The sequence below is a fragment of the Dendropsophus ebraccatus genome, chromosome 1, assembly GCF_027789765.1.
Source record: "Dendropsophus ebraccatus isolate aDenEbr1 chromosome 1, aDenEbr1.pat, whole genome shotgun sequence".
Taxonomy (NCBI): Eukaryota; Metazoa; Chordata; class Amphibia; order Anura; family Hylidae; genus Dendropsophus; species Dendropsophus ebraccatus.
In genome coordinates, this window is record NC_091454.1 from 230,159,920 (window position 1) to 230,232,008 (window position 72,089).

The following is a 72,089-nucleotide window of genomic DNA, read 5'->3' on the forward strand; positions in this document are numbered from 1 at the left end:
CGTAAATATACGCCCTGTGTCGTTAAGGGTTTAACCCCTTAAGGATGGGGCAATTTAGATTTTTGCGTTTTCGTTTTTTCCTCCTTGTGTATAAAAGGCCATAGCAGTTGCATTTTTTCACCTAGAAACCCACATGAGCGCTTATTTTTTGCGCCACTAATTGTACTTTGCAATGACAGGCTGAATTTTTGCATAAAGTACACTGCAAAAGCAGGAAAAAATTCAATGTGTGGTGAAATAAAAAAACAACAACACATTTTGTGTTTTTAGTGGATGTGTGTTTTTACGCCGTTCGCCCTGGGGTAAAACTGATTTGTTATATATGTTCCACAAGTCGTTACGATTAAAACGATATATAACATGTATAACTTTTCTTGTATCTGATGGCCTGTAAAAAATTAAAACCATTGTTTACAAATATACGTTCCTTAAAATCGCTCCATTCCCAGGCTTATAGCGCTTTTATCCTTTGGTCTATGGGGCTGTGTCAGGTGTAATTTTTTGCGCCATGACATGTTCTTTCTATCGGTACCTTAATTGCGCATATACAACTTTTTGATCACTTTTTATTAACATTTTTCTGGATTTGATGCGACCAAAAATGCGCAATTTTGCACTTTGGGATTTTTTTTGCGCTTACGCAGTTTACCGTACGAGATCAGGAATGTGATTAATTTATAGTTCGGGCGATTACGTACGCGGCGATACCAAACATGTTTGTTTGTTTATTTATTTATTTACTTTTATTAATAACCTGGGAAAAGGGGGGTGATTCTGACTTTTATTAGGGGAGGGGGATTTTTATTAATAATTACACTTTTTTTTTTACTTTTACACTTATACTAGAAGCCCCCCTGGGGTTAGGGTTATTCCCCCTAGGGGACCCACTGATCTCTCATAGAGATCTCTGCAGCATAGATATGCTGCAGAGATCCATGAGATAGGCACTCGTTTACTTCCGGCTGCTGCAGCCGGAAGTAAACGAGTGCCGAGCCGGGGACGGCGCCATCTTGGAGCAATCCCCGGCCGGCTTCAGAAACGGAGATCGCTCTGTCCCGGAGGAGCGACCTCCCCACTAGACACCAGGGATGACGCTGCAAACGGTAATCGGATGCAGTTGTCAACTTTGACAGCTGCATCCGATTACTGTATTAGCGGGCACGGCGATCGGACCGTGTCCTCTAATACCTGCGGTCCCGGGCTACAAGCCGCACCCGGGACCGCCGCGGTTCAGAGCGCGGCCGCCGCGCGGCCCCGCTCTGAACGTCCTTACCGACCGCAGGGCGTAAATATACGCCCGCAGTCGTTAAGGGGTTAAAGTGCATGTGCATATTTGTAAACCTCATAGACTACTCCTTCAGCATAAATGCATATATGAAATAAAGTGCAAGTGCTATTTTCCAATGCTTCAGTACGCTGAATAGAGTGATAATATAGAGTAAATGTAAACAATATGTTACCAGTGGTATAAGGGTCCCAGTCAGCTGGCCTCCCACCTCATTTCAATGCTGTTTTGCACCGCTTCTTCAGGGAGTAATGAGGGGGAGGACCTGAGGACCTTATATACCTGCATCACTGCCAGCGATTGGATGGTAAATGTTACATACCTGTGCCTGATGAGTTTAACTTTTGTTTTGTGTGACTTTATGAAGCCAGACTTTCCCCAGGATAGGATGGTTCCTGAGTTAGCAGCTGCAGTTATTACACACACACAGCTGATGTACGTATCAGTAACATTAGTTGAGGAAGAGCCCCATTTGTGTTAACCTTTATAGACCTGATATGGGGCGGTATTACTCATGCACAGTGTATTCAAGTATTGCAAACTTAACATATGCGTCAGAGTTCCTGGAAATTATCATTGTGAGCGAGAGTTCCCATTCCTTTCCTCCTTCCAGACCATCTTTCTGTCACGCTCTGATCAACTTCTAATTCAGAGCTGTATATATAGGTGTAGTCCTACAGGTCAAGGTGTAAGCAGGTAAAATCACATCACCTAGCCTTATCAGTGCTGCATGTTACATGGCGGACTTGCTGCGCACTTCCTCACCAGCAGTAATGCGATGCGCGAGACCAGAAGTGACGTCAGGCACGTTGCACCGTTAGTAACCCCGGGTGCGCATCATTGCCACCACCACGGGGTCATGCGCAGTCAGCTGCACACTGCACAGAGTCCATCTTGAATAAGGGCAAAAGTGCTGGTAAATGGTAAGACATGCTTAAAATAAGTGCACATTGCAGTAGCCATGTTGGAAAAGGGCTAAAGTACTGGCAACATCGTTATGTATCAGAGCCACCTGAATGTATAATGTAAAATAACCAAAATGACTGAAAATACTCTTTCCTATGATATGAATAATAGTGCCAAAAAGAAAAGTTTTGAATAGTTTTGTATTTGGCACTTTTGTCTTTTCTTTTTCTTTTTGGTACTGTTCATATCATAGTCATATCATATGTCATTTTACATTATACATTCAAGTGGCTCTCATACATAACGATGCACAAATGACTATCATGTTACTTCTGTCCCAGTAATGGGGTCTCCCATCTCCCAGGTTATGATTTAATAAAGTTTTATGATTAAAGGGGTAGTGCGGCGCTCAGAAATTATTCACAGAATAACACACATTACAAAGTTATAATGTAACTTTGTAATGTATGTTATGTCTGTAAATCGCCCCGTTCCCCGTGTCCCACCACCCCCACCCGTGTACCTGGAAGTGTGGTGCATTATACATTACCTGATCCATGTCGAGGGCCGTCCGCCATCTTGTGCCAAACGTCATCTTCGGACGGACGGCCGAGTCGCTGCCGCCCGTCCCCCCTCCGCTGCGTCACAACTGTGCTCAGCCGCGATTGGCTGAGCACAGTTATGCTCAGCCAATCGCGGCTGAGCATCGGATGACGCTGCAGAGGGCGGCCGGCATTTGGGACAGTCGGAGCTGTTCGCCCTCCGCCGAAGAAGATGTCACTCGCTGAAGATCGGAGACTGGTGTCGGCACGTGACAGGTGAGTATAGCGCACAACACTTCCGGGTGGCGGTGGTGGGACACGGGGAAGGGGGCCATTCACAGATATAAAATACATTACAAAGTTGTATAACTTTGTAATGTGTGTTAGTCTGTGAATAATTCTTTACCGCCACACTACTCCTTTAAATAAAAAATTTTTAGTGATCATTATTTGGGACACATAGTGCTACATAGGTGTTGGTTACTATATACACCAGAAGGTGGCTCTCTTCTTTCCTCTTTCTAGTTTTATATGTGAGGGGTATCAGATATTACCCAGTTATACATGTGATACTATAGTGAGGTAACCCTGAAATATCTGCTCAAAAGTCGGGGGTAGTCTTATATCCCGGGTATCGTCGCCACATACGGTGGGGGAGCTCAAAAATGTCTGCATGCTGCCACGGATATTAGCGCCGATGCCTGCCCCACAACCCTCTTCTCCCTCAGGAAACAAAAAAACCATCAATCACCTGTCACCCGTTCTCGGCAACTCCTCTCTCCCAGCAGCCGTGCACCTTCCCTGTCATCTTCCCGATGCAGGCAGGTTGGTACAGAAACACAGCCTTTGCAGAAGTCCTTGCAGCCTCTGTCATTGAAGTCACCACCACCGGCTGCCATGATCTTGAGAAGGGTGGGAGTGGTTCTAAAGATGGGTCTCGGGTGGTCGGGTAGGCCAGTGGAGGCGACCCAGGCAGTTGGGTCCCGCACCAGGAAGATGAGAGGAGACGCGCGGGTGCCGGTAGAGAAGCTGTCTGGAACTGGTAACAGGTGAAGTTGATTTGTTTTTTTTCAATGCCTGCTCAGAGGGGATGCTGAATACTGCCAGCAGGAGACGGGTAGCAGTTGGCGGGGGGAGGGAGTGAGTGTGCGGGGGTCACCTTCTAATAGGGAGTTTGCACAGCAGGCTCTCCTGGACCCCAAGCATCGCCGCCTCCTGCTGGGGTTATAACCCCTGCAGGGCTCCCCAGCTGCAGCTAGTCATCCACTTATAAATTATAGTCTGTATAGATTATAATTTATTAATAGATGACTTGCTGCAGCTGGTAAGTCGTGCTGCGGTCAGGCAGGGGTTTACATTTTCCGGCATATAAGACGACTTTTGAACCCTTGAAAGTTGAGGCCCTCTTATACGTCCAGTCAGAAAATACGGTATCTCCATATTGCAATATATCGTATGTAATGGGTATCATGGGGATACATGTGATAAAATGTGGTAATGATCTCTATGTTACAATTTAATAGATACAGTATTATCCAGAAATACATGGGATATTGTAATAAGGCAGTTATCTCTGTAGTACAATATATTATATGGAGAAGTGATTAGAGTTATGAGCCACCACAATTAATAGCCATGGCAGACAATAGTCTTATATGTTTGACCTGCTTTACTCTCCTCCACATTCAGTCTCATGAGTCAGTTTGCTCTTTGTAACCGCAAGACGTGCCGGATCTACTCATCAATCTTTATTAAGGGATCAGCTCATGTTTGGTGGCGGCTATGGCTCCACTGGATTCCCTCAATTGGAAGCTAGTATTGAGAACTGCTGAAAATAAGGAAAGAGATGAGAAAAACAACACACCCACGCAGACACTTTGAGCCAGTGTGCATTCACATTAGACTGGGCTGTTGACCAGATAAGATCACATGCCATGGCCCGTCCACAGGATTACAGTCTCTGCCCCAGTCTCCAGGCAGGAAAGCGCTGGATGTGACAATGGGAAGCTGCCGGGCACGGGACGGCGTCATCAGGCTTCAGGATCTTCATTGGAGACTGCAGATATTTAGCTGAGTAACCAGTCCGTCTATCCCTTTATAGCTTACGTAAACAGGATTATTGTTATTATTGGGAATGTCTCTGAGATCAGATTTTGTCTCCTTAATGAAACGGCGGCTCCCTGTTTACAGACCCCTGATTAAAGCCCATCGAGCAGCCAGGAAGGAGTGAAGGGAAAACCATGAAGACCATGAGATAAGGACGATTCATAATAATCCAGCTAAGAAAAAAATAGTACAACTGCTTTATCCAGGCTGCGCAACCAACCCGGGGTATATAGATGTAACAGGAGCGTCCTCTATGCTGGTCCAACTCCCAGTAACCCCACTGATCTTGATGAATGAATGGACAAAGTAGTTTTTTTCCTGACGCCAATTGACAAGATAAAAATATTTACATAAAAACATAAACAAGTTGCACAAAAAAGTTGAAAAATAACATGAAAGCAGCATGGCTGGACATACAGTGGTTTGCAATAAATTAGAATATCAACAATTTTTTTTTCAGTAATTCAATTTAAAAGTGACCTCATTACAAATAAAGTGAACTTTTTCTAGCGTTTATTTCTGTTAAAGTTGATGATTATTGATTACAGCCAAGAAAAACCGAAAAGTCAGTATTGCAGAATATTAGAATAATTAACCCAAAACACCTGCAGTGGCTTTCTAAGTGTTATAAAAGGTCCCTTAGTCTGGATCAATATGTAACACAATCATGGGGAAGACTGCTGACAGATGTCCAGAAGGCCGTCATTCACACACTCCACTAGGAGGGTAAGCCACAAGTCTGTATCAAAGCATATTAATGGAAAGTTAAATGGAAGGAAAAAGTGTGGTAGAAAAAGGTGCACAATCAACCGGGAGAACCGCAGTCTTAACAGGATTGTAACGAAAATGCCATTTAAAAATTTGGGAGAGATTCACAAAGAGTGGCCTGCTGCTGGAGTCAGTGCTTCAAAAGCCACAAGCACAACAGACATCTGCAGGACATGGGCTACAAGTGTTACATCCCATGTGTCACTCCTGACCAATAAACAATGCCAGAAGCCTCTTATCTGGGCCAAGGAGAAGAAGATCTGGACTGCTGATCAGTGGTCCAAGGGGCTGATTTCAGATGAAAGTAAATTTTGCATTTAATTTGGAAATCTGGGTCCCAGAGTCTGAAGGAAGAGTGGAGAGGCCCAAACCAAGCTGCTGGAGGAAGAGTGGAGAGGCCCAATCCAAGCTGCTGGAGGAAGAGTGGAGAGGCCCGAACCAAGCTGCTGGAGGAAGAGTGGAGAGGCCCAATCCAAGCTGCTGGAGGAAGAGTGGAGAGGCCCAATCCAAGCTGCTGGAGGAAGAGTGGAGAGGCCCAATCCAAGCTGCTGGAGGAAGAGTGGAGAGGCCCAATCCAAGCTGCTGGAGGAAGAGTGGAGAGGCCCAATCCAAGCTGCTGGAGGAAGAGTGGAGAGGCCCAATCCAAGCTGCTGGAGGAAGAGTGGAGAAATACAATCCAAGCTGCTTGAGGTCTAGTGTGAAGTTTCCACAATCAGTGATGGTTTGGGGAGCCATGTCATCTGCTGGTGTAGGTTCACTGGTTTTTCATCAACACCAAAGTCACTGCTGCCGTCTACCAGGACATCTTAGAGCCCTTTATGCTTCCCTGTGCTGAAAAGATTTTTTGAGATGGAATTTTCATCTTACAGCAGGATTTGGCACCTGTCCACACTGCCAAAAGTACCAATCCCTGGTTTACTAACCACAGCATCACTGGGCTTGATTGGCCAACAAACTCACCAGACCTTAAAGGGGTAGTGCGGAGCTAAAAATTTATTCACAAAATAACAAACATTACAAAGTTATACAACTTTGTAATGTGTGTTATGTATGTGAATGGCCCCCTTCCCCGTGTCCCCCCCCCCCCCCTCTACCCACGCTAGACCCGGAAGTGTGGTGCATTATACTTACCGCATTCGTGTTGACCCCTGTCTGCCATCTCGTGACAATGATCTTCAGGAGGCCGGCCGGACCGCTCCAGCTATCCCTCATGCCGGCCCCCCTCTGCCGCGTCATCAGCTACTCAGCCGTGATTGGCTGGACACAGTTATGCTCAGACAATTGCGGGCTGAGCAGCTGATGACGCGCCAGAGGGGGGCCGGCATGAGTAATGGCCATGAGCAATGGAGCGGCCAGCAAGGTGCCCCGACCAAGTATTGGGGGCATTTACTGTAGAGACTTTTCATTTGGTCGACATTCCTGTGTTAAAAACATTTTTTTCATTCGGTCTTATATAATATTCTAGTTTTCTGAAATACTGACCTTTTGGGTTTTACTAGGCTGTAATCCATAACTTTAACAGAAATAAACGTTTGAAAAAGTTCACTCTGTATTTAATGACTCTATAGAATGTATGAGGTCAGTTTTTGAATTGAATTACTAAAAAAAAAATGTTTTTGTTGATACTCTAATTTATTGCAAACCACTGTATCTTGAAAAAGCGTGTCCAGTCATTTGAGTGCAGCTGATAGAGGGACAAACTATTGGGGATGAGACTCCATAAGGGGATTGTCTGGAGGGGAGAAGACAGGTGAAACTCTGGGTCTGGCGCATGTAGAAAACAGCTACCTCTCCTTAAAGGGGTATTCCCCCCAAGAGCTAAAAAAAAATTGAAATGCTCCCAAACCTAGCTGGCCTTACTCACCATGTCCCCCTGAGTATTTTGAGACGTCTCCCATCTTTCTAGCTGCTGCCGTTCCTAAGTTACAAGTTTTTCTAAAAGCCGATCTACACTCACCGGCCACTTTATTAGGTACACCATGCTAGTAACGGGTTGGACCCCCTTTTGCCTTCAGAACTGCCTTAATTCTTCGTGGCATAGATTCAACAAGGTGCTGGAAGCTTCCTCAGAGATTTTGGTCCATATTGACATGATGGTATCACACAGTTGCCGCAGATTTGTCGGCTGCACATCCATGATGCGAATCTCCTGTTCCACCACATCCCAAAGATGCTCTATTGGATTGAGATCTGGTGACTGTGGAGGCCATTGGAGTACAGTGACCTCATTGTCATGTTCAAGAAACCAGTCTGAGATGATTCTAGCTTTATGACATGGCGCATTATCCTGCTGAAAGTAGCCATCAGATGTTGGGTCCATTGTGGTCATAAAGGGATGGACATGGTCAGCAACAATACTCAGGTAGGCTGCGGCGTTGCAACAATGCTCAATTGGTACCAAGGGGCCCAAAGAGTGCCAAGAAAATATTCCCCACACCATGACACCACCACCACCAGCCTGAACCGTTGATACAAGGCAGGATGGATCCATGCTTTCCATGTTGTTAATGCCAAATTCTGACTCTACCATCCGAATGTCGCAGCAGAAATCGAGACTCATTAGACCAGGCAACGTTTTTCCAATCTTCTACTGTCCAATTTCGATGAGCTTGTGCAAATTGTAGCCTCAGTTTCCTGTTCTTAGCTGAAAGGAGTGGCACCCGGTGTGGTCTTCTGCTGCTGTAGCCCATCTGCCTCAAAGTTGGACGTACTGTGCGTTCAGAGATGCTCTTCTGCCTACCTTGGTTGTAACGGTTGGCTATTTGAGTCACTGTTGCCTTTCTATCAGCTCGAACCAGTCTGCCCATTCTCCTCTGACCTCTGGCATCAGCAAGGCATTTCCGCCCACAGATCTGCCGCTCACTGCATGTTTTTTCTTTTTCGGACCATTCTCTGTAAACCCTAGAGATGGTTGTGCGTGAAAATCCCAGTAGATCAGCAGTTTTTGAAATACTCAGACCAGCCCTTCTGGCACCAACAACCATGCCACGTTCAAAGGCACTCAAATCACCTTTCTTCCCCATACTGATGCTCGGTTTGAACTGCAGGAGATTGTCTTGACCATGTCTACATGCCTAAATGCACTGAGTTGCCGCCATGTGATTGGCTGATTAGAAATTAAGTGGTAACGTGCAGTTGGACAGGTGTACCTAATAAAGTGGCCGGTGAGTGTATATCCAAGATAGGAAACTACATTTCCCATCATGCAATGCTTCTGCCTGATGATGGTGAAGTAGCAGAGCTGAGACAATGAAGGAGATGATGACAGTGTAGCAGAGCTGAGATGGCGGTGTCGGTGTAGCAAAGCTGAGTTGGAAGTGACGTTGTAGCAGAGCTGAGTTGGGGATGACGGTGTAGCAGAGCTGCGGTGACGGTGTAGCAGAACTGAGTTGGCGGTGACGGTGTTGGCGGTGACGGTGTAGCAGAGCAGAGTTGGCGGTGACTGTGTAGCAGAGCTGAGTTGGCGGTGATGCGGCGATTGCGAGGGGCGGAGCTTGTTGTGAGCAATTTCGGGGCGGAGCTTGCCGCGGGCGATTGCGGGGCGGAGGTTGCCGCGGGCGAATGCGGGGGGGGGGGCGGAGGTTGAAGCGGGTGATTGCGGGGGGCGGAGCTTGCCACGGGTGAGTGCGGAGGCTATGCTGCGGGTGAGTGAGGGATGCCACGGGTGATGGGGGGGCGGTTGGTTGTGGGGCGGGGGGCTGTGTGCTGCGGGTGAGTGCTGGATGGTGCCGTGAGGCTCTGGGCTGGGGGTGACCGGGTGGCTGCTGTTAGAGAGGGATGCAGTCACAGCTGCGCTGATCATTGTCTCCCTCTGTAACAGTAGCCACCCCATCAGTGTTCTCAGTCACTTCACTGTGCTTGGACTGAGGACACGTGATGCTGACACGGAGGGTGGGGGCCAGGAGCAGGGAGCGTGTCGGGTTGGACTGAGGTCTGATGATTCTCTGCAATCCGTGGGGGTGAATGCAGCTGGATAACGGCAAAACTGTGCAGAATCCGTAATAACTTTATATTGGAAAGATGAAAAGCTACGGGTGGGCAGCGTATTAATGCAAAAATAATTTTGGGGGGAATACCCCTTTAACTACCACAGAAGTTAACGGAGATTCATTCTCTATCTGGATGCTTCTCACATTACACATGGGTGCAAGTCTCAAAGGAGCTGCCCACAAATATCAGATGTTTTTGCCCAATCCTGTCATTTGCCAGTGTAATAATGAGTATATCTCTGGAGTATAATACAGGATGTAACTCGGGATCAGTGCAGGATAAGTAATGTAATTGTATGTACACAGTGACCCCACCAACAGAATAGTGAGTGCTGCTCTGGTGTATAATACAGGATGTAACTCAGGATCAGTACAGGATAAGTAATGTAATTGTATGTACACAGTGACCCCACCAGCAGAATAGTAAGTTCAGCTCTGGGATAATACAGGATCCATACAAGATCAGTAATGTAATATATGTACACAGTGGCTCATGTTAAAATGGTATTACCATCTCATCTAACCTTATAGGTGTAGGATTCATCAAGGTAAATATTTTTACATAAACATTTATTTATCAAACTTCTCCTGATATGGTTCTCTTTTCCTTCCATTGTTGACAGCTCATTGTCAAGGTTAAAGACAACTACTCTGCTCTCAAAATAGTGGTCTGGCCCAGTTTTTATATACATAACAGATGACGGGGCAAGTTTGCTAAATTAATGTTTATGCAAAAATATTTAACTTGACAATCCCTAAGGGGGACATGTATCAAGTGGCGTACATATGTTTTTCGGCGTAAAGAGCCGATTTTCAAATATTTTATTCGCAAAATGGCCTCTTCTCGCGAATAAAATATTCGCAAACCGGCTCTTTACGCTGGGGGGCCGGGAGGGGGTGTGGTTGGGGCGGAACGGGGAGTGCGGACTCGCAGTCCGCGCAATTCACTATTTTTTTTCTCTAAAAGATACGTCGAAAACCTACTCGAGTCCTTAGCTGGCGTAGGTTTTCGGCCGTGCGCAGTGAAGCGCACGGGATTTATGTAGAGGCAGTCCGCCTCTACATAAATCTCCGTAGCGCCGGAGATGCGGGGACATTTTTAAGTTCGGCGTAAAAAACCTCGGACTTAATAAATGTCCCTCTTAAGTGTATAACTATGTTAGTTGAAATAAGACTACCCCTTTAAATCTATGGAAAAAAAAAATAAAAATCATTGCTGGTTTCTCCATACAGTCAACAGGCAGAGATTAGGATTAGAGCTGTAGATTATATAAGGACATGGAGGCCTTTGATTCAACTTTCAGAGTTCTCAGGAAGTTTTGAATTTTGGATTCCCGATCATTCACCAGAATATGCTATGTGTCCTAATAATGTGAAGATATCTCAGGATCCCCAGAACTTCTGGAAAACTTGTGTGTGTTGTTCCCTGTTAGTAGCAGTTGATTAGTCTACGTAGTAATGTAATTTAGGGCCCTGCCTATTACACAGTTACTATACGTTCACAGAGAATTATTACACCAGTGATAAAAGTGGGCCTACTACTGATCATCATGACCGCAGGAAGGATCTGTCTCAAAGGGAAGTGGCTTGGTAAAGAGCGGTGTCATCTATGGAGCCAGACAATGGCTGGGAATTCTCTACCGAGACGATCTACTGTATTGTCTGTTTCTCAGTTTCCTGGTTTTTTCGCTTTAAACTACCACTGCTGTAAACAAGATGAATAACAAAGCCCAAAGTGAACATATCCTGCGGACACCTCTAGTGTCCAGATAGACTCCGACATCGGACCACAATAAAATATATTTATTTAAGCCAAAGATAAATATATATAAGACTATTTACAATTTAACTTAATATCAAATATAAACGATCTTCATACCTTTTGACCTTATTTCCCCTTTTCGGATAAACAAACGTTACAAACACTTAACAGTCGTCCATAAAAACTCGCATCCAATAGCAGTCCCTGGTTTGTGGAGTGGAGGTGACCTCTGCCCAGTTCACGCATCATCTGTGTCGAAGGCTTTTGCATAGAGATATTATAAGAGTTTTATATTTTCCTACTAAAAAGTTTTTGTAAACAGTATAGAATTGTTGTAAAGTGGATACAGCAAGCGTCCGTACTTCATGCTCCGAAATGTGTGTTTCACTCTAGATGGAAACAGGGACGAAAGAGAAAATTTTTAGTGGAGATGATACGCACAGGTGAAGCTGAAATTAGGCCCTAGAGACAGTGTTTAGTCTATATTTCAAGTTGCTCATTGTACTGTACTATGTGTGAGTTCAGATTAGTTTTCATCATCTGCCTACTAATATATGCTAATTATAATTCTGGTAGGGTCTATTACACGAGGCGATTAGCTGAGCTGATCCTTGTCTTTCAGCTAGTTTAAAAATCATTGGCCACTGTGTAATAGGAGGTGCGCGGTTGGCGGCTAATAAGTGTTTATAAAATATTGTTATTACTAATTTGCCCACGCTCCCTGGTGCCCTCTTGGCTTTTCCCTACACACTACAGCAATCATACATTTAAAGGTAACCTTTCAGCCTTATTCTTCCTCATGCTGAGGGCAGCATCATATAGTGACACACATGCTATGTAAATGAGCAATGAAAAATTACAGATCAAAGTCATCAGTGTCATCCCCACGCTTCCAGAGACTTGTCCAGCAAGTGCCCCTTCACCCGCCCATCCAGATGAATAATTGGTTTTCCCTCTCATTGTGTATAGATAGAATTCTAGAAATCATCAGTGGGTGGTGGAGCTGCACCTATTGAATATGCTAGACGCTCTCGCAGCACTATAAAATAAATTATTAAGATAAATGATCTCCATAAGGGCCCTATTACACCAACAGATTATCTGACAGATTATTTTTAAACCAAAGCCAGGAATGGACTATAAACAGATAAGGATGGGCCAAACTGAGTTCGGTTCGGGTTCGTACGAACCCGAACTCTCGGTAATGATTCCCGCTATCTGCCCGCTCCGTGCAGTGGGAGGACCGCCTGGAAAACTGGGATACAGCCATAGCCATAGGCTGTATCCCAGTTTTCCAGGCGGTCCTCCCGCTGTATCCACCCGCTCCACTGGGCGGGCAGACAGCGGGAATCTGATGCCGAGCGTTCAGGTTCATACGAACCCGAACCTTGGAGGGTTCGGACCATCCCTATAAACAGAGAAGAGGTAATAAAGGAAAGACTGAGATTTCTTCTCTTTTAAAATCTATTCCTGGCTCTGGTTTAAAATCTGTCAGATAATCTGTTGGTGTAATAAGGCCCTCAGAATACCCAGCGTTTCCAGATGCTTCCATTTTTCATTAATACCCCTCACGGCTGACGGAAAATCTAGGAGTGGAGAAATCTTTTATGCTAACACCAAAATCACCATTAATTATTCGCTACAATTCCACATTCACTCGCTGTAATTCCGCATTCTTTCACTAATCGTTCAGTGTAATTGCACTTTTTTTGGGATCAGATGGAGTAAACGATTATAGTAACGATCATAACTAACGACTATCGCTCTGTGGTGAACAATTTCAGGTTAACGACAAAGTATCTAGTTTGCAATCGTTAATCGTTAAAAATCGCTTTGTGTTATAGAACCCTAAAAAATTACCAAGCAAGAAACCCCCGACATGGTAAGAGACCTGTCTACAAAATCTGTGCAGCGTCCTTGGGAGCTAAATCAGTACAAATGTGCTGATCGGTTCCCTTTAACCTCTTAAGGACATAGGACGTACCGGTACGTCCTATGTCCTCATTAGCACTTCAAAGCGGGGCCGCGCGGCGGCCCCGCTTTGAAGTGCCGCGATCCCGGGTGCCGCGTGTAGCCCGGGACCGCCGCTATTAGCGGGCACGGTCCGATCGCCGTGCCCGCTAATTAGCTAATCGGAGGCAGCTGTCAAAGTTGACAGCTGCCTCCGATTACCGGAGGCAACGTTTCCCTGGTGTCTAGTGGGGGAGATCGCTCCTCCGGGACCTTGTCCCGGAGGAGCGATCTCCGTTACTGATGCCGGCCGGGGACGCGTCCAAGATGGCGCCGTCCTCGGCTCGGCACTCGTTTGTTTCCGGCTGCAGCAGCCGAAAGCAAACGAGTGCCGATCTCATGGATCTCTGCAGCATATCTATGCTGCAGAGATCTCTATGAGAGATCAAAGTGTATATACTAGAAGTCCCCCAGGGGGGCTTCTAGTATATGTGTAAAAAAAAAAAAAAAACGTGTTGTTAATAGTAAAAATCCCCCTCCCCTAATAAAAGTCTGAATCACCCCCCTTTTCCCAGGTTTTAAATAAAAGTAAACAAATAAATAAATAAATAAACATGTTTGGTATCGCCGCGTGCGTAATCGCCCGAACTATTAATTAATCACATTCCTGATCTCGTACGGTAAACGGCGTCAGCGCAAAAAAATCCCAAAGTGCAAAATTGCGCATTTTTGGTCGCATCAAATCCAGAAAAAATGTAATAAAAAGCGATCAAAAAGACGTATATGGGCAATCAAGGTACCGATAGAATGATCACATCATGGCGCAAAAAATGACACCTCGCACAGCCCCATAGACCAAAGGATAAAAGCGCTATAAGCCTGGGAATGGAGCGATTTTAAGGAATGTATATTGGTTAACAACGGTTTGAATTTTTTACAGGCCATCCGATACAATATAAGTTATACATGTTATATATCGTTTTAATCGTAACGACTTGAGGAACATGCATAACAAGTCAGTTTTACCCCAGGGCGAATGGCGTAAAAACACATTTCCCCCAAATAAAAGAAATGCGTTTTTTTTTTCAATTTCACCACACTTTGAATTTTTTTCTGGTTTCGCAGTGTACTTTATGCAAAAATTCAGCCGTCATTGCAAAGTACAATTAGTGACGCAAAAAATAAGGAGTCATGTGGGTTTCTAGGTGGAAAAATGCAAGTGCTATGACCTTTTAAACACAAGGAGGAAAAACCGAAAACGTAAAAACGAAAATGGGCCATGTCCTTAAAGGGTTAAACAAAATAAATTGCCAGTAATCCTGCCATACTTCTAATGTGTTTTGCTGAAACCTATTTCATTTTTTTTTAAGTTTTTTATTTTGTTTAACTATCCTTTTGTTGTGACAAAAATGTCAACAAAAGAAATATAATTGACAGCCTAACGATTGTTCAGGCGAGATTTTGAAATGTAGTGGGCTAGATTAGCCAGGCATCAGCCGCTCTGATGAGCAGGGAGCACCTGGTAAAATACTCAAGTCTCAAATTGATTTCAATGGGGCTCATTGCGCGAGTTGAGCACTTGAGACTTGAAAAATACTTGACTCCAGCACACAAGAATTTTACTACTTGCTCAACTCTATTCTTTAGCCATTGACCTACTTCTATGTCTGTATATGTTTTTACATATTGCGGCTGACATACCAGTCAGGGTTTGGTGAAGTGAGCCCTATAAATATGTTTAATGTCTATACAGGGAGCTTGTCCCTGTGCATATGCCAAACCCAGGGTTCAAATACTGAGCATAATGTTATTTGGTATTATACGGTTGGCTCACCTGCTGGTTGACTTTTTGTAGGATGTTGGTCAGTGTCCGTACGTTGCTTGAGAACTTCTGTAGCGACACTTCTAACTTGCATTGTGAGATAAACGTTGTTACTTTCGGAACAGAATCAAGAAGTAGTGTAAATCCACGTTGAATGTCGGCTTCCTGCTGAGACGTCTGTAAGGAAACAATGGCGTCTTTGTAATTTCATTGCTTGGAAGATTCTCTACGTAATGGGACTAGCGCTGATATTGTCATTGTTGCTTTGCTAGTTAAAGCCAATTTACATCAGGAATTCGAAGAAGGAGATTCAGAGATAAATGCAATGGGATGTGTTGTTTTGCCTTATAGGAGTCAATTGTGTGCTGATGGAGACGTCGCTACAGACGGGCACCTGTACTGTTATGTAACAAAGCATTTTCCTGGTTGGCTATTTTGTGACGCACTGTTTGTGCCAGTTGTGACTTCAATGGTAACGTCAAAGCCCTTCCTGTCACTGTGTCACTGTCATCAGAGGAAGCGACTCCATTCTGGTAATTAACCCCTGCCATGCTTACTATTGTTTGCTTTCAGGGTAGTTGCTCTTTTTTATGTCATTTTGGGCATCTTGGTTTGTTGGCTACTAGTGTTAAATATTCACCATTATACAGATTAGTAGTTGAGCTCCATTCCTTTTATTATCATATAACACAAGGCATTTTTTGCGTCTTTCCTATTTAGACATCATGGTTTTGGATATATTTATGTCTGATGGGCAATGAATAAGCATTATGCTTTCAGGATTCTGCACAGGGTTCCAGATAAAATAAAGCTGCCCTCACCTAGTGCCCGAAGGAGCAACTCATCGTGGCACTGGTACGTGGCAGTGCAGAACATGTAGTATGACACTGTACTGTAGAGAGCAGATATCAGACACACACAGCAGTACAGGACATGTAGTATGACACTGTACTGTAGAGAGGAGATACTAGACACACACAGCAGTACAGGACATATAGTATCACCATATACTGTAGGGAGAAGATACCAGACACACAGCAGTACAGGACATGTAGTCTCACACTATACTGTAGAAGAGATACTAGACACATACAGCAGTACAGGACATGTAGTATCACACTATACTGTAGAGGAGATACCAGACACACACAGCAGTACAGAACATGTAGTATCACACTATGCTGTAGAAGAGATACTAGACACACACAGCAGTACAGGACATGTAGTTTCACACTATACTGTAGAAAGGAGATACTAGACACACAGCAGTACAGGACATGTAGTATAACACTATACTGTAGAAAGGAGATACTAGACACATAGCAGTACAGGACATGTAGTATCACACTATACTGTATAGGAGATACTAGACACACAGCAGTGCAGGACATATAGTATCACACTATACTGTAGAGAGGAGATACTAGACACACACAGCAGTACAGGACATGTAGTATCACACTATACTGTAGAGAGGAGATACCAGACACACACAACAGTACAGGACATATAGTATCACCATATACTGTAGGGAGGAGATACCAGACACACACAGAAGTACAGGACATGTAGTATCACACTATACTGTAGAGAGGAGATACTAGACACGCAGCAGTACAGGACATGTAGTATCGCACTATACTGTAGAGGAGATACCAGACACACACAACAGTACAGGACATATAGTATCACCATATACTGTAGGGAGGAGATACCAGACACACACAACAGTACAGGACATATAGTATCACCATACACTGTAGGGAGGAGATACCAGACACACACAGCAGCACAGGACATGAAGTATCACACTATACTGTAGAGAGGAGATACTAGACAGCCAGTGCATGCACATCAGTAATACTGGGGTTTTATCATAAAAATGGCCTTTTTTATTGGTCGATTATCTGATCCTGACTGTAGCATTCCATGTTGAGTCTGGTCACAACAGTAAGGGTACTATTACACGGAACGATAATCGGCCCGATTCGGCCGATTATCGCTCCGTGTACTAAAGACAACGATCAGCCGATGATCGTTGTCATCGGCTGTTTGTTGATATAAGTTCAGACCTATAATCGTCGGGCGCCGACCATGCAAAGAAGAATACATTACCTAATCCATGGTCCAGGGTTCCTCTTCCTCAGAGCTTCTTACCGGGTCCCGTGCGCTCCGGCTTCTCAGCGGCCTGTGTCAGCTGACAGGCCCCTCGGCCAATCACAGGCCGGAACCGCCGCAGCCAGTGATTGGCCGAGCGGCCTGTCAGCAGAGACAAGCCGCTGTGAAGCTAAAGTGCGCAGACCCGGGGAGAAGTTAAGAAGAAGAGGAACCCTGGACCATGGATTAGGTATGTATATAGTTTAAACAAAGGCTGCAAGGACATCGGTAACGATGTCCCTGCAGCCCTTGTTTAACGATTATCGGGCCGTGTAATAGGCCAAGTAAACGAGCAACGATCTAGCAGATCGCTGCTCGTTTACAGGTATTATTGGGCACCCATCAGCCCGTGTAGTACCACCCTTACAATGGTCTAAAAAAGAACATGGTATGTTGAAATATTGTACCAAGGAGGTCACTGTATAAAGTATTTAGTTGGTTCCAGCACCCAATAGCTAACTACTGTACCTGTACATTTCATGGAAAAATGTACAATTTAATCAATACAGTACAGGTGTATGGTGTCAGCAGAAAAAGCCAGCCGGTACAGAGAATACAGTAGCCGGGAGGACTGGAGGAGAAGGCTCAAGAAGGTGGCAAACAACAGGGAACATTAGGCAGCACAGCCACACAGTGATGCCAACAGGACCTTCACTGCATCAGTGCCTCCTTGTGCGATCTGGGGATTTGCAGAGTGGTTTTTCACAAAACTTCCAAGACTGGGTGCCAAAAAAGTATTTGAAAACCAAGAAAGTGTTTCCTTGAAAATGATGATTGAGAATCGAATTATTTGACTTCAGAGCACTTTGAGAGCCAAGGTACCACTGTACTGCTTTGAAATCTGTACAATGGTGAATGAAGCTCTGTAATGGATGTACACACTGACCCCACCAGCAAAATAGTGAGTGCAGCTCTGGAGTGGTGATTGCAGCTCCAATTAGTTTTGGGTGTGGTCCTGCTCTGTGAGGCTGTGCGAGTCTGCTGCTCCTGAGCTCCAAGCAAGCAAGATCTGCTCCTGGGCCTGCTCTCTCCTCCCCAGGGAGGGAGTGGGTTTCCAGGCATGAGCGAGGGAGGCGAGGTCCAGGCTGCTGTTTTCCGTGTTAGGCCGCTGCGGAGCAGGAGAAGCCAGCAAGTGGCCTGTACATCTGATTATTCGGTGATTAGTCGTTCCACCATGAGTCGCAGTAATTCCATTCTTACTCTCTCCACTGAGGCATTGAAATACCGAAGAAGCCGAAAGGTTTCCAAAAAGGAGGAATCCACCTCAGGAAAGCAGAGTGCCGCCAGCAGAAAGCCAGGTACTTTTGAAAGGAAGCTGAGTGCTCACGGGGGTGAAGCCGACCTCGTAAGGAAGGCTGGGAAGTGCAGAGGGCCCGGGAGTCTCTCTCCACCTATGGCTCCCGGGTCATGAGCCACCTCCGTGAGTATGATGAAGAAGCCAGCAAGTCTCTGAGGAAGCTCCGGGAGGAACTGCGCTACGCCTGTCCCAAGGCTAACCAGGCTACAAAAAGAAAGAAGTCTGAGATCAAGGTGGAAGTAAAGAGACTTAAAATGGAAATAGTAGATTTGGAGGAGAGGAAGGCGGAAATACGGGAGATAAGCGGTGGATTTAAAGAGAAACTGTTAAATGATTACCGTTTGCAGGAGATGGCTGATAACAGAGAAAGAAAGTTGATGGGGCTGCAACCTGAAAGCCAGGTGGATGATGGTGGTGGTGATGATGACACTGCCGATGAGATGAATGAAGACCAACAGCCAGACCTACCTGGCAGCCTGCAGCAACACCAGCAGGCTCTGTACAGTGGGCCCCCTGCACAGCAGCCAATGGTGACACCTGCCGACTTAGGGAAGGACAGTGACAGCAGCGGCCAGAGAGGGGCGCTGATGGCCCAGAGGTGGTTGAGCTACTGCTGAAGATGAGCTTTAAGGCAACTGACATCTATGCTTTGATACATCCCTATGGTACACCCGAGTTCGATGTCAGTTTTGTTCGGCCGGAGGGGCTTGAGCTTTTCTGGTCGAACTATGAATTGATAAAGAATGAGCCCGGCTGGCGGGACTTTGCCTCGCCAAAATGAAGTCAAGAGAGTGACCATCTTGACCCGTAATGAGTCACTCTCTTGTGTGGATATTATAACATGGTTATGGCGGTACAGTGAGGTCATTGGTATTCCGCAAAAAATTAGGGATGAGTTTGGCATCTGGTCAGGGGCCTAGACGTTTGTGGTAAAACTTACACGTTCAGGAAATACAGTTACCCATATTCCATCTTCTGCCTTCCTCGGAAGAGATTGTATCCAGATCTTCTACCAGGGTCAGAAGAAGCTCTGTCACAGGTGTGGCGATCCCACACACTTCAGTGCCAACTGTACAGTACAGAAATGTGCCTTGTGTGGGGGTTTGGGCCATCGTGCTGCATCTTGTGCAGAGATTAGGTGTCACCTGTGTGGTGACTTAGGTCACCCTTTCAGTCGTCCTCGTTCCTTTGCCAATGCAGTATTGGGCCCCGGTGGGTAAAGGCCGGAAGCTGGAATCTGCTGGGGAGGGGACTAGCAGAGGTGGAGGGGTCAGTGAGGAATAGCAAGAAGACAACGCCAGCCAGACTGAGGCGTCTTGATAAGCGCCAAAAGGAGAGGGCCATGGGGGAATCCTGGGTTACTGGGAGAACCTCTGGTCCTGCTGCTGAGGCCTTAGGGATGATGAACTGAATAAGGAGGTCAGGAGGTTGCGTAGAGAGGGAGGTGCTGTCACCCCTTAGTCGTCCCATTGTGAGAGCGCGGATGAGGATGACAGGCAGGGATGGCAGGAGAAGAAAAGTAAGCGGGGTATAAGTAGAAAAAAGGGAGATCTGAGATCTTCTCCTGCCCTGGTTTAGGTGCCAAAGAAAGGTTAGACTTACTCGCCTCTGATCAGTCTTTCCAATCAGTTCCAAGCCCTCGATGACATCTCTTCCTCTCCAGAGGAGGAAGCTGAGGGTGAGGATCTGAAGGTGATGACAAAACCTACGGGGGGGCAGAGTCTTTTTCTCCTGGGGAAGTTATGTCCCCAGGGGAGGGGACTGGCCCTGAGTCTGGGGACGAGGACGGTAATATTGATAGGCCTGGTGATATGGGCACATCAGTATCACTAAAAAGGGTTAAGAGTTCTTCTGACAAGGAGGGTAAGAAAGGGGGTGGGAAGAATTAAAGCCATCGAACTCAATCACCCATGATGGCGGCACCCTCTCCGTTGACGCTGGCTTCTATTAATGTAGCCAGCATTAAGTCAGATACGGCTAGATTTGCGGCCTATGATTATTTTGCCCATGTTATTGCTGACATTTTCTTTTTGCAGGAGACCAGGGAAACAGACATGTCATCCATTTTTAAAGCCAGAAGAGAGTGGAGGAATGGGCCCTCCTACTGGTCTCTAGCGGCTGAGCCGTATAGCGGGGTGGCGGTCCTTTTTACCGCAGCGGTAGAATGCCGATAGGTTATTGAGTTAGAAATGGGGAGGTGCCTGATTCTAGATGTCCTCATGAAGGGACAAGAACTTCGCCTTATTAACATCTATGGTCCACAGTCAAAGTGGCATCAGAAGTGTCTCTTAATGCGGATCAAGCAGGTGGTCTTTGGAAGGGACTTCAATGCTGTCACGAGGCCTCAGGATAGGGGAGGTTCCAGAGACGAGCTGACTTATGATAGCGTCGCCCTGAATAGCATAGCTAGTGAGGCTCGCCTGGTGGATGTCCACATTCGGCATACGCCAGGCTACGCGGGATTCACCTATCATAAAGGTAGTTGTAGGTCCAGGATATACAGGTTTTATTTAAGGGAGTAAGCTGTCTCTTCAGCAGTTTCCCTTATTGAGGTGGAGTTCTCCGAGCACTGTTTAATTTTGTTTTCTCTGAATGTTACCCCCCGGATGGGTAGAGGCTACTGGAAGCTCAATTCGTCTCTTGGAAGAAGCGGAAATAAGATAGTCCCTTGAGGATTTTCTTCAGAGCCAGGTACCGTTGCTGGGCCTTTGTAGCAGATTGGTGGGAGATGTTAAAAAATAAAAAAAACAGAAACTGCAAGGTGTCGGGAAATAGAAAAATCGTCTCAGCACTGATTGATAGTACAGGATCCCTGAAAAGGTCCAGATCAGGGAACCTAGAGGTCGTCAGATCCTTTTACTCGCACCTCTTGGGAAGGAAGGATCTAGATCAAGATAGGGTCTCAGCTTTCTTGACTGAAACCGTCCCTGAATCAGGGGTAGACCCCTCTCTTGATGTTTTGACAGAGATGATTCAAGAAGAGGAAGTCAGTTTGGCTATTGATGGTCTTGCCCTTAAGAAGTCACCCAGTCCAGATGGCTTAACATATTTCCATAAGACCTTTAAGGACACTTTTGTACCCCTCTTGACTGAGGTATTTAATAAGTGTCTCTCCTTGGGCACTCTGCCGAGGTCAATGAGGCAGTCAGCCTTGATCATTTTGTCAAAGGGTAAAGACCTGTCCCGCATTGAGAACTGACGTCCCATAGCGCTTCTCAATGCGGACAGAAAGATTCTGGCAAAAGTGCTGTTTAATCGTCTGGTGAAGTTTGAACCCCCAGCTCCTTTCAGGGGCCCAGCAGGCCGCAGTACCTTTAGTGCTGTGCTCGGTGTCCGGGAGGCCGTGGAGCAGGGTAGGGCAGGTCACTGGAAGGGGTACCTGCTGTCTCTGGATCAGGCAAAAGCGTTTGATCGGGTTAACCATGAGTACCTCTGGTCTGTTCTTCTGAGATATGGCCTGCCGGGGGGGTTTGTTGATTGGCTTAAGACCTTGTATGCTGGGGCAGAGAGTTTACCACTGGTGAACGGTTGGATTGGCCGCTCTTTTGAGGTTGGGTCTGGTGTCCGTCAGGGTTGCCCTTTCGAGCCCACTGTTGTACGTGTTTGCAGTTGATCCATTCCTTAGGAGGATTGATTGTGGACAGTTAGCAGGGGTGATAATGGACCCTGCGGTGCCGGATTCCACTCTGAGGGTGGTAGGGTACGCCGATGATGTCACAATGTTTGTCTCCTCGCAAGAGGAAGTGCAATGTGTGATGTCAGAGGTGGAGCACTACTCTGAGTCATCTGGGTCCAAGATTAACCAGGATAAGTGTGAGAGTCTATGGCTGGGAGGTGGAGATCCTGGATTTGATCTCCTGGACACCCTTCCAGAGCCCCAGGAATCTGCAAGTCCTTGTCATTGAATTTGGCCAAGGGGATTACCCCAAACAAAACTGGGACAGCAGGCTTAAGATCGCCGCTCAGAAGGTGGATCAGTGGAAGGGTTGGTCTTTGACCCCCAGGGAACCTGATCAAAACATTCATGCTCCCTTTGCTGATATATCTGGGCAGTGTTTGCATTTTGCCTGAACCGCTCTGGACTTGGGTCTACAGTGTGTTCTTCCAGCTGTTATGGGGGAATAGACTGACACTAGTCAAGAGTTATGCTACCCTGGTTCTGAAGGTCATTCGTCGGTGGGGTTTGGGGATGTGGGAGATTAGGACTCTGTCGAGGAAATTCCTTGACAATAGGGTCCTATCATCCCATTTCCACAAACCGCTGGCGCTCAAGGCTGGGAGGGGGAGATTCCAGGTCCCCAAGACTCGGCAAAAATCCTAGGCATTACATTCGGCCAGGGTGATTACCCCACTAAAAACTGGGATGGTAGGCTCCAGAATGCCGCTCAGAAGGTGGACCAGTGGAAAGGTTGGTCTTTAACCTTAAGGGAAAGGGTACACCTGATCAAATCGTACCTGCTCCCTTTGTTCATCTACCTGGGCAGTGTATGTATCTTACCAGAGGCTTCCTATACTAGGATCTACAGCCTGTTCTTCCAGCTGTTATGGGGGAATAGGCTGAACCTGGTCAAGAGAGAGACTACGTACCACACAAGAAGACTTGGGGGTTTGTCTATGGTGAACCCTGTGGTGTTCTTAGTGAACAGCTTCTTGAAAGTGAACATCGCAAACTTCTGGAAAGAGAGGGCTCCTCTGTGGGTACTCTCCTACAGGGAATGGTTTCAGCCTTTCTTCCAGGAATGGGAGACAGGAGGGCGAGTGATGGACCTTCGTACACCCCATGGATATCTTCTGGCTTACGCTACCCCGACTCTGAAGTTGATACGTCGGTGGGGTCTGGGAATGTGGGAGATCAGGACTCAGTCAAGGAAATTCTTTGACCAAAGTGCTCTGTTGACCCATTTCCAGAAGCCCCTGGCGCTCAGGGGTTGCCCAGGTGGGCATCTGAGAGTTGGGTTAAGTCTTTTGAACTCCCCCAGAAGTTCTGGTACTTGGCCTGGCGCTGCTTCCAGGGGAAGCTATATGTGAGGGACAATTTGAAGTGCAGGAGCTCCGATGATCGGGGGTGTCCCTGAGAGGAGTGTGGGAATACACTAGAGAGCATGGATCATTTCCTGCTTCATTGTCCCTTCAATATAGGGGTTTACACCAGGGTGGGCGCCTCCATAGGTTGGAGTCAGTCAGCTTCACCTAGTGGGCTTATAGAGTATTCAGGAACCTGGGTGGCCGAGATCGTTGCACGTTATTTCTTCGCTATTTCAGCTTAGTGGTTAGGTACCACACGTGGAATGCACAGTGTCTAGTATCTACACAGCGTAGAGTCTTCTCCGAGGTGGAGGTTGGAACATCACTGGTGACCTTGGTAAAGATCAGGTCTTTGGAGTATGGCAGGCTGGGTACCAGTAGGGCTTCTCTCATGTGAAGAGGTTTTTCCTTTGCTGTGCCCTAGGTACTGAGCCTACTGGGTTAGGGACAGAGGTAGGGGGAGTGTGAGGGTTAGATTAATATTTAGGGATAGTAGTAGGGAGAGGGTAGGGTGAATAGTCAGGGATAGGTTATAAATTATTATGGTACCCGGTCTGCCATCCTCCGATCCCGGTGGGGGGCTGTGAATGACATGTTAGCTTTTTGTTTTTTATGGAGTAATAAACAGTAAAGGGTTACAGGCTACCGAACTTGAGCCTTGCTGTTATGTCATAATGTGTTGGTGTTATGAGATATCATGGTGTATACTTTATTTTTAGGTACTTTGGTAAGTTGAGGGCTGGATAAGCCTTATTGTATAAGTTCTAGGGTATAAGATAGGTTGGGTGGGGTGATGGGGGGGCAGGGGGGGTGTTCCCTGGATTTCTGGCATGGGTCACTGAGGGACAACAACTGAGCTCATGGACCCAGACTCATGTCCAGATTTGGGGTGTGGGAAATGGGGCTTATAGTTAGTGTAGTAGATAGGTTTATGTGTGATATGGTTGCTGTAATTTTATGATTATTATTATTATTATTATTATTATTTACATGATTATTATTGTTATTATGATTTACATGATGATTATTATTATTATTATTTGCATTATTATTATTATTATTATGATTTGCATTATTATTATAAGAATTGCGTTATCAGTATTTGTGTCTTATAAGGCAGCCGGACCTCGTATTCTTGGGATACTTTCATAATTGTTAAAGTTGTATAGTGTATGTGTGTGTGTGTGTGTTGTTGGATGGGCGTTCTGTATCTGGAAGTGGGGGGCTTGGTGGGTGACTTATGCTGGTATGTGTGTGTGGGGGGGGGGGGGCTTTGTGTGTTGGGTTTGCAGGGTAAGGTGTGTGTGTGTGTGTGTGCGCATTATTTAAAAAAAAAAAAAAAAGTCCAGACTGGGACTGTGTTAAGTTAGAGCCAAGAATGGCTCAGAGCATGTTATAGATTCTTGATTTTGGTCTAGACAGAGTGTCTTTACTATAATATTTCTGTGTGCTGTGGGGTGTGAGTGTGGGGTAGGTAGTAGCGGTGGTGGGGGTAGTAATAGTAGTAGTAAGGGTAAGTTGGGGGGGGGGGGCAGTGTTTTTATAATGAAGCTGGACTGGCCGGGTGAGGCAGGTGTGAGGGATGATTTCCTTATAGAAAATATGATTATTATTTCAGAATTTATTGATTAGTTGTTTTTGTTATAAGCAGAAAGCTTTGTATTTGCTTTTGTTCTGGCTGATGGAGCCGCATTTATGTTTATGTATTTATACTTGTTAAGTTTTATATTTTTCTAATAAAAAGAATTACAGGATCAGTAATGTCATCTATGTACACCAAGTTATCTATTTCTGCTGATTACAATAAAACTCATTGTACTTGAGCGTACACATGCATAATCTGTTGTGTTGTGTGTTAGCATCCATTTTGGTTAATATAGTTTACACAGTTACATATGAAAACGCTGTTATATCTGATGTAAATATCTCCTACCTGGAGCCTCCGCCATTCCGCATTCAGGTTTGGTTGTGGTAGGGTGACGTTCTCTGAGAACTGACATGGAACATTCTATATAGAAGAACAAGGATGAGCCTATAACAGTGAATTTAAATATATATTTAAATAGAGTCACGATAAAGTAGGAACCTGGAGCTGAACTCAGCATTCTGCAATATTTACTGTAATCTCATCCCACAGACAATTTCTAATCTGAGACCTCCCCCCCCGTAACATGCAATAAGAACATATTACGAGTTCAGCGCCCCTTTAGTACTGGAAGCCATAGTATTGAAATATAGGTTCATTTTATGAACAATTAGCATCAATTTTTGCTGTAAGTTTCTACTCATATCCACCAAGAAAGTAATGGCTGCCAGGGGGCATAAAGTACCTTTAAGGGGAATTAATAATGGTGCTGAAGATATTACAGAGTGTTACAGCCAATGGTGCACACATCCAAGGCTGCTGCTTTCACCTCTCCGCCCAAAATTGAGAGTATTGGTGTTGAAGTCCATATTCTGGTATGGTAACAACTGGCTAGCTAGTACTAGATACCTCCCCAGTTCTGTAGCTTTTTATGAACATTCAGCTCACCATTGCCTTTTCTTGATCAATGATGGATCTGATGTAGGTATCGAGAATTGATTTGTCGCAGGGAAGTGGCAGGGAAGTAGCAAGCCTCACATTAATAAGTAACATCTGTAGCAGGATAAGTAAACCTAGAAAACAGTAGAGAGGAGACACAAGTTATTTCTGAGGTCTGCTGACGGTGGTGGATAGCACACGTATAATAAGGCAGCACCTCAGGAGGTGGTTAGTCTACCCAAAGTCACACGTGCCTAGAGTGTAATGTTATGTATGGGTTCTCAGGCGGCTCATGACTGACGTCACCCTTATGAAGACCCCACGAGCGAGCAGCTTCCTTCTGGTCATTAGTGACATTTTTAGCTTTCACCAGAGGGTCACTTTACTGCTATTTTTTCCCCAGGTCAATTGGTTTCATAAAGTTATACAGATGAGTAATTTACTTCTGTTTAAAAATCTCCAGTCTTCCAGTACTTATCAGCTGCTGTATGTCCTATAGGAAGTGATGTATTCTCTCCAGTCTGACACAGTGCTCTTTGCTGCCACCTCTGTCCATGTCAGGAACTGTCCAGAGCAGCAGCAAATCCCCATAGAAAACCTCTCCTGCTCTGGACAGTTCCTGACACGGACAGAGGTGGCAGCAGAGAGCACTGTGTCAGACTGTAAAGAAAACACCACTTCCTGCAGGACATACAGCAGCTGATAAGTACTGGAAAACTGGATCTTTAAATAGAAGTGTATTACAAATTTATATAATTTTCCGCAACCAGTTGATTTGAAAGAATTTTTTTTTAGGCGGAGTACCTCTTTATTGAAGGAATCCAGACTGACCATGAGTCATTCCCAGCACACCAGAATTACACGTCAAAATCTTTAATTTGCATATGAAAACTTAAATGTAAAGTGTATATATCCAGAGCTGAGGTTTCTGTGCTGTTGCATGATCTGAGTCCTCCATTCAGGTTACATATCACAGCTTCATTTTTTTTTCTTCTTGCTTCTAATCATTCTGCCTTTGCTGTTTTGGAAACCTGCTACAGTATAGATAAGCAGAGCTGCAGTGTAAAGTACCTGTGCTCTACATCCAGAGAGGATGAGCAAGCCAGTGTGTGGCCTTAGGGTCCTGTTCACACTGAGCAAATGTGGCGGAATCCCACCTGCCTCAATGTCAAACAGTATGTCTATGAGAAGGCTTGCGCGCCTCCACTCTCCACAGCTTTTTGCTGTCAATTATTTGAGCAGAGAAAGTGGAGGCGTCCGAGCTTTCCCATAGATACACTGTTTGACATTCCACCGCATTTGCTCAGTGTGAACAGGCCCTAATAGTCAACAGAACATGTTGTTTTGGGTGTGCCGTTATGTGCACTGTGCCAGGTGAGATCAGATTATACTATAGTCACTTTTACAATTAACAATGGTCTGGACCATTTAAAGGAACCTATCAAGCTGATAATGCTGTCTGATCTACAGGGAGCATCCTAAAAAGAAGAATTTACTGAGCAGATTGTGTATGAAAGACAAACGACCAGGATAGCAGATATCTGCTGCCGTCGCTCCGAGGAACAAGAGCGGCGGCAGCAGACTGCTGCTAACCTCTATGGGCTGCCCGGACAATCTAGGGATCACCTGGGCAGCCTGCACCTCCCTGCCCCCGATTCTCATCCAATCGCTGCCGACGCGTCTAATAGTGGCGGCAGGTTTTTTTGCCAGCTCTGTATCTCTTGGTGTTCTCTTGCTGTTCCAACAATACACATCATACTACATTCCCCAGTAGTCTTTGCGATACACCCTCAGAACTTCCTGCTTCTACCAACCTGTAAGCCTGCCCAATCTCGCCTATGTCCTGCACCTTTCCTTCCTGGCCTCCTGTCAGTGCCCCACCCACTTTTCACCCTCCCCCCCCCCCCCCCCCAGTCCCGTTTGCATCCTCAATCTGTGCTCAGGAAACAAAATGGTCACATGGTCTTTGTCTCCTGCGGTAGAGGGAACAGGAGACAGAATGGATTGCAGGGAGGCCAGTTTTCTTCACTTCCTGGATACAAGTGGGGCAGAACTGTGCAGAAATAGTAATACATTATATATAGCGACATTTATGTAACGTTCAATGTATTTTTTAATATAAAATTTCCCTATCCTGATATCTCATTTATGAACCAGTCAATAGTTCTGACACAGTTTTATTCCATATTTTTCTTAGTTTTTCTTTTTCTACATATTAGTTTTACTGTGAAGACATGAAAACCGTAAAGGACACATAATAAGTTAAGCAGTAAACAAAAGCATATTAAACCACAATCCATTTTTTTTATTGTTTTATCCTGTTGTTTTAATGAGGGCTTTGCACACTCCTGGCATTCTCAAGGTCATCAGCCGGAATGGTCATGTAGGAGTTTCCAGATGTTCTGAGCACTTGGCTGCTTTTCCTTTGACTCTGCAGTCTAACTCTCAAGATATCTCAAAGTAAGGTTCATTCAGGCGTTTTTTAGGATAATATTTAAAATTTAATATTAGGAGTCTAATTCATATGCTAATTGGTGGGACTACCACCCCCAGTGCACCAAAACGACTTATTAGCATATAAATAATCTTATATTACAGAAACTGCACCGAGGATGAAGGTAAAAAACTTACCTTCATCCTCAGCCCCCCTGTGTTATAAAGAGGTATCCGCAGGCTAGATATTTAGATGTTTCCCTTTAAACACTTTTTTACTTCTTAACCCCATATGTATCATTCATGGTCTTCACTATAAGGCTATGTTCCCACACAGTATTTTTGGTCAGCATTTTGTAACTAAAGCCAGGAGTGGATTGAAAACACCAGGGCTGTGGAGTCTAAGTCGTGGAGTCTGAGTTGGAGATAGTTTTGGCTGGAGTGGGAGTCGGAGCTAGCTTTCGCTGGAGTTGGAAAAAAAATGTACCGACTTCGACTCCAGCTTTAAAGAATCTTTAAAAAATTTAGAATTGAATTTTAATATGAACTTTACAAGTTTTGCTCATGAATATATATTATGAGCAACATTCTAATAGGACACTGGCCCTATTACATAAGGGTGGTCAGGGAATATATCAGTAATAGGACACTGGCCCTATTACATAAGGGTGGTCGGGGGATATATCAGTAATAGGACACTGGCCCTATTACATAAGGGTGGTCGGGGGATATATCAGTAATAGGACACTGACCCTATTACATAAGGGTGGTCGGGGAATATATCAGTAATAGGACACTGGCCCTATTACATAAGGGTGGTCGGGGAATATATCAGTAATAGGACACTGGCCCTATTACATAAGGGTGGTCGGGGGATATATCAGTAATAGGACACTGGCCCTATTACATAAGGGTGGTCGGGGAATATATCAGTAATAGGACACTGGCCCTATTACATAAGGTGGGGGTCATAGAAAAGTTGTCTGTCACTATTTGGCAGTTTGTTTCTGAACTGGAAGAGTCCGCTGTGTGGGGGGAGATCTGTGCTGGTCTCTTCCTGTATGCTGGATGACTGTATATGAGCAGCAGTGTAATATGGAGATATCCTGTGTAATATAGAGGAGGAGAACACATAAGTAGTGTAGCTGTAACCTCTGTCCTCAGTGTGGTGTTTTCTCTCTGGGAGAAGATTGTGTGTTTTTCTTCCATGTTCAATGGCTGCAGCTGTGTGTGTGTGTGTGTGCGCTATGGCTGCAGTAGGCTGTGTGTGTGCTATGACTACCGCAGGCTGTGTGTGTGTGCTATGGCTGCAGCAAGCTGTGTGTGTGTGCACACTATGGCTGCACAGGCTGTGTGCTATGGCCGCAGCAGGCTGTGTGTGTGGTGTGCGCTATGGCTGCGGCAAGCTGTGTGTGTGCTATGGCCGCAGCAGGCTGTGTGTGTGTGTGTGTGTGTGTGCGCGCTATGGCTGCAGCAGGCTGTGTGTGTGTGTGCTATGGCTGCAGCAGGCTGTGTGGGTGTGTATGCTATGGCTGCAGCAGGCTGTGTGTGTGTGTGTGAGTGTGTGTGTGTGCGTGCTATTGTGTGCCCCCACAGTGACCTTCTATATCACTGTGTGACCCCTCTCTATATCACTATGTGTGACCCCTCTCTATATCACTGTGTGACCCCTCTCTATATCACTGTGTGACCCCTCTCTATATCACTATGTGTGACCCCTCTATATATCACTATGTGTGACCCCTCTATATCACTATGTGTGGCCCCTCTATATCACTATGTGTGACCCCTCTCTATATCACTATGTGTGACCCCTCTCTATATCACTATGTGTGACCCCTCTCTATATCACTATGTGTGACCCCTCTCTATATCACTATGTGTGACCCCTCTCTATATCACTATGTGTGACCTCTCTATATCACTATGTGTGACCCCTCTCTATATCACTATGTGTGACCCCTCTCTATATCACTATGTGTGACCCCTCTCTATATCACTATGTGTGACCCCTCTCTATATCACTATGTGTGACCCCTCTCTATATCACTATGTGTGACCCCTCTCTATATCACTATGTGTGACCCCTCTCTATATCACTATGTGTGACCTCTCTATATCACTATGTGTGACCTCTCTCTATATCACTGTGTGACCCCTCTATATATCACTGTGTGACCCCTCTCTATATCACTATGTGTGACCCCTCTCTATATCACTGTGTGACCCCTCTCTATATCACTGTGTGACCCCTCTCTATATCACTGTGTGACCCCTCTCTATATCACTGTGTGACCCCTCTCTATATCACTGTGTGACCCCTCTCTATATCACTGTGTGACCCCTCTCTATATCACTGTGTGACCCCTCTCTATATCACTGTGTGACCCCTCTCTATATCACTGTGTGACACCTCTCTATATCACTATGTGTGACCCCTCTATATATCACTGTGTGACCTCTCTATATCACTATGTGTGACCTCTCTATATCACTGTGTGTGACCCCTCTATATCACTGTGTGACCCCTCTCTATATCACTGTGTGACACCTCTCTATATCACTATGTGTGACCCCTCTATATATCACTGTGTGACCTCTCTATATCACTGTGTGTGACCCCTCTATATCACTGTGTGACCCCTCTCTATATCACTATGTGTGACCTCTCTCTATATCACTATGTGTGACCCCCCTCTATATCACTGTGTGTGACCCCTCTATATCACTGTGTGACCCCTCTCTATATCACTATGTGTGACCTCTCTCTATATCAGTGTGTGACCCCTCTATATATCACTATGTGTGACCCCTCTATATCACTATGTGTGACCCCTCTCTATATCACTGTGTGTGACCCCTCTCTATATCACTATGTGTGACCCCTCTCTCTATATCACTATGTGTGACCCCTCTCTCTATATCACTATGTGTGACCCCTCTCTCTATATCGCTATGTGTGACCCCCTCTCTATATCACTATGTGTGACCTCTCTATATCACTGTGTGTGACCCCTCTATATCACTGTGTGTGACCCCTCTATATCACTGTGTGACCCCTCTCTATATCACTGTGTGACCCCTCTCTATATCACTATGTGTGACCTCTCTCTATATCAGTGTGTGACCCCTCTATATATCACTGTGTGACCCCTCTATATCACTATGTGTGACCCCTCTCTCTATATCACTGTGTGACCCCTCTCTCTATATCGCTATGTGTGACCCCTCTCTCTATATCGCTATGTGTGACCCCTCTCTCTATATCGCTATGTGTGACCCCTCTCTATATCACTATGTGTGACCTCTCTATATCACTATGTGTGACCCCTCTCTATATCACTATGTGTGACCCCCTCTCTATATCGCTATGTGTGACCCCTCTCTATATCACTGTGTGACCCCCTGTATATCACTATGGCTGACCTCTATATTACAGGTATCTGGCAGTGTTACCAGTGTTTCTGTGTGAATGGTGAATATTTAGTTAGAAACATAGAAGACTGTCAGCAGGAAAAGACCACCTGCTCCATCTAGTCTAGTTGTGAGTAGTTCAGGACATGGAGGCTGGAGACTGGCTGCATCCACTGCACACACAGGAGAAGCTGCTGTATATACAGTATATATTCCCTCAGAAGTCGCCCCAGGATCATGTAGGACATTAGGGAGAAGCTGCTGAACCAGTGTGATAAGTAACTCCCCTGGTATATGACCGGCCATTTATCAAGGAGCAGGAGTCAGAGTCGGGAGTTGGAGTCGGTCCTGATAAAATTCAGGAGTCGGAGTTGGAGTCGAGCTGCGGCTTACCGACTCCACAGCCCTGAAAAACACAGAGAGGCTATGTTTACTCACTGTTGAAATTTAGTGGCTGGCCGTCATAACGTCCATTGTTTTAAAATAACGGTAATTATTTGACATTAAATGTGTGGCCATCCACTAAAGTGTGTGAACGTAGTCTTTCTGTGTTTTCAATCCACTCCTGGTTTTTGTTGCAAAATACTGAACAAAAATCCTGTGTGAGAACATAGCCTAAAACTACAGTGTAAAACAAAACAAACATGGCATGAGAAGGTGTGTACAAACTTTACTGGTGCTGATGGGGGCATTGATGTGGATGGTGATTTGTATCTACACAAAGTCTCTGTGACCACACCGTACTACATGATGGAAGAAAAGAGCGACTGTGTTATAAACTGCACACACACATAATAAACTCACAAGTAATATGAATCTTTATTTATTACAGTATCCAAAACAAGTTAAAAACATTTAAAATGCGACCATGTATTGGTCTCAGCAAATCCAAATGCACCCCTACAATATTTGGGGTAACACCAGGAGGAGCTAACATGCAAGTGCTAGATGCTATACAAAGATCTATGCACAAACAAGAGGGACAACAAACAATATACCTAAAAGTACTAAGTTTAACCCTTTAAGGACATGGCCCATTTTCGTTTTTACGTTTTCGGTTTTTCCTCCTTGTGTTTAAAAGGTCATAGCACTTGCATTTTTCCACCTAGAAACCCACATGACCCCTTATTTTTTGCGTCACTAATTGTACTTTGCAATTACATGCTGAATTTTTGCATAAAGTACACTGCGAAACCAGAAAAAAATTCGAAGTGTGGTGAAATTGAAAAAAAAAAACGCATTTCTTTTATTTGGGGGAAATGTGTTTTTACGCCATTCACCCTGGGGTAAAACTGACTTGTTATGCATGTTCCTCAAGTCGTTACGATTAAAACGATATATAACATGTATAACTTATATTGTATCTGATGGCCTGTAAAAAATTCAAACCGTTGTTAACCAATATACGTTCCTTAAAATCGCTCCATTCCCAGGCTTATAGCGCTTTTATCCTTTGGTCTATGCGGCTGTGTCAGGTGTCATTTTTTGCGCCATGATGTGATCTTTCTATCGGTACCTTGATTGCCCATATACGTCTTTTTGATCGCTTTTTATTACATTTTTTCTGGATTTGATGCGACCAAAAATGCGCAATTTTGCACTTTGGGATTTTTTTGCGCTGACGCCGTTTACCGTACGAGATCAGGAATGTGATTAATTAATAGTTCGGGCGATTACGCACGCGGCGATACCAAACATGTTTATTTATTTATTTATTTGTTTACTTTTATTTAAAACCTGGGAAAAGGGGGGTGATTCAGACTTTTATTAGGGGAGGGGGCTTTTTACTATTAACAACACTTTTTTTTTTTTTTTTACACATATACTAGAAGCCCCCCTGGGGTTAGGGTTATTCCCCCTGGGGGACTTCTAGTATATACACTTGGATCTCTCATTGAGATCTCTGCAGCATAGATATGCTGCAGAGATCCATGAGATCGGCACTCGTTTGCTTTCGGCTGCTGCAGCCGGAAGTAAACGAGTGCCGAGCCGAGGACGGCGCCATCTTGGACGCGTCCCCGGCCGGCATCAGTAACGGAGATCGCTCCTCCGGGACAAGGTCCCGGAGGAGCGATCTCCCCCACTAGACACCAGGGAAACGTTGCCTCCGGTAATCGGAGGCAGCTGTCAACTTTGACAGCTGCCTCCGATTAGCTAATTAGCGGGCACGGCGATCAGACCGTGCCCGCTAATAGCGGCGGTCCCGGGCTACACGCGGCACCCGGGATCGCGGCACTTCAAAGCGGGGCCGCCGCGCGGCCCCGCTTTGAAGTGCAAGTGAGGACATAGGACGTACCGGTACGTCCTATGTCCTTAAGAGGTTAAAGTGTCACTGTCGTTAAAATTTTCATTGCAGAAATCAATAGTACAGGCAATTTTAAAGAAACTTTGTAATTGGTTTTATTAGCCGAAAAATGTATTTTTATCATGAAAAAGCAGTTTGAAGCTCTCCCCCCTGTCTTCATGGTTTTCCTATGGAGAGAGAAAGTAAAGGCAGCAAAACAGGACAACAAAGAGTTAATTTAAATTCACATCATGGGCTCTCTCCTCTGACAGTCACCACTGACCTCTCTGGCCTCTAAATAGCACTCTGAATAGTTCCCCCGCTGTGTTATCCTTTGTTCTCAGCTCTCAGCTAATCTCGCTCCTTCCTCCTCCCCCCTCCCCTCTTCATAGCACAGACAGATCCAACTGATAAAAAACAGTTGAGATTTTCTGGTTCTGAGCAGTGGATGACAGAAAGGAGGGGGGGGTGACCTGGGAAAAGGCTTTTTACATGCAGATAATGGCATATTTGTCTAATAAACCCAATTACAAAGTTTTTTTTAAATTGCCTGGACTATTGATTTATGCAAAAAAAAATTTACGACAGTGACTCTTTAAGAGTATTTTATCACTTGGAATTATCTGCAGACGATACAGAAGAACATGATGTAAGGAAAATGAGAAACACGACCTTTAGGTGAATGAAGCAGCAGTGACGTATCAGTGGGCCCAATCCACACATCAATGTCATCCCCCAAATATCTTTGAGTCAGCATTATATTGAGCTATGACTGTGCTCCTGCCATTTGTCACCCTGCCTTCAGTCTATTTGTCATACATGGCTGAAGAACTTTCCAAGCGAGAAGTCAAATTGGAGAGGTTTGGTGTGTGTCTGTGTGCATGTTGCGTGTGTGTGGGGCGGAATTGCCCTGTTCAGGACCAGAGTGCTACAGAGATTGTCTCAAGCTCTGGACTGAGCAGGTTCGGGTATTATATAGATCACCTACTGAATGCAAAGAGAGTATTATAATGCTCCTTTTCACTTTGGGGGCACTCTAGGTTAATTGAACACTTCCAGGTCCTCTCACTTATTCTAAAAAGGATTGTCCAAAGCAAACAACACCTTTAACACTTCATTTAAAGAATGTCCTCTCTTTCTCAGGTATTATAATTTTTGGACTGTGATGCCTAAGGGCCATATAATACCTTCATCAATATGGATTTGTTTCTGTTATCACTGCCATACAGTACTCCTATAATACCATCACTATTAAACATCAGTTTCTGTTATTACTGTCATACCGTGCTTCTATAATATTATAGTAACCTAGTTAATAAGAATTAAAGAAAGAGTCCATCATGTTCAACCTACAGAAACTCTACTGTGTTTATTCAGAGGAAGGCAAAGACCCCAATGAGGCAGATGCCATCTGCCCCATCACAGGGAGGAAATTCCTTCCTGACTCCAGTTGGTTTCTGTTATTACTGCCATACCGTGCTCATATAATACCATCATCATTATGCTTATTTTTATTATTACTGCCAGATAGTGCTCTTATAATACCACTGTTCTTTACATCCCTTTCTTTTTTCCCCCTTATACATCTCTCATCTAATTAGCCTTTCCCTGGTTAATGCTGCCGGCTGTTCAGTTTTAGGCCATGTTCACACAACGTAAGTTCAGTACCAATCACGGCCGTTGTTTTGTACGGAACTTACGTTGTGCTGCAGGCCGAGGGAATCACGGACAGTGTATACACATGGTATACACTCCGGTCAGGATCCCTAGCAGCGCCGTAGAAAACTGACATGTCAGCTTTCTGCAGCCGCTATTTGGTGAATAGCGGCCAAAGAAAACCCTGTCAGTGCACACTCTGGAGCGTGTGGTTCCAGCCGCACGCTCCATAGTGTGCAGTGGGGAGTTCTGATGCAGGCGTGCACTGATGCGCCCGCATCAGAACTCAGTGACACAAAAGATCATCCGGATGATCTTTTCTGAGACCGGCCATTCTGTGACCCGGCCGGGTCATGGAACGGCCAGTCTCATACCAAATGTGAACATAGCCTTATAGTATAGTTCATTTTATAGTATACTCTGATAACAACAAACTGTGTGCCTTCTGTAAGCTAGAGAAATCTTGGCTTTTTAGTGGCTAGAGTACTATTGCTAAGTAATGTGTAAATACACACTATATACACACCGTTTGTTACTTAATTTGGTTAATGAAAAATAAATAAAAATAGATACAAATTGGTTGATAGATCTTGTAACTGTTTAAAGTTTAAGAGGGGACATTTATTAAGTCCGGCATTTTTTGCGCCAGGCTTAAAAATGTCCCCGCGGCGCAGAAGCTCTGAGGATTTATATAGAGTAACAATGCTTCTACATAAATCCTGTGCGCACCAGAGCCTCTATGTTTTCACACATTGAAACCTATGCCAGCTCAGAGCTGGCATAGGTTTCACTGATATTATTCTGCCAGGTGGGTCATGCTCGCCTTCCGCCCCTCCCCGTCCCTCTGGCACAAGCGGTTTAAAGGGGCCCGGTGCAAATGAAATAATCGCAAAACAGGCGTTTGTGCATAAATTTGTGCGCATTGGTCCACAAAATGGTGTCTGTACGGCAGGTAATACATGTCTCCCTATGAGTTTAGAAACAAAAGTTTAAATATAGCTTTGCATATTGTAGTTACTTATGAAGATTACGCTTGAAGTTCAGTTTGTTTTCAGTGTCAAGAGCGTCATCCAATGTTGTAAACCACAAGTACAATATGTCAGATGAAAGCCTTGAGAACAAATGAAGTAACTACATTGTCCAGCCAGACAGGATCCCCAGTCAGGTCATGGTATGGAGCATCAACAGCATATTCAGGTAGGCTCTACATTGTTCAGAGTAAAATAAGGCAACAGATAAACTAATCCATAGTAGAGCAACGTCTGTTCCCTTGTTATTGGGCACAGAAGTATCCGTGATATATCCGCAATAATGAGTGTATACAAGGGATCTCTATGTGGGATTCCCATCACAAAGTAGCTGCATACTCAGATGATCTGTTCTTTTTTCATGTCCTACCAAGGGATCTCTTTCTCCAATCATCTAATGGCACTTAAAGAGTCACTGTCGTATTTTTTTTTTTTTTTTGCAGAAATCAATAGTCCAGGCGATTTTAAGAAACTTTGTAATTGGGTTTATTAGCCAAATCTGCCATTATCTGCATGTAAAAAGCCTTTTCCCAGGTCCCCCCCCCCCCCTCCTTCCTCTTTTTCATCCACTCTGAAAAATCTGAAAATTGTGACTTGTTGCAGGAGACGTCCCCTGTCTGCTCTATGGAGAGGGGAGGGGGGAGGAGGAAGGAGGGAGTTAGCCGGCAGCAGAAAGCAGATAACAGAGGATTACAGGCACAGAGCTGGGTGACAGCTGTAATCTGAGCTCAGACAGGTCACTGGTGATGTCACAGGAGATATCCCGTGAGGGATTTGTAGATTAACTCTTTGTTGTCCTGTTTTGGTCTTTTCTTTAGCTCTCTCCATAGGAGAACAATGAAGACAGGGGGGAGAGCTTCAAATTGCTTTTTCATGATAAAAATGCATTTTTCGGATAATAAACCCAATTACAAAGTTTCTTAAAATCGCCTGGACTATTGATTTCTGCAAAAAAAAAATTCACGACAGTGACACTTTAAGATTTATGGCAAACTTTCTCATTTTACCAACTAGCAGAAATCAGAGGCCTTCAACATCTCCTTTCCCTTGTCCTTGGTCTCAGACCCCCAACACATCTGACCCCCTTGCTCTCCCACCTTGTGAAACCAATTTTGGACCTCTTCTTCAGTGGATCAAACAGGATCTAGAAATATTGTCAAAGAGTCTGTTCACTTAGTTTGTATGAATAGATGAACATCTTGCCCAGAATCTTGTACCTCTTTCAAGCTCCACCAGTCCACATACCACATGCTTTTCTGAAATCGCTGACCTCTCTACTGGATAAATTCATTTATACAAATAAGCCATCCCACATAGCCCGCAATGTCCTCTTCTGGAAGAAATCTGATTGTGGTATTGGTCTCCCTGATACCACTGCCTACCATCAAGCTACCTATCTGGTAAGGGTTGTGGACTGGTGTTGCCATGGGGAGAACAAGCAATGGGTTCCCATACAACAGGCCCTTCTCCATGCTCCCCTACAATAGTTACTGTAGCTAGAATCTCAAACCCCAATAGACGCATGCCTACATCGTACTATTGGACCCACTTAGAAAATGGTGTCCTCCTCCTTCCCTAAAGAAGATATCTGCCTACCCTCCAGGTCTAGAGAGAGGCGCCTTTCGTAACTGTACCCTGGCCCAAAGGAGCCAAGCTTACCATTTTCTATCAAGGGACTCGTCTTCGGCACAAACTCTCCTGACTGTCAGGAGATGCCAGCTTTTCTTCTGAGAGGTACAACAACTATGTCACTTTTTGGCCTGAACTCACTCAGAAACCCAATTTGAGTACATTTGTGACTTCGAGGGAAGCTGTTTTTATGCCTTATGAAACACATACCATTTACTGATTGCCTCATCCAACCTATGGTCCACTCCATTATCTGGTTGACTGGGAGGCAGACGTTAATATATCTTTTTCGGGAGAGCAGAAGGACAAGATTTTCACTCTAACCCATGGGGCGTCAATTTCAAGCCAGATCCAGGAGGCAGGCTTTAAGCCCTCTCACTATGGTACAGATTCCCCTCTGCTACACTCTCTATTCCTTCCAGTTCCGCCACTCTGTTCGCGGTTCAGAGACAGGGGCGCTGCTACATATCTTCTGGGACTGTACCATCTTAACAGACTTTTGGACAAAGGTATGGCGTCGGACCTACAAATTTACAGATGACCCTATCACCAGATCCCCCTCCTTGTTCCTGCTGCATCTCTGCAAGATCCCTCTCTCATCCTACCAAAAGTCAGAGGTGAGACAACTCATTTGTGCAGCTGGGGCCTGTATGTCCTGCAGGAAGTTGTGTATTCTCTCTAGTCAGACACAGCGCTCTCTGCTGACACCTCTGTCCATGTCAGGAACTGTCTAGAGCAATAGCAAACCTTATAGAATATCTATCCTGCTCTCCAGACTTGAAAAAAATACCACTTTCTGCACAACATTCAGCAGCTGATAAGTACTGGAAGACTTGATATTTTTTAATAGTCGTAAATTACAAATCTTTCTGGCACCAGTTGAGTTGAAGTTTGTTTGTGTGTGACTTACCTCTTTAAAAATGCAGCGTGCTCCATCTGCTGAAAAGAATCGAGGCCTATACCCCAACATGTTAAAAGACAAGGATCATCGGCTGATCATTGCTATTTAACACTAGCTATTAAACCAAGCGATTATCGGCCATAACGCCCAATAATATGACAAATACGGACGATAATCGCATAATAGGGCCTTAACAATTGTACACACCAAGTGCCCCCTTCATGGCTGCTGGACCCCCAATGGCAGTGGCCTTCTTTCAGTAGGATGTTTCTCTGGCCACATGCAGACATTGTTCAGGAATAATGGACATAGCAAAGAGAAATTGGTCACTCTGACATCTGGTGCAGATACTACAGTAATCTTGAATGTGTTGCAATGATTCTGTGAAATTCTGGCCTTTTCCTGCCTTACTGGTGAGATGAAAGGTATTCCCCCTAGCTGTCAGGCTTTTACCCATTAATATTAGTAACCCATTGCTGTCTCCTCTGTATTTCCAAGAATGCTGTGTGCATATTTTTCCTGAAGGGCGATAAGAGGCAAAGCTCCATCAGTGTCTGTGAACCGAGGTGATGAAACCTACGCGGGAGGATCAAGGCCGCTCTGTAGATACCGATATCATTACTCTGCATATCATGCAAGATTGTTCTTATTAATACAGTTAAATTTCACAGAGCCAAGGACTCTTTGTCGTAAATAGCACGGGAGTGCCCCTGGCAGTTGCACACAGTTTATTAGTGTGCCAATAGGGTGGATCGGGCTCCTATTCTACATTGCTGAAAAAAATAAAGGGAATGCTTAACAAAATAGTAAATCAAACTTCTGTGAAATCAAACTGGCAAAAGCAGCATTAATTGACAATGAGTTTCACATGTTGCTGTTTAAATGAAATAGACAAGAGGTGAAAATTGTTAGCAATTAGCAAGACACGCTCAATAACGGAGGGTTCTGCAGGTGGGGACCACTGACCAATTTTCAGTACCTAGGCTTTCTGGCTGATGTTTTAGTCACTTTTGAATGTTGGTGTAGCTTTCATACTCGTGACAGACTCTACAACAACAGACTTGAGACAGACTCTACAACACACTCAAGTGGCTCAGGTAGTGCAGCTCATCCAGGATGGCACATCAATGTGAGCTGTTGTCAGTGTAGTGTCCAGAGGCTGGGGACACTACCACTATCGACACTATCAGAAGCATGCCCGGGCCTTGTAGGGAGGTCATACAGACACCTCATCAGGAGCATGCCCGGGCCTTGTAGGGAGGTCATACACCTCATCAGGAGCATGCCCGGGCCTTGTAGGGAGGTCATACACCTCATCAGGAGCATGCCCGGGCCTTGTAGGGAGGTCATACAGACACCTCATCAGGAGCATGCCCGGGCCTTGTAGGGAGGTCATACAGCCACCTAATCAGGAGCATGCCCGGGCCTTGTAGGGAGGTCATACAGACACCTCATCAGGAGCATGCCCGGGCCTTGTAGGGAGGTCCTACACCTCATCAGGAGCATGTCCGGGCCTTGTAGGGAGGTCATACAGACATCTCATCAGAAGCATGCCTGGGCCTTGTAGGGAGGATATACAGCCACCTCATCAGAAGCATGCCCAGGCCTTGTAGGGAGGTCATACAACCTCCTCATCAGGAGCATGCCCGGGCCTTGTAGGGAGGTCATACAGACACCTCATCAGGAGCATGCCTGGGCCTTGTAGGGAGGTTATACAGACACCTCTTCAGGAGCATGCCCGGGCCTTGTAGTGAGGTCATACAGCCACCTCATCAGGAGCATGACCGGGCCTTGTAGGGAGGTCATACAGCCGCCTCATCAGGAGCATGCCCGGGCCTTGTAGGGAGGTCATACACCTCATCAGGAGCATGCCCGGGCCTTGTAGGGAGGTCATACAGCCGCCTCATCAGGAGCATGCCCGGGCCTTGTAGGGAGGTCATACAGACACCTCATCAGGAGCATGCCTGGGCCTTGTAGGGAGGTTATACAGACACCTCTTCAGGAGCATGCCCGGGCCTTGTAGGGAGGTATCACTGAGAGGATTTCATTCATTCGGATCTAGGAGGTGTTATCTGAGGGTTTCCTTTATTTTTTTGAGCAGTGTATATATTATTCAGTTGTGATTGTTCAGCCAACAACTATTTGAGATGTATGGCCAGCTGAAGACCAAAACCAACTTTGTTGTGATTGTGCTGAGAAGGATGACATGTAATGTTGGTAATCATCAGTGTAATACATACCCAATAGGTGAGAATCCACCTTTGAGATCTTCACTTTTCGGGAGATCAGTGATGCACTGATTCGTTTGCTTATTCTGCTAAAGTCTCCATATAGTTCATTGTAGAAGTGGGACCTGCTCCTAATGAGGTGTTTCTTCTTAATAGAACACAAATGCTTAAGGGGGAAGACACCTGTAAGGATAGGCAGTGGATTTTGCCAGGATTTTCTATAAATGGGTGGCCGTAGCCTCAGGCTTAAGGTCCCTATTACACGGAACGATAATAGTCCCTGTCCGGCTGATTATTGTTCCGTGTAATAATCCCAACGATCAGCCTATGACAACGATCATCAGCTGATCGTTGATATAGACTTGGACCTATAATTGTCGGGCACTGACCGCGCATCACTTCGGTGCATCAATATCGGTGCGCAGCCTGCGGCTGACAATTTGCAAAGTGCATACATTACCTATCCATGGTCCAGGGCTGCTCCTGCACTCTGCTTTTTCCCAGGTCCCGCGCGCTGCAGCTTCAGAGCCGGGACAGCCGCGGCCAATGATTGGCTGAGCGGCCTGTCAGCTAAGACAGGCCGCTCAAAAGCTGAAGCGCGCAGGACCTGGAGAGAAGCGGTACGCAAGAGGAGCCATGCAGCATGGATAGGTAATGTATAGAGTTTAAGCAAAGGCTGCAAGGACATCGGTAACGATGTCCCTGCAGCCCTTGGTAAACGATTATCGGGCCGTGTAATAGGCCCAGTAAACAAGTGCAGATCTAGCAGATCGGCGCTCCTTTACAGTTATTATCGGGCCCCCATCAGCCCGTGTAATAGGACCCTTAGTTTGCAGAGAGATAACCAAGACATTCTCACATATGGATGGGAGATTATTAACAGGCATTTTATCGTTCACCATTGGTCACTTTGCTTATTTACCCTGGGGTATTGTTGTTGTATTTGCTTATGTGCTTTTAATCTTAATAAGAATTATTTTTTTTTAAATGACATAGGGCTGGGGTTGCTTGTCGTAGACAAATTCAAACAGCAAAGTTGTCTATAGGGCTTTGTGTGGCATGTGATGGATGTAAAAGCTGGCAAATAAAGCTGCTCTGGTGTTTTTAGAGGTCAATGTGCAATGTTTTCGGTGAACTTTCCCATGTAAATATACTGTAAATAGTTAATGAGTCTAGATGGCGTCTAGAAACCAGATTACCTGGAGGAACCTCTGCGCTGCCCCATACACATATTTAGCACTACAGGTCCACAAAAAAAGTGCAAAACCTCAATAAAACTCTAGTGATTGTATATCATAACAGAGAATGCATGTAATACTATTATATATAATAATAATGCTAAATCTCAGCATCTTCATACATTTATGTATAAAACTGTTGTACTTTCTTTTAATGTATAATGTGATTTATATTATTTTGTATTGTCACACATTGGCCTGGTGCCAGATGGCTTCCACCCAAGGTAATAAGCACAGTTCATAAATAGTCTGCTATTTCTGATCTCCTAGCACTTTACATCCTCTGGCACCGTGCCTCAGCACCGCTCTGATGAAAACACAATCTAGTACATTTGGCATTGAAACAGGGAAGACGCTTTGAGAGATCACTAAATGCATTTGTTGCTTTTATTAAATTTACTTGAAAATCAGCAGAATCTCTTCTTTAGTTAAACTGTATGGGGCATTTTACTAATGTGTTTCTGTCAGAAATTTGTCGGTTTTGTGTGCAGTGACAATTTCCTGGCCTAAAGGCGCCACATGCTAAAAATCAGCCACTTGTAGTGTGGCGTTATGGTCCAGTTTTAGTTTTGTCACGTCAAAAACCTTCCAGATTTACAAAGAGCAATAGGAGGCATTAATGAATCTTTGGTGTGGGAGGAAACTGGAGTACCCGGAGGAAACCCCCACAAGCACGGAGAGAACATGCAAACTCTTTGTAGGAATCTGCATTCCCAACATATTGTGTAAACATGGCAATACTTTAAATATAAAGCTACTTTGCTCACTGCAGTGCTCACTTACCCACTGAGCTGATCCTGAGGTTCATCCATTATTAGGCTATGTTCATGGAACGGCCGGTCTCTAAAAAGATCATCCCAGCTGGTACTGCAGTATCGGCCAGATGATCTTTGGAGCCGCAGAGTTCTGATGCGGGCGCATCCGTGCACCCCCGCATCTGAACTCCCCACTGCACTGGAGCCGCTCACTCCATAGTGTGCACTGACAGGGTTTTCCCCGGCCGCTATTCACTAAATAGTGGCCGCAGAAAACTGGAATGTCATGACTGGTATTATACTCCAGAGCTGCACTCACTATTCTGCTGGTGAGGTCACTGTGTACATACATTACTGATCCTGAGTTCCATCCTGTATTATATTCCAGAGCTGCACTCAGTATTCTGCTGGTGGGGGTCACCGTGTACATACATTACATTACTGACCTTGAGTTACATCCTGTATTATACCCAGAGCTGCACTCAGTATTCTGCTGGTGGGGTCACTGTGTACATACATTACATTACTGACCTTGAGTTACATCCTGTATTATACCCAGAGCTGCACTCAGTATTCTGCTGGTGAGGTCACTGTGTACATACATTACTGATCCTGAGTTCCATCCTGTATTATACCCTAGAGCTGCACTCACTATTCTGCTGGTGGGGTCACTGTAGTTAGATCCTGTTTTATACTGCAGAGCTGTACTCACTATTCTGCAGATGGAGTCACTGTGTATCTATTACATTATTTTCATTTCCCAGATTATTGTTATCTGTTTGGATTAATATGCAGATACTCAGAGACCACAGGAAATTATGTGAACTAGGTCATGTGGTTTTGCGCTCGTGTAATCAGCTTATTATAAACCTTAAGTGCGGAACTTGTACATGGCTGTAAAAGTCCTGGAAACGTGTCTTTCATAAGGCACACATCAGCTGCTATCTGGGACAGGGTGAAAGGGTCAGAAAGAGGAAGTGAAATGAACACGTTCTGAAACAATTACTCAGCAATAAGGAAAGATCCACACGCGTCTTCCTAGGATGTGTAATATCACTGCATTCTCTACGGAACTGGGGACTGCCATCTGGAAATGTATTCAACAAGCTGCAAGGGCAGAGGCACAGGACAAGACTCATGTAGGACGACACCTACTTAGACAACGTGTCTACAAAGGTATGCCAGTGAAGTCCCACCCCAACATTTATGGCATATCTATAGGGTAGATGAACCCTATTATAAAAAATAAAGTACTGTAGATGCAAGCCCTTTCACAGGGTTAAACCGCACTCATCATTTATAAAATATACGAATATCTGTGGTGGGGAAAAACCGTCATTGCGATGGCTTGGTCATCTGCCAGAGGTCAGTACAGCTGACCTTACTGTTATGGAAAAAGCATTTAGAGAAGTCACCCATTACAAGGCATCGCTGAACAGTTTTGAGAGTCATCAGCATGAATCAGCACCCTAAGAAAGTCCTGTGCGCACATGCTGCAAGATACCCAATTTAAAGAAGGTTTTTTTATGAATTCAACATTTACCTGTCTACTCACAACTTATAAATGAACGTTCCTAAGAATATTAGATATTCTCCCCTATGTAAAAGGCAAACAATTAATACAAAATAAAAAGCTAGTACATTGACGTTCTAGAAGATATAGTGAAGTTATAGAAGATCGGTAGGTTATGCCACTACTTTATGATTCGAGGGAGTCAAACCTTTGTGAACTGCATCAATCCCGAGGATGAAGATGGAGGTAACACTTCACTAGAGAGGAGCTAAGAGGGCTTTGTTAGAGTTTGTATGAAGCTGAACAGTCGGCTTTTGAATTCTGCTGTCTGCTTGCTCCGTGGGAAAGGTGGATACAGGCCGGAGAGCACCTGCAAACAGGAATACAGCCATACACCATAGACTGTATCCTTGTTTTCCAGATGGTGCCTCAGCTGTGTCCACCTTCTCCACAGAGCGGGATTCAAAAGTTGATCATTCGCTTTGTACAATCCCTAACAAAGCCCACTTCACTCATCTCTAAATTTCATTCCTGATTCTACATGAAGGCAACAGTTTATAGTAGGAATTGTTGGACCTCTATCAGGATATATATCAGGCATTTCTGTATGTAAAAAGCATTTCAGACCAGGGCATGCAGCGACCATTAGAAAGAAGAACTGGTCCACAATCACAGTGGGCGTATGTCGATATGTCCAATAGCTGCTTGATGGTACCAATGTTTACGTGGCATCGGGCAGATACTGGGCATGACAGCGAACAATGCTCACAATATGCACTTGTCCCTCTCTCGTCTCACCTTGAGAAGTATACTTCAAAGATGGCTAAAGGGAAGAAGTGGAGTGTTGGTGGGCAAAGCAGGTAAGACCTTTTCTGTTCCCTAGACAAGCCCTTAAAACACCAAGATTAGACTGGTTCAAGCCATGGTGTTCCCAATGGCCAAATGTGGTGTGAAGAAACAGGAAACATTAAAGCGATTAAACCAAAGATGTCCCTTTGGCCCCAAACCATTAAACATATCCTCCGAGAAACATCTTGCTGGAAAAGACAAATGAAAATGACAAGGAAGGCCAAGCTGCCATGATTCATTCATTTAGTCTCAGACAGACTTGACCACAACAACAGACAACTTAAGTGTCGAAAGTGCCACATTGCTGTACATTTCTTTTATAGACTCCCCCAAAAACATTCACCATGTCAGGCATGATATGTACCTACAGTACCATGATAAAACCACCAAGTCCTATGTTAATAATCCTGTCATACAGTGCCTAACACTGCCGGCACTCCATTGACCTACTGTCACACCTGAATTACTCTGCTATATAGAATCAAATGCCACTGTGCCAGAATAATGAATGATGGTAGCATAGCGCTCATAAATAATACCACCATACTATCCATGGATACTTTTGCACTCTGTAGCCGTAACATCTATCGTATTCATTGTGTTACATGATATCTGTATACTGTCCAAACAATATTGCTGAACAGAAAGGTTCCTTGTTCTTTAGTAAATCATTAGTCTTTGTCGCTGCTTGTGTAGAACTAGAGCAGTGTATTTGGCATTGTTGATGGTGATGGGGGGAGACGTGTGTAATTCTCTTAGACATCAGAATAAGGAAGCTGTGGGCATCCGGGACTCTCGCTAGACATACTGATGCCGACCTAAGAGTAAAATCTGACTAAGCAAGAAGGACTTAGACTTCCTCCTGATCCCTGTCCATGCTTGCTGTGCCTTCAGGCTATGGTTACACTTGTGTTATATTAGGGAATGTGGTTTTACAACTGGTGGACTACATGTTTACATTAACCTCCCATTTATGACATATTAGTTGGGCTTTGTTTGCTGTTTCCTCCACCAGTCTCGGGAATAAGAAGCCGGCATGTGTCATAAACTCCTACCACTCTAATCCAATCCAAAGTTTGGCCAGGATAATGTATTATGGCCCAACTTTGTGTCCTGAGGTGATACTGATGGGGCACTTCACTCTAAGGCTATGTTCCCACAATGTTAAAATAACATAGGTTATTAATGAACTTGAATACTAATAATGGCTGTTGTTTTGCAACATTGGCCGTTACCTGCACTTATTTTTACATTGTGTGAACATAACTTAAGGCTGTGTTCCCACTTTGTTAATATAGCGGAGGGAATACGGCTGACGGCTGCGATAAAGTTTATACATATCTGACCAGGCTCCCCGGTGCTACTGCCCGCTCCCCGGCAATTTCATGTCTGTTGCTTACTGCCTGAAGCCGCCAGTGGAACTGCAGAGCCGGCCTCTGAGGTAACAGGCTGCTTAGCCAATCACTGGCTGCCTTCAGTCGCCTGTCCCTTTAGAGGGTGGCTCTGCAGTACACACAGCGGCTGTGGGACCAGGCAGAAGCCAGGAACGGGCAGAAGCATCAGGGAGTGTAGTGAGGTTTGTATGAACTTTATTTTACACTAGGCAAGGGCTGCACAGACATCACTGCCCTTGTTGCACGATAATCGAGACGTGTAGATCAGCAGATTGGTGCTCGCTTACATTATTGATCGGATCGTGTAATACAGCCCTTAGAAAAGGAATATTTATGCATTAAATCTAATATATCAGTAGTACATGGCTTTTTTTCTTGTTTTTTACATGAATAGACCGGCATGGGCATGTCTGTGCCGCTGCCGGCATAAAGCACTGGAGACAGTCCAGCTGGCCTCCAGTGTGACAATCTCCCCTCTGTGACGCGGCTCCCTTGATTCTAATGAATAAACGATGTACTAGTGGTACATTTACTTTAAGTTCTATAGTTTTCAATAAATGTAGTTGCGGTTGAGGTTTATAATTTTCACATGCTGTTGAATAATACAGAAATACACCAATAACAATCACATGACTATATAACAATACTGATGTACACTGATAATGATCACATGACTATATAACAATACTGATAATTATCCCATAACTATATAATACTGATATATAATGATAATGATCACACCACTGTATAATAATACTGATACCCACTGATAATGATCACATGACTATATAATAATACTGATATACAATAATAATGATCACATAACTATATAATAATACTGATATATAATAATGATCACATAACTATATAATACTGATATATAATGATAATGATCACACCACTGTATAATAATACTGATACCCACTGATAATGATCACATGACTATATAATAATACTAATATACAATAATAATGATCACATAACTATATAATAATACTGATATATAATAATAATGATCACATAACTATATAATAATACTGATATATAATAATAATGATCACATAACTATATAATACTGATACGTTCACACAGCGTATATCTTCGTAAAATCACGGCTGATGTACAAGAGAATTTGCGTTGCATTGCTGTTCATAGGATCCCGGCCAGAGCACATAGTATACGCTCCGGGCAGGATCCCTAGCGGCGCCACAAACAACTGACATGTTAGTTTTCTGCTGCTGCTGCTATTCAGTGAATAGCCGCCGTAGAAAACCATGTCAGTACACACTATGGACTGAGCGGCTCCAACCGCACGCTCCATAGTGTGCTGTGGGGAGCTCTGATGCAGGCGCGCACGAATGCGCCCGCATCAGAACTCTGCGGCCATAAAGATTTTTTTAGAGACCAGCCATTAGGTGACCCAGACGGTCTCTTACGACGTGTGAACATAGCCATACACTGATAATGATCACATAACTGTATGATACTGATTTATTCTGATAATTATCCTATAACTATATAATACTGATATACACTGATAATGATCACATGACTAATATAATACTGATGTACACTGATAATGATCACACCACTCTATAATAATACTGATATACACTGATATTCATCACATAACTATATATTAATACTGATAAACACTAATAATGATCATATGACTATATAATACTGATAATTATTACATGACTATAATAACTATAGTAACACTCATATATACTGATAATTATCACATTATAGAATAATACTGATATACACCGATAATGATCACGACTATGTAATAATTCATTATGTACTATGATAATGATCACATAACTATATAATAACACTGATAATTACATGACTATATAATAATATTGATGTACCCTAATAATGATTACATGACTATTTAATAACACTGATATACACTGATAATTATTACATGACTATAAAATATGTTATATACACTGATAATGATCACATAACTATATAATAATACTGATAGTGATCACATAACTATTTAATAATACTGATAGTGATCACATAACTATATAATAATACTGATATTGATCACATAACTATATAATAACACTGATAGTGATCACATAACTATGTAATAATACTGCTATTGATCACATAACTATATAATAACACTGATTGTCACAAGTATATAAAACTGATATTGATCACATAACTATATAATAATACTGATAGTGATCACATAACTATGTAATAATACTGCTATTGATCACATAACTATATAATAACACTGATTGTCACAAGTATAAAATACTGATATTGATCACATAACTATGTAATAATACTGCTATTGATCACATAACTATATAATAATACTGATAGTGATCATATAACTATGTAATAATACTGCTATTGATCACATAACTATATAATAATACTGATAGTGATCATATAACTATGTAATAATACTGATAGTGATCACATAACTATGTAATAATACTGATATTGATCACATAACTATATAATAATACTGATATTGATCACATAACTATATAATAACACTGATTGTCACAAGTATGTAATAATACCGATAATGAAAACATGCCTCATATATAAAATCTCTAACATATACAGTGAGGAGGTCACTGCTGGAGGACCCTGATACTCTTCTCACTACTCACATCTGTGTTTCTCACCATTCACATTTGCCTCTCATTGCCTGCAGCACTGGGCAGGTAGGAGTGGGTACATCATGTAGATGAAGCCTGCGCCACCTGTCAGTCATGTCCGCCCGTGTTGGGGTCATAAATGCAGACGTTTTATATACCCGTCCCATGCCAAAGCTTTGCACAATCATACTGTAATAATTACCTACCAGTCACACCCATATCCAAATCTTCACATGTAGGGGGCCCGCATCTTCCATCTCAATAGATGGGTATTAACTTTCAAACAAAAAGAAGCCAAGATGATATCCTTAGGATGTAAATCCACAGAGGGCAAGTGTCCCCCGAGACAAGCCAAATCCTGGGGTGCAGATTTTATAATTCCACTAAATGGGTTATGATATTGCTTAAGAGGTTCTTGTGAAGGTGCACGTTCCTGGCTTCCAAAGGGGACTGCAGCGTGCAGGACAGACAGCCGCGGTTAATATTTCACCAGCAGTTGGAACTGGGAGAAAGGTGCAGAGGGGATGTGATTTAGAATCCTTTTCCAATTCATATATGTGTCTGTAAGGGAGGATTTCCTGAACGTAGAAAAAACTGAGTATCCAGTAGGAAGTAGGCAATGCAGAAGTCATCACGTCAGCTCCCTGGGGGCACTTATTGGTCTATATATACACACACATATGCAGGCATTATATCATTATACGCTGAAGTATCAGAAAGAGTATCACAGAAAGCAGAGTTATAGTGAGAGAGGCGACAAAACCTTTAGAAATTTATAAAGAAATGCAAAGCGTGTTAGAAAAGTCTATACACTTGTGCTTAGTACCACAGAAATAAGGGGGCAACTTTCTACAAGTCCATCCAGACCAATGCCAAAATCTTTTCATCCAGATATCTCTTTAACGGTAATGATTAAAAATAATTCCCCCTCCACCCAAATAAACCACAGCCAAATATGTCAGCCTCTGTGCCATTGGTGTAATACATATAAGTAATACTACACACTGAATAAAGAGATCGAAAGAGACACATGCCAAAAAGAGGCAAAATGTATAGGACGTAGTGAAGAGTGGGTTATTGTTGTAAGCTTGTCAGAGGAGGTGAGCTGGCCATGCGCATGGTGTATGCTGGACCCTTAACTCCCCTGATGGCAGATGATGGTAGAGAAGGGTCACACATGAATGGTTGGAGAGATGTGAGGAGCAGACAAGCAGAGAGGAGAGGTAAGGTCTGGTGAGGAGCAGTAATTATTTGCCGGGAGGTTTCATGAGATGACAGGTTGTGAAGTTCTCTGTATGTCATTATGAGAATTACAAAAGTGTCTCCGCAGAGGGAACCAGTAATGCGGGCTGAAGAAGAACAAGAGAGCTGTGTTATAGGAAAGCAGAGTTGAGGATAGATTGGAGGAGTATGATGGATTGGAGGCCACTGAGGAAGTTTTTAGAGCAAAATCAAGTTGGTAGAGACAGGAGGTTGTGAGAGTCTGGATGAATAATGTTATTCCAAAAAGTAGTACTGGAGTTAGTTTTGAAAGGCTTTTTAATGGTTTGGATATCAGCCTACTCCAATCTTTGGCTCTCAAGAGACTGCTGTATTCTTCCTAGACCTAAGTTAAATCATTTACTGTGATTGTTAGTTAAGAAAACCAAAAAGTAAGCGCAACAAAATTTCTATAAGTTATTGCACGTCACAAAAGAAAGAAATTCCAGAAGAAGGAAGGAGGAAATTTGTTTGTCCATGGTTATAAAGTCAAAACTCCGAAGAATCTTAGAAAGTTATCCAAAGGATCCAATGGCAACTCCTTCTGGATGAACCTTTAGATATGTACCAGAATGATTCAAATACAAAAGTTCCTTCCTTACATGTTCCATCGAATGATGAGGGTGGAGGGATCTGAAATTCTTGATGTAAAATATAACCGTGGACTCGATTAGATCACTGAAGGTGTCATTCCGTAGCTGGCATCAAGAGGTTTGCAGCAGCAGATCTTTTGGGTCATGGGTATTCCATGGATTAAAAGCACATGACTGTGTTTTGGGGGCCCTTGACCATGTTGCCAGTTCACCAGTTGTCTTTCCTTGTACACTTTTGGTAGGTACTTGCCACAGCATATCAGGGACAACCCAGAGGACCTGCCCTTTGTAGAAGGATAACCCAGTTGTTTAGCCATCAGTTTGCCCTTTGTCAAGGTTGCTTAGCTGACAACTTCAAGAACTGACTGTTCACTCGGAGTCTAATGTATTCCAACCATTGACAGATGCCATTGTCACGAGATAGTCCAAGGTATTCCCTTTAACAGTCAGTGATTTTGACACTTTGGCCTACTAACACACATTTGGGCAGGATTTTGCGTAAGAAGACTATTTCTGATGGCTATCTCTGCAGAACCTGTGATGCTTGCATGCTGACAGATTATCTATGGTTACGGATAGCATTGCCAGAGGGATGTTATAGATTGCAGCTGTGTGAATGCTGCTATGTCTTTAGTTGGAACTGTGTAGTCTACGTGACATCTATCCTCCAAGGATACAAAAGAGTTTTTGTGAGACACAGCTGTTGATGTCAGAACAGTCAATCATAGTAAGTGGAGTCAAAGATAGCACAGCTAAAGGTTGCTGTCCTATAAATTACAGATCACACAAGTAGGACAATGTATAGGAATGCATGAAGCACACAAACTGGATGTTGTTAGCTTTCTATCAGATAATACATTGGTCCCATAGTCTAGTTGTACAGTCAGATTTTTCTTTTGTTTGATGGATCTTAGTAGTGAGACAATGTTCTATACAAAACTAAAGAGTCTCCTGGTAACCACAATATGTACCGACATCTACAAAAGTGTTGCATAGTAACCAATAAGTAAAAGCTATAAATCTATCGCCTTAACACCCACATAAGGAAGGTTGAGGGTGCACATCAGAGTTCAAACTCATAAAAGGTGGAAGATTTTCGATTTATGGCATAATAGTTTTCAGTAAGATGGTGCCTATTGCTTACCTCAGACTCGACTTTTGTGACACTTCCATTACTATTGCAGCTGTTATGGCCATACATTCAGGATCCATATATGTAGCATAATATGTAACAGACAAAAGTCTATAGTAGCACTGGGATGTGCTTTACGTCTCCTTTGCTATTTGGTATACGACTTTTATAGTGTCTGATATTCAATAATGCAGTGTCCATGGCTCTGTCACCAAGTAAAGGAAGTAATGGGCACCATGCACAAAAATTGAATACATTATGAAGAAATTCAAGGATTCCGAGGCAGTGAGATAGTAGCATAGCTCCCAGTCCACCTGCTTCAATGAGGCCTGGAGCTGATTAAGCTCATTGTGGAACTACCAATATTGCTTTGTGTAATAAAGACAATTATCACCCAAAGAGCCAAAGATTGGCTTATTGTCTTTTGGCAAGTTAAAAAATCATTGGCTGCTGACAATGCACTGCTACATGTAACAGGTAGCGTTGTTGATGGCTGATGATAGTGTATATAGAATAGTAAAGCTGTGACTTACCTGTTCTGGCTCCTATGGTGTCCTGCGTTGTTTCTGTGACTCTCCACTCACTGCAGGCACCTTGGGGACTTCCAAACATATCTCTGAAGTGACAGGTCCCTCAACCCATCAGTGGTTGTAGTGCTTTCCTGTCTTGGCCAGTGATTGGCTGAGGGGCCTGTCACTTCAGAGACTGGACCACACATGTGCTGCAGCTGCGGTGGCTGGGCAAAGCCATAGACAACACGGGACCGACACCAGTGAAACGTGGGCAGGTAGGTATATTTCATTTTACAACAAAATAAGGTCTGCACGGACATCGCTAACAATGACCTGCAGCCCTTGCTGCATGCTGATCGAGCCATGTGATAGGCTGTCTAAGCGAGCGCCGATCTAGCATATTGGTCCTCGCATACCTACAACATCAGGCCATGTAATATGGCCCTTCAAGGGTTACTCCGGCCCGGCCGTATTTTTCAGATATGGCTGGGGATGGGGTAGTTATGGATGCTGGAGGTCACTTACCTTCCCGGTTTTAGCGCCGGGTCCCGGATTGCCGCGCCCCCTACCCCCGTCCCGCGGCTGCTTCCTGGTCTGAGCTGCCGCATGAGACGTGACGTCTTCAGGCAGCTCAGCCATTCAGCAGCCAAGGCGGGACTCTGCTACGGCCGCCGAATGGCTGAGCTGCCTGGAGACGTCTTGTCTCGTGCGGCAGCTCAGACCAGGAGGCGGTACTGGGCGCCACGTTCCGGAACCTGGCGCTGGAACCAGGGAGGTAAGTGACCTCCGGCATCCATAACCACCCCCTCTCCGGCCATATCTGAAAAATACAGCCGGGCCAGAGTACCCCTTTAATTTGCTCTCTGGGCTTTGCCATGTTATCAGCAAGCTTTATTGCAGGTGTTTTTTCTTGTCATAATCTTATTAAGTCTAGTAATGCTGAGTACGTTCAAAAGCCCAGGCAGTCAATGTAGACAAAATGCAGAGCCCACATAATAGGCTCCAAGTATGTAATAAACTAAACAACACTGGGACTGTGCATTCACAGGTCCGTATGTTTGGCGGACCTACAAATGGTGAATAGCTGTCCTGGATTGTTATGTCGGCAGCGGGGAAACAGTTTGTATTTCTGCGGCACTGAAATGACAGAGCTGCGCAGCAGGCGATGGCTCCCAGGACGAGAGAACAGAGTGCCAAGTACAGTGCCAAGCCTGCGGGAACCAGGAGGTATTCCAATTCCTAGTGAGATTCCGTGACGTGGTAATGAGCCCTAGACTTAGGGCCTTTTTACATAGGCCAATATGTGGACAAGTATGACACTCACTTGCATTGCCTTAACAAGGAATGACTAATCGAGCAGCCAGGCTGAATGAACGATATTCAGAAGTGCGGACATTTGCTCTCTTGTGCAGCCAATAAAATGCATTGTTATTGGCCTCCTGTTAACACAGAGAAATTGCAGTCAATATAATTTTTCCTTTTTCTGGAAGATATAAACTTAAAACCAAATAACGTACATGCAAGAGATCGTAATGCATGTGACCCCCCCCCCCCACATTGGATTAGTTGGAGACCCAAATTCACCAGAACTGGGGAATGCATCACCCAACTAGACTTTGGGTTTTCTTCACAAACGACTCGTGGTTTGGTAGACTAGCAAATATTTGTCAGTATGTTAATGAGATTGGAAATGGTTGGATTTAGGGCCCTATTCCACCGGACGATTATCGTTCAGATTATCGTTAAAACGTTTGAATCTAAACGATAATCGTTCATTTGAATAGCAGTTAACGACTGAACGAGAAATCGTTGATCGTTTAATAAGACCTGGACCTATTTCTATCGTTGCTGGTTCGCAAATCGTTTGCATTGAATAAGAAGTAGTTCGGTCGTTCGCAGTAGTGACTAACGCAATAGCGACGACAAGACGACCGCAAGAACGATCATAAGTAATGATTATCTTTCCATGTAAATGGGCGAACGATTTCAGGTCTTTCATAATAGCGGTCGTTTGGATCGTTTAGCGTTAACGATTATGCAAACGATAATCGTCCGGTGGAATAGGGCCCTTAGTGTGGCTGTGGAGTCGTTAACACAGACTTTTAACTGATTCTGGCTATTTTTCCACACCTGAAATGCCATGACCCCAATGGTGCATTTACAAAGATTGACCTGTTCTCTGTTTTTGGTGTTGGCTTATAAGATCTGTCAGATAAATCTGTCTGTGTGAACGCACCCTAATTCCAACTCTTCTTTCCTTGGATTTAGGAGATACATAGTCAAATAAAAACCATGTATGTGCATTCAAGTGTGTATGAGATACGACAACATGAAAATGCCCTTTCTTAACAAAGTCACTAAAAAGTGTATGTAAAACATAATGTTTTTAATGCACTTTTAAGGTATACATTGGGATACTGGCAAAGGTGTTCACATGCTTTGTTAAACTGGGAGGGTCAATAGTAGAAAAGCTTATACTCATGGATAATAGACTACAGAATGGCACACAATGTCAGTCAGCTGCTTGTAAGGCCAGCAGAATATAGTCATGTATATAACTGACATGGAAGGGTGGCAGCTAAACTAATAAAAGGAATAGAGCATCTTAGTTATAAGGAAAGATTTAAAGAATTACATTTGTTTAGTCTTGAGAAGAGACGTATATGGGGAGATATAATATAACTTATATAAGTAAATATATGGCCCCTACAAGAAATATGATGCTACCATATTCCAGGTGAAACCACCTCCAGATACAGGGGCAGTGTGTATTGGATTTCTCTTCTATTATCGCTATATAGATGCTACAATTGTTATCAGGATTGCCATGTTGCCTGCACTTGACTTTTTACTTGGGCTGTGTCCCCAAAACATTTATTTCTGTAACTGTTTGTCACTATTTATTAATAAAAAGATTTAAAGTAAAAAAAAAAGACAATGAAAGTGCTTTGAGAACAAATTCTCAATCTCCGAATGGGACAAGCCTTCTTAACCATGAGAACAGTGATCTGTGGAACAGTCTACCCCAGGATCTGCTCATAGCAAAAACAGTGGAGGCTTCAAAACAGGCTTGGATAATAACGTATATGTATAGAATATACAATCTACCTATCATCCATCCTCTTTACCTCCATCCCCAACTTGTTCTAACTTGATGAACATGTGTCTTTTTTTTCAACCATATCAACTGTTTAACTATGTGGTTCCTGACAAGTTCAAAGCAGAAAATGTGGAACTGGATAGTATACAGTTTCCTTGGCATAGGTAGAGAGGAGAAGATACAGCTGGAGATGCCTTTCCTAGTTCTTAAAGCACTCTTCCAAAGTTAGTAAGAAAGATCTTTGGACTTTGGACAGAGGAATTGCCAAGTTGGGGGTTCAACCTGACAATGAATAATAGGTTTTTGCGGGCCCTTGGGCGAGAGTCTCAGCGGGCCCCTCATTTACACACTATGCACAATCACAAGAGAAACCACTAACATGTACAAACATAAATTATTGACATAGACACTGACTGACACTGACAAACTCAGACCCTGACACACAGCAGTTACAGCTCAGTCTTCTCCCTCTTCCTCTCTGTTAGGTGCTCTCCACACTGTAAGGTTGAGGACCTTTAGGTCACATGATTAGGTCCTTATCCCTTTTTTCTCTCTGTGCAGGTCCTGCTCCGTCTCCTGTGTCTTCTGATGTTCAGTTATCACCCTGCACTACAGTGAGCAGGCTGAATATCAGAAAACCAGGCCCCTCTCCCTCTCTGGGCCCCTAGATGTTGTGGGCCCGGCACTTGTCCAGGCAAGCCTCGTGCTGACGCCGGCCCTGTGTCCAGGCCATTATCCCTATGTAGTCTCCTGTATCAAGGCATGGTAATGTGGGAGTAGATAGAGGATTCAGTGGTGTCAGGGAAGGCAGAGTATTGTCATCACAGTTTGCAGGCCCTTGCTCAGGCCAGGTAAGGTTCAGTCATTAAAAGTAACAGGCAATAGGGAAGAATAGGTAGCAGCGATTGGCAACTAAACAAGCCAAGACAGACCAGTGGAAACCAATTATGTAGTATTGCTTTGCTGTTCACTTGGCGACAGCAACCTTATTGCTCAGGTAGGGGAACATACTGAGTGTCCCTTTAAATCCATACATGAGGAGTGAGGTCCCTGCTCGCATGCATGAGCTTACAGACTATTAGGAGGGGGTGCGAGACAAAATGGCAGAAGGGCAAAGTGCTTCATTGTTACAATGGTTCGGCCATCTTTATTTGGAGATTGAGAAAGAGGAGAGCTCAGAAGAGAGGAGAAGGAGACCAACGGCACACAATGACCCTCTAAATGTCCAGACCCAGCCCATGCACTTCAAGGGGAGCCAGGAAGACAAGGATGGCAGTGAGAAGGAAACCACAGAAGAGGTTACCAGATGTTAACATCTCAACAGAAGTGGAGTAGTAGAGGGGAAAAAAAACTATACACCTATTTTAATTAAATAATATTACAAAGTCATATACCTTTATTAATGCAATGCATTGGCTAAAAAAACAAAAAAAGTGTTAACTCCCCTGAGTACTCCTGATCAGGCATCTGATCCCATAGATAGTGTAGTGCATAAATGCATTGTATTTCACGGGCCCTATACAGTACAGAAATCTGTAGATGGGATGTTTGTCGACCACCTTTGTTTCATCTTCTGTCTTGCTTTTTCTTCTTGTCCTCTCCAGACAATAGTGGCGTCTGTGCACCATGGTTCCTTTCCAACTCTAAATACTTCTCCTTCCGAGTGATGTGTTTACTGCAGGAAGTAATAACAATTAGTAAATGAGAGCCTTCCACTGCCAGAGGATCTGATCTCAAAGCTGTGGAGACAGGCAGGCCGGGATTCATGGGGATGTGACATTTATGAACGTGCATTTTTCTATGTGATACTGTTATAGAGGTGAATACAACAACATTCTAAGTTTGGGGCCAAAAGCAACTGGAGTCATTCAGGATTTAAAAACAGGGTGTGTTTCATTTTTCTCCAGAAACTGTGGTGGATCCGGTATTTATGTTAAGGAATGAATTACCATACCATTCTCAACCGATCGACATGTGGTGCTGTGTCATAAAAACATCTTGGGGGACATTTACTAACAATTCTAATGTGTGTGACTCTTCTAATGAGGATTGGTGTATATTTTGGTCCAATATTTTGTGACTGATTTGTTAAAAAGTAGCACTGCCATAGTGAATGTATCTAAGTAAAAAGGCGCAGAAAAAGTCGCAAAAATTGTGCAAGCATATTCACCTGGTACTGACCAGACGGAAGCCTGCACCTGTTTCTGCGCCTTTTTAAAAAGTCGCAAATGATCCCGCTAATCCCGGATTATTGGAACGTTTGTGTGAATACTCAAAACAGGCACATTAAAAAAAAAGTCGCATCTAAAAAATATTTGCCCGTTGAATACTGGTTCAGAAATAGGACTTAGACCAAAAATGGGTGAAAAGTTTAATTTTTCACCCAAAAATAGATGCAAAGTCCCTGATAAATGTCCCTTGTCTTTATATGAGTCTCTTTTGGTATCCATCCTGATGGCTATACGGATCTCCTTACCTCTGCATGATCTCTGTAGGTTCCATCAGGAAGGGCACAGAAAGAATAAAAGAATAAAATTGTCTCTTGTTTGCTAAATGATCGAAAGTGATTTTATCTGTATGTATGTGTAATATAGCATATATAGCGTATAGCTACCTGAACCGGCGATGTTCCCCGTTGCTTCCTTCTCAGGTTTAGGGGGTGGGAGAGGTTCCGTGACAAACGTTTTTCACAGGCAGAAGAAGAAATAACAAAACCTTGCACAAGAGAGGTCAAGCACAATCCGCCTCCTGCAGAGCAAATAGATGTACAACCATATGGACCAAATGTTGCAGGCTTGATCAAAATACATTATCACGGCGGTAAACATTGTCAGTTATATTGTATCGCATACAAACAGGATCACCTCGGAGCAGAGGTACCCGATCCCCCAGGAACAAGACATGACAGACAACCCATACAACCAAGCACATACATCCAGACAGCGCCACTCCTCCCGCCTCCCCCAACCAAAGTGCCAGCACGAGGTCTAAGCATCCGCTGTGACATCAAGCATAAGCCAGTGAATCCAAATTTTTTAAAATTTTTGGGGGCATTTGCGATGTTCATAGAGGGCTTCGTACAACGGGACATATTTATTAACTAATTGTTTCTAGTGAGCCAAGGAGGGGGTATCCGTACACTTCCACTCCATAGCTATAACCTTTTTTGCACAGAACAGGAGAAATCTGATGAATACCCTGTAATGTTTATTCCGTGTGAGTCCATTGATAAGACCTAGCAGGCACACGGAGGGGGTGCAAACAAAAGGGAAGTCAAAATGATCGGAGAGGAATTGTAAGACGGAACGCCAAAAGGATTGGATTTTGGGGCACGACCATACAGCATGCATGAAGGTACCGACATCAGACATACATTTGAAACAGGTATCTGAGGGGGACACTCCCATTTTTCTGAGCCTCTCTGGAGTGTAGTATGTACGCATCAGAAAGCGAAACTGGATCAACCGGTCTCTAGCACTAACTACCGTAGGATAGTAGGTATGCACCACCTCTTTCCACTGCTGATCGCCCAGGAAAGGGATATCTACCACCCATCTCTCATACGCCTTCTGGAAAGGGGACGAGTCCTCTGGACTCAGCATTAAGTAACTAAGCGTCAGGACCTTATCCAGATCAGGAGATCCTAGGAGCTTCTCCGTCTGTGTGAATCCCAAGGGAACCGTAAGGCTGCCAAACTGAGTGCGAATAGCATGTCGCAGCTGCAAATAGTGAAAGAAAGCTGAGCGTGGGATCCCATACAACCCACAAAGGTCAGAGAAGGAGCGGAACACATTATCAGGGGAAAAAACGTGAGACAAATATCGAACCCCATGCTTCCCCCAGAGGGCTGCGCCCTGCAAACCCATGAGTTCCGGGAGATGGGGATTAAGCCACAGGGGGGTACGAGGAGAAAGGGATGAAGAAGGCATCTGCTTGTGTACCACCTTCCACACCTTTTGTATCGTAGATAAGGGGGGAAGCCAAGGGGAAGAGAGGGTGTTCCTATAGAGAGTGTTTGTCAGGCCCTCGTAGGACCCAACCAGCGCCCCGGCCAACACCACCGCTGCATTACTGAGGTCCAGATCCAGCCACCAATTAGCATACACCAATTGAGAAGCTAAGAAATAGTGGTACATATTAGGAGCTGCAAGACCCCCCTGATGCTTGGGCGCTAGGAGGTGAGAGTATCCAATTCTAGGAGACCTGCCCTGCCAGTAGAAGGATCTCAGGATCTTATCCAGACCTGCAAAGAACTGCCTGGGAGGGAAGACAGGGGAAGCATGAAAGAGATAGAGGAATTTAGGTAGAAAAATCATTTTGAAGATGTTTATCCTACCCATCAGAGATAGTGGCAATGGTCCCCATTTTTGCAACCGGAGGTCAGTGACCGACAGGAGAGGCGTGAGATTCAATGCCAGATAACTATCAGTTGAGGCGGTGACCTCCACCCCCAAGTACCGGAACTGACGGGACGCCTGCAATTTATCTGGTAGGGTAATAGGCAAAGGAAGAGAGGATGACAGGGGCATAAGGACCGACAGTCCAGTTTACCGTCAAGCCAGAAATTGCACCAAAGACATGGACAAGTGACATTAGAGCTCCCAGAGAGGGTCCCACATCGGCAAGGTACACTAGGGTGTTATCCGCGTACAGCGACACTTTTTCTACTATTGATCCTCTCTGAAGGCCCTTAACGGAGGTTGAGGTACGGATAGCTGCCGCAAGCGGCTCAATGGCAATGGCGAAAAGTAAGGGCGATAGCTGGCAACCCTGGCGTGTCCCACGCCCAAGAGAGGAGGAGGGGGGAGATATCTAAGTTAGTGCGTATTCTAGCCGAGGGCTCCGCATACAACAGCTGGACCCAGGCCCTAAATCTGGGACCAAGCCGCATCCTACCGAGCAGAGACCACAGGAAGGGCCACTCAACCGAGTCGAAGGCCTTATGGATGTCAAGACTGAGTACATACCCAGGAACTACGTCCATTACACTGGCCGTTATGTTCATGAATAAACGAGAAATGTTAATGTCTGTGGCTCTCCCCGGCATAAACCCGGTCTGGTCGGGAAGGATTACCGAATGCACCACCCCATTAAGCCGCATCGACAGTACCTTTGCTAGAATTTTGACATCTATCGTGAGGAGTGAGATAGGTCTATATGAGGAAGGGGACAACAGGTCTTTGCCCGGCTTTAAGAGCAGTACTATCAGGGCCTCTCGAAGCGACTGTGGAAGCCGACCCACCTCTAAGGATTCCCCGTACATATTAAGGAGATGCGGAGCCACCGCATCGGCATTATTTTTATACCAGTCTATAACTAGACGGTCCAAACCCGGTGTCTTCCCCAGGGGCATAGATTTAATAGCCTCCACTATCTCCTCAACCGTAAGGGGTGCATCAAGAGCTTCAGATTGTGAGCGAGTAAGAGAGGACAATGGAATCTGGTCTAAGAAGGTCGCATACAATATGGGATCAGGAGAGCAGTGGGGGGAGTAGAGGTCTTGGTAGAAGGCCCGAAAGACGGAATTGATCTGAATAGCGTCGGTCACCGTATCCCCTCGGTCACTTAGGACACCAGGGATGGAGACAGTGGGGCGCTCAGCCCTTGCCAGATAAGCCAGCAGTTTACCATTTTTATCACCAAACTCAAAAAGAGCCGCTTCCGTAGCAAAAAGCTTTTTTCTTGTGCGCTCTTTTTGTAGGATTAGGAGGTCTCTCTGGGCCCTAGACCATTTCCTCTTAACCTCCTCCTCCCCTGTACGCGCCACCTCCACCTCCAGGGAGTCGGCGAGAGCCGACAGAGAAGCCTCCTCTCGCCTGTGTATATTTTTTTGGGTAGTAACTCCTGTGACGTATGCCCCCCTGATGGTAGCCTTGTAAGCATCCCACTTGATGAGTGGATCTGGGAAGTCCCGAGTTATGTTCCCAATAGGAGGAGTGAGCAGTCGACAAAGCCTCCTGCACCACCTCAGACGTTAACCATCCGGGTTGCACACGCCACAGCTTAGAAGAGGGGGGACAGGATAGTTGGAGGGAGACTAGCAAGGCAGAATGATCTGAGATCCCTCTACTGGTGTAGGAGATTTCCCCAACACGGGGCAGTAAATCAGGAGATGCAAGGGCCAGGCCAATCCTAGAAAAGGTGCCATGTACCTGCGAGAAGTATGAGTACTTCACAGTTTGCGGGAACCTCCAGCGCAAAACATCCTGCAAATGGAGGGCAGCACACCAGGCGTTGAGCCAAGCGGAGGCCGGGTCCACACCGCTCGTCCTGTCCAAGGAGGGAACGGGCACCGCATTGAAGTCGCCGACCACCAGAACGGGGTCTGCAGGGAAAGAGGATAGTTGAACAGATATGACATCCAGGAGAGACTAAGAAAAGGGAGGGGGGACATACAGTGAGACCAGGGAGAACGACAGCGACTGACACACACAATGAAGAATCACAAATCGGCCAAATTGGTCACACATCACTCGAGAGACCGTTATAGGTAAAGCCTTGGAGATGAGTACTGATACACCCCTGGAGGACGTGGAATAGGTGGCATGATATCCCTTGGCTATCCAAGCCCTTTTCAGGGCCAGGGTTTTCTGTCCCACTACATGAGTCTCTTGTAAACAGATGATGTGAGGAGAATGGCGTTTAACAAAGTCCAGCACGAGAGCCCTCTTAAACTTAGAGTTAAGACCCCTCACATTCCAGCTGAGTACCTTAAGAGACGCCATTGCTTGGGTTATGAAAATCTATAGAACCCAACCTAGCCATCGGCCGGGGGGAGAAAGGCGCAGCAACACACACCGACAGCCACTCCACCAAACGCACAAGACGGACGAGAGACAAACACATAGCATAAAACAAATGAGAAACGAAAATAGAAACATCCTAGTCAACCTGACTGGGTCCCCAACTCCCTGTCTAACACTACAAAAGTATAAGTGCAGACTTTAGACCCTAACTAGAAACTGAACTATGAGGCCGGTTGCTGCCGAGGCAGAGGACTCCTACTACAGCTAAAGAAACTCACACTAAAACTACCCCCCTGCCCCCCCAACCAATATAACTAAGAACAACCCCCCCTCCCCCCCCCCCTTTTTCAGTAAGGCATATGAAATAAGGAGCAACTGGTCAGCATAGACCCCTAGAATAACTAGCAGAGACTGACAGTCACAGACATGATGACTGCCGGGGCATCAGGAACGGGCAACAATCCCAACAGTAGACTCTTCAATCAGCCGGCAGAACCCGCGGAGCCGCCTCCACCCAGTCCAGGGCGGCCGAGGGTTATGTGAAGAATTTAGTGGCATTCCCATCCACCACTCTCAGACGAGCAGGATACAGCATGGAGTATTTGTAACCTTTGGCACGGAGTTTGTTGCGGACTTCCGTAAATTGAGTACGCTGCTTCCTTATTTCCACGGAGAAGTCAGGGTAGAAGGACACTCTACTGTTGTCAACCAGGATTTCCCCCTTTATCCGGACCGCTCTCAGGATAGCGTCCCGGTCGCGGAAATGCAGCAGCCTAATCAGGAAAGGCCGAGGGGGGGTCCCCGGTGGTAGGGGTTTAGCAGGAACACGATGCGCTCGCTCAATCGTGAAAAAATCCGAGAAAGTCTCAGCAGGCAGGGTTTGGCGTAGCCAGCGCTCAGCGAATTCCACAGGGTCATCTCCTTCTGTTTTTTCAGGTAGCCCCACAATGCGGACATTATTCCTCCGTAGTCTATTTTCAAAATCGTCCGCTTGGGCCATGACAGCTTTCATCTGCCGCTGTAAGTCCCCAATCTGTGCAGGAATAGGCCGGACAGTATCCTCCACCTCTGAAACCCTCCTTTCCACTTCAGTGGTGCGCTCACGGATCTTTTGGGTTTCATGCCCCAGTATGACAAAGTCTTGGCGTAACTCGTCCACTTTAGTAACAAGCATCGATTGGCATGTATTTATAGCAGCCAGGATTTCCGAGAACTTCCCATCAATGGCAGAGGCTGAATATTGGGACCGTTCAGGAGAGTGAAGTCTAGGTGGGCCTGGAGAGCCCTCAAAGCAGGAAACCCGGCTATCCCGTGAGGTGTCCCTACGACGCTCCTGGGGACTGGAGAAACGTTCCAGCTGCTTAGCTGCCTGGGACTGCACTTTCTCAGAGACGGGACTGCGTCCTCCGGGGGGCACCTCCACCTCCTCAGAACCAGAGTCCATGTCTGAAGGGGGGCGAGAGGGAGCAGCAGGAGTGCCCTTACCCTTCTTATTCTTAGTAGGGTTATTTCCCCCTCTGGAACCTCCCATAGTGAATGGGGTATAGGCAGCTCAGGTAACACTGCCGCCAGGAAAGGTGGTAACAGAATACAGTCAGGGAGAGGCAGGCAGGTGTATAGGCAGTAGCAACAAGCGACAGCAGGCAGCCCCAAAGGGTGATCCCAGCCACAAGTAACACAGTATCAGTCACAGCAGTTTATGTCCTCCACACAATCAGTAAGATATGAGAATACTCCAGCTTCTGTATTCAGAGCAGGTGGATGAAGGAGAGGAGAGCACAGCCAGCAACAGTGGTGGGAGGGGAGGGCTGGAGTTCATGAGAGGTCAGTGTCCGCAGGGCAGCAGAGGGACGCCTGCCATGTGGCCAAAATGGTGGCCGCGGCTGCCTAAGAATGGTTGACTGCCCGGGTATGAGAAGCGCCACCACAGTTACAGCCCCATCGGCCACACTCTTCACCCCACTGATCCCACCGAGCCACAAGCGGATAGCCACAGGGGAACCGGCTCTATCAGCACCCGTCCATATAGGACAGAGGAGGGGGGGGGGGCCCGGATGCGCCTGCCAGACGCTGAGGAGGAGAGGAGCGGGGCCGAGCACCACACCACCAGCACTAACCGAGGGCCCAGAACGGCCTGCGCTGATCCCGGGAGACCACCGGAGGGGTGAGTGGCTGCCGTCCGGCCGCTTGCGGTGACGTCACTGTAAGGCGTGTGCGGCTTCCGGCGCCGCCAGCTCCTGTAGGCCGCAGTCTGCCGGGGTCTCTTACGGGTGTATGCCAGCCTCCGGATCCACCAAAAGGGGGTGCGGGGGTCACCCGGTGCCACAGGGGGAGAGTAGGAGCCGATGGGGGGAGCCCGGTCAGGAGGAATTCAGGATGTTGAGTCAGGGGATGCAGGAGCTCCAGCGAGACACGTCTGCCTCAGTCAGCCATCAAACCAAGCCCCACGTTCACTCTCTGCTCTTACGTTAGATTATTCTTTCCTCTTTTTCAGATTTCACAGATGTGGCATACATGGAATTAGTGAAAAACACAGATCCTATAGACTTCTATTGAGGAATCCCTGCCGTGATCCACCACCGCAACAGGAAATGTCCTATTTGCAGAGTGTATCGTGGCATGGATCGTTCGAATAGACTAATAGGATTCAATGCCCCTTTAAATTGTGAATAAGGCCTAATTGTTGGCTCTATCCTCTCAAAAAGATAATTCCAATATGTATTATCCGGTCGCGATCTAAGCAGGACAACATCCAGCCAGCACATCTTCTTCATTGTCTTTTTCTCCTCTAGCACAGATTGTATACCCGATTGAGAAAGTTCAATGCGTCCGAAATGTCCCTGTGGTTGGGTATACTAACAGCGTATAAAAGAATTGTGTCCTAACATGAATATGTGCACATATCTGAATCTTGGCTTTGACTTTAGAATTTGAATAAAAGATGGCGTAAATGGCATGAACTTTGGAGTCGAGTGCGGTTGATATACACTCTACGGTTCATGATTATTTAACCTGCACCAGTCGAGTGCACAGACACACTTGATATCCTAATAATAACTTTTGATATGTCATCAGGAATGTCAAAAATTATTGATCACAGCAGGTCTCAGTGCTTAAACCAGTTCTGATCAGGACCCTCACTCTTGTCTAGCTGCTAATTACATCAATGTCAGTCTATGAGCCTACATTTTCTGAATTATCAACCGATTGAGGAGTGAATGGCGCTGACGCACTCTCTCCCCGACTACATCTCCTGATCAGAACTGGTCTCCGCACTGAGACCCATTGTGCTTGATAACTTCTGACATGCCGGATGACTTGTGAGAAGTTATTTTAAGTAAGAGTGACTCTTCAATAATTATCCATCCCATCTTCCCATTATCAATCCAGCTGTTATTATCTCTATATCTCTGACCCTGGCATAGTTAATAAAAATCATGGCTGCGAACTGGTTGTAAACCAAAGAAGCAAAAATGTGATTATTTTGGGGGTAATGTAGTCCACCCATTCCTCCTGGTTGCCTGCCTTTGAACTTGCTCAAGCTTTACTATGTCCTTTTTGTGTGCTTGGGTGCAAAAACTAAATACGACATTTGGTTTGTGGTCTAGCTTATAACTTGTACAACAAAGTTTTTGTCATGTGCATCTGCGCTTCATTTGTTGCACTCGGTGATGTTATTTGTATTGGCAGCAGCAGTCTGACTTTGATTTCCCATTGAGTAAGTAACCTTGGCACGGATATTCCCATTTAGTGTTAAACTTTACCACTTTTCTGCCCAAATTTCCATCTTATCCTGATCTCTTTATAACAGTGTACTGTCCTTAAAGACAGGATATGTCCCCTTGAGATAAATAAGTAACATTACTGAGTGCACTCTGTGACCTTCGGAGAGGTCATTTCACAGGAAGCTACTGTTGTCTTAGGGTCCTATTAGACAATATTAGAAGCGTTTTTAACCGATAAGATTGTTTACTGTTAACCTAAAATCCTTCACCATATTACAAAGAACGATAGCCGTTAGGGCCCTATTCCATGGGACAATTATCGTTTGGATAATTGTTAAATCGTTCGGAACGAAGCGATAAGCAACAAAGGAGAAATCATTGATCGCTTAATGAGACCTGGACCTATTTTTATCGTTGCTAGTTTGCAACTCATTCACATGAAATAAGACGTAGCGACAAACGCAATACTGACGACAAGACAAGCGCAAGAACAATCATAAGTAAGGATCAATGTTCCGTGTAAATGGGTGAACGATTTCAGATTGTTCGCAATAGCGGTCGTTTGAGATCGTTTATCGTTACCGTTTTTCAAAACGATAATCATCCCGTGGAATAGGGCCCTAAGTTATGATCATTACTACAATCGTTTACTCCATCTAAACACTTTATTTTCACTGGTCCACAGAACAGAAACTCAAGACGTCTGTGACTTATTTATATAGTTCTGAGAACGTTAGACCACACTTCTTGTGCTTTTGGGTCAATGGCGGTAAATGTCTTTCAGTTCAGACATGAAAACCTTTAGCGTTTAGTATGCGCCTTACTGTGCAAATGGAAACCTCCGTGCCTGCTGCTCCATCCTATGAGCACGCTGTACCCAGACTAAAACTTCATGCCGCTCTACTAGACATTGAGTTTTCTGAATTTATTGCATCAGAAATGGACATTGAGCCCTAAGCTCTACACTTACAGAAAATGGTTTTAGTTTACAACAAAAAAGGAGATTCTATGGGCTAACAACAGGGTTCTGCCAACTTGGAGCTGTGTCTACCCAAAGCAGCAGCAACACTATGCAGCAGAATCCGGCTGACTACTAGAGCAGTTTCCTCAAGTCACCACATGGCTCTCAGGACTAACATTCTTACACCACAATGCAAAATGATTATGAAACTTTTGGATCCGAGCAGAAGCAGATAAAGAATCCATACTCTAGTAGCTAACCTTAAAACTTGCCGTAAACTTTAAAGTGCCATTGTCGTAAAAAGATTTTTTTGCAGAAATCAATAGTCCAGGCGATTTTGAGAAACTTTGTAATTGGGTTTATTAGCCAAATATGCCATTATCTGCATGTAAAAGCCTTTTCCCAGGTCCCCCCCTCCTCTCCTTTCTGCCATCCACTCCTCAGAATCAGGAAATCTCCACAGTTTTTTCTTTTTCATCAGATCTGTCTGTTCTATGAAGAGGGGAGGGGGGAGGGGGAAGGAGGGAGATTAGCTGAGAGCTGAGAACAAAGGATTGCTCAGCAGGGGAGCTATTCAGAGCCCTAATTAGAGGTCAGAGAGGTCCATGGTGCCTGTCAAAAGAGAGAGCCCACAATGTGAATGTAAATTAACTCTTTGTTGTCCTATTTTGCTGCTTTTACTTTCTCTCTCCATAGGAAAACCATGAAGACAGGGGGGAGAGCTTCAAACTGCTTTTTCATGATAAAAAATAATTTTTCGGCTAATAAAACCGTTTACAAAGTTTCCTAAAATTGCCTGGACTATTGATTTCTGCAATAAAAATTTTAGCGACAGTGACACTTTAAAATATGAGTGGCCCCAATGTGACCGAAGTCCTATGGGCCGTTCCTACAAACAATTAGACCCACAGTAAGCCTGTATAGATTGGGAAATGATTGGCGGAATTCATTTTTTTTGTGACTGATAGTTTGACTTTTTTCTTTTTTGCTCTTGACTGTGCCAGATGTTTCAGGTTCTATAGATAAGCATATATATTAAGCAATGTGATTTAACAAATAATTGGCCCATATAACGGAAAGTGGCCTGACTAGAGCCATGAACCCAGTAGAACATACCTGGAGACCTGATAATGGTGTGCACTGACAGCTACAACCAAGCTGACTAAGAAGCTTGAGAGGATCTGCAAAGAAGAATGGCCGCACATCCCCAAATCCAAGCATAGCCAAGAAGACTGGAGGCCAAATCACTGCCAAAGGGCCTTCACCTGATGCTGAGTAACTGCTCTGAATACTGATGGGATATTGGGGACAGCATGAAGGCAAACAAGGGGCGGCTGTAGCCACTTCTGATCCCCTAGTTCAGTTCAGATCTGCTGTGTTGAGGATTGCTTCATGTGTGACCCCTCTTAGTCCAGAGACGGAGATCCCATGAGCTGACTTGTATATACTGTGTATGTGTAGGAGTGATGATGTCTGTGCACTGTTCTCAATGTCCGCAGACATCGCTATGTCTGCATTTCTCATTGCGTTGTCTTCTTGGGCTTACGTAGAACTCTGGCTACATTATTATTATCTGCATCCTGTAAGACCGCATGGGGATTCCAGGCAAATGTAACAGCAAATAAAGCTCTAATCTCTACGTGACAAGTCCACCTCATGTTTGGGGTTTTTTTGCCAGGATTTGTATCCTTGTCTATAAAGCAAATAGGAAAAAACTTGGCGTGAAAATGAGGTCTTTGTGATTAGACCGTATCGAACGTGACTAATGTCAGACTGAGGTTAGGAAAGGGTCACATCCTCCATATGTATCTACTATCTATCTATCTATCTCCTATCTATCTATCTATCTATCTCCTATCTATTATCTATCTATCTCCTATCTATTATCTATCTATCTCCTATCTATTATCTATCTATCTATCTCCTATCTATCTATCTATCTATCTATCTATCTATCCATCTCCTATCTATCTATCTATCTCCTATCTATCTATCTATCTATCTATCTCCTATCTATCTATCTATCTATCTATCTATCTATCTATCTATCTATCTATCTATCTATATATCCAGATATTCCTCAGCACGCCAGCATAGGTGGTAACCACCTATGCTGGCGTGCTGAGGAATATCTGGATATATGTGTGGGGATCCCCAAGCCAGGGGACTGACTCCGTATAGCACCCGCTTCATGCAACTTTGGATGTGCGGCTTTCTCCTGTCTCTATCTATCTATCTATCTATCTATCTATCTATCTATCTATCTATCTATCTATCTATCTATCTATCTTCTATTTATCTGTTATGATGGAGTAAAGGCCCTATTCCACGGAACGATTATCGTTCATGTCGGCTGATCGTTGCAGTCGCTTGTTTTTCAACATGTTGAAAAACAAGCGACTGATATAGCAGCGATCTGCTGCCGTCGCTCCGTTGAATAGGAGCATCGGCAGCAGACGCTGCTGTATCCTATGGGCTGCCCGGATGATCAGCGATCCTCCGAGCAGCCCCCCCGCAGCTCCCCGCCGCCCCTCCCGTACTCACCCGCTCGCTGCAGCCGCGTTGAATAGCGGCAGCAGCGAGCGGGGGACGAGGAGCAAACGAGCGCTGAGAGCGCTCGTTTGCTCCTCTTTAACGACCCATGGAATAGGGGCTTAATGCATCACTCTTTCGATCCCTGTGCAGCACATGTGCCCCATCTCCTCCTCCCCATGGTTATGCGTACTGATCTGGAATCACAGTTCTGCCTAGCTTGCAGGCCCGGCTATCGTCCTGTTGTTTCGTCCCTCCCCAGCCTGTCTGGCACCGCTGCACGGCTTGCAGCCTACACTATGCATTCACCTGTCTCCTTGCACCTCGCACTCAGACTCCTTGAGTTGCCGTTCCATTGTCATCTTTTCCTGTACGCATTCCCTGGTGTTGGATGTTTCTTCTGGCTCCTCATAGGACAATAGTCAGCAGAATGTCTCACTCCACCATCTGGAATATAATGAAGTTGAAGATTATTATGTGATAGAGTCCAGGATAACTTGCTTCTTGGGAGCTATCACTGATCCTTTGTAAACCTGCTGTCTGGGCTACATTAAAGGGGGTTTTCAGCGCTACAAAAACATGGCCTTTTTCTTCCAGGGACAGCACTGCTCTTGTCTCCAGGTCAGGTGTAGTTTGCAATTAAGCTCCATTCACTTCAATGGCACGGAGTTACAAAACCTGAACCCAAACTTGCAACAAGAGTGGGGCTGTCTCTGGAAGAAAGTGGCCATGTTTTTGTAGCACTGAGTAACCCCTTCAGGTACATCACTTTTGATTTCTTACCTGAATAGACCGGCCCTGGTGCGGGGATGCCAGTCCTTAAACACCGCCCGATTCCCTCGCCTGGAGCCAGTTTATTCCTGAGCACCGACCAGCATAAAGCGCTGGTGGTGGACCCAGGGCCGCCATCAGGAATTTCGGGGCCCCATACAACCAAAGTGTCTGGGCCCCCCACATTAATAAAAAAAAAAAAATAGTGTGTTGGCCCCACGCCTTGCTGGGAGGTATAATTTGGTTCAGATCAATTCTAGAGAACTGGCTCATATACCCCATTTTCCCCAGTGGCTTAAAATGTAACCTCTGTTATACAGTTATAAAATTATAGAAATTAAATGTGAACAAGGTGCAATTCAAATAGACACTTACTTGTATAGCTGCCTCTTGTGCTCTGTATGCAGTGCATTATATTGACCCCTGCAACGTACAATTTATAGCGCGTCTACAAGCCCAGCGGGGCTCATTATGATGGAGACTAAAACTTATACAAGAGTGGGGTAGGGGTTCCCCTGTATTCAGAATGCTGTTGAGTACTAGGCAATGCCCCGTTTGGGGTTATTGAATTTCGAGGGTCTGGGGGGCTGTTTGATTTGTATATGTTCACCAATATCCCCCCCCCCCCCCCGGTATGCTCACTAACATAGAATATGTTGATAA

General features: G+C 44.8%; 1 protein-coding gene across 2 annotated transcripts; it reads right to left on the reverse strand.

Moving 5' to 3' along the window:
- Nucleotides 1-11,470: 11,470 nt before the first annotated feature.
- LOC138769935 (erythropoietin-like) lies at nt 11,471-50,584 on the reverse strand. Of its 2 annotated transcripts, none has more exons than XM_069948734.1 (5): nt 50,301-50,584; nt 26,143-26,267; nt 25,543-25,617; nt 15,143-15,307; nt 11,471-11,747 (listed from the first exon to the last, which is right to left on the reverse strand). In XM_069948734.1, exons 1-5 carry the CDS (start codon nt 50,311-50,313, stop codon nt 11,604-11,606), a joined length of 522 nt encoding a protein of 173 aa, XP_069804835.1. In that variant the 5' UTR covers nt 50,314-50,584; the 3' UTR covers nt 11,471-11,603. The 2 variants fall into 2 exon arrangements, with proteins under 2 accessions (XP_069804835.1, XP_069804913.1); XM_069948812.1 differs by lacking the exon at nt 50,301-50,584 and adding an exon at nt 50,107-50,205.
- Nucleotides 50,585-72,089: the final 21,505 nt, after the last annotated feature.

Bases quoted from the DNA above. Each gene is read 5' to 3' on its own strand.
- LOC138769935 (XM_069948734.1), bottom strand. The intron at 25,618-26,142 runs GTGAGCTGAATG...TCTTCTATATAG, and splicing joins TTGATCAAGAAAAGGCAATG to AATGTTCCATGTCAGTTCTC. The intron at 15,308-25,542 runs GTAGGAGATATT...GTTTCCTTACAG, and splicing joins CGGAATGGCGGAGGCTCCAG to ACGTCTCAGCAGGAAGCCGA.